The sequence below is a fragment of the Terrapene carolina genome, unplaced genomic scaffold, assembly GCF_002925995.2.
Source record: "Terrapene carolina triunguis isolate 2854851 unplaced genomic scaffold, T_m_triunguis-2.0 Scaffold93, whole genome shotgun sequence".
Lineage (NCBI taxonomy): Eukaryota > Metazoa > Chordata > Testudines > Emydidae > Terrapene > Terrapene triunguis.
In genome coordinates this window covers 19,427,850-19,490,895 of record NW_020664444.1, presented here as the reverse complement: position 1 = coordinate 19,490,895, position 63,046 = coordinate 19,427,850, and the positions used below count along the sequence as shown (strand labels likewise).

General features: G+C 40.0%; 2 protein-coding genes across 5 annotated transcripts in view; one reads left to right on the top strand and one right to left on the bottom strand.

Moving 5' to 3' along the window:
• Nucleotides 1-3,189: 3,189 nt before the first annotated feature.
• MARF1 (meiosis regulator and mRNA stability factor 1) lies at nucleotides 3,190-39,231 on the bottom strand. 2 transcript variants are annotated; one of them, XM_026650653.1, is made up of 27 exons: nucleotides 39,189-39,231; nucleotides 36,666-36,870; nucleotides 34,430-35,104; nucleotides 33,142-33,316; nucleotides 30,314-30,540; nucleotides 26,992-27,109; nucleotides 26,010-26,182; nucleotides 24,855-25,289; nucleotides 24,153-24,316; nucleotides 23,903-24,064; nucleotides 22,861-23,050; nucleotides 21,843-22,021; nucleotides 19,824-19,904; nucleotides 19,205-19,441; nucleotides 16,945-17,064; nucleotides 16,336-16,511; nucleotides 15,718-15,938; nucleotides 14,195-14,337; nucleotides 12,805-12,938; nucleotides 11,969-12,171; nucleotides 11,106-11,333; nucleotides 10,406-10,636; nucleotides 10,017-10,229; nucleotides 8,419-8,479; nucleotides 8,179-8,316; nucleotides 6,626-6,796; nucleotides 3,190-5,702 (listed from the first exon to the last, which is right to left on the bottom strand). In XM_026650653.1, exons 2-27 carry the CDS (start codon nucleotides 36,810-36,812, stop codon nucleotides 5,467-5,469), a joined length of 5,238 nt encoding a protein of 1,745 aa, XP_026506438.1. In that variant the 5' UTR covers nucleotides 36,813-36,870; nucleotides 39,189-39,231; the 3' UTR covers nucleotides 3,190-5,466. The 2 variants fall into 2 exon arrangements, with proteins under 2 accessions (XP_026506438.1, XP_026506439.1); XM_026650654.2 differs by lacking the exon at nucleotides 39,189-39,231 and adding an exon at nucleotides 39,112-39,167.
• A 4,948-nt stretch (nucleotides 39,232-44,179) lies between these two features.
• NDE1 (nudE neurodevelopment protein 1) overlaps nucleotides 44,180-63,046 on the top strand; it is a 24,295-nt gene continuing 5,428 nt past the window's right edge. Inside the window, exons 1-5 of one of the 3 annotated variants that reach the window (XM_024220076.3) lie at nucleotides 44,180-44,288; nucleotides 52,692-52,819; nucleotides 55,847-56,000; nucleotides 60,463-60,611; nucleotides 61,313-61,449. In XM_024220076.3, the coding sequence (XP_024075844.1) occupies nucleotides 52,734-52,819; nucleotides 55,847-56,000; nucleotides 60,463-60,611; nucleotides 61,313-61,449 (526 nt within the window). In that variant the 5' untranslated portion in view covers nucleotides 44,180-44,288; nucleotides 52,692-52,733. Of the gene's footprint in view, nucleotides 44,289-44,460; nucleotides 44,544-44,594; nucleotides 44,744-52,691; nucleotides 52,820-55,846; nucleotides 56,001-60,462; nucleotides 60,612-61,312; nucleotides 61,450-63,046 lie in introns of those variants that run through there. The other 2 variants (XM_024220077.3, XM_024220078.3) reach the window with 2 other exon arrangements.

The window sequence follows — 63,046 nt, the reverse complement described above, 5'->3', positions numbered from 1 at the left end:
CCCCCCCCCCCCCCCGCCCCTGCGAAAAGCTAACTGCAGGGAAGGATTTCTTATCAGCCACAGGCAAACAGCCCAGTAGGAACGGCCACCTCTGTCCCCTTAATTAAGTTCCCGTATTTCAAGCAGGTTACCATGAGCGATATCACTCTCCTGAGGATTACACAGCGAGATAAAGAACGGATGTTGCTTGAATGCCAGCAAACACCAGGACCATACGCTGCCAGGCTTTGTCAGGCAATGATACCAGATTACTTGCTGCAAGCATGGCGTGGACAAGTGTCCTACCATGGAGGACGGAATAAAGCGGCACTGCCCAGAAGCCTTGTGGCAAGGCTTTTGGAGTACCTCCAGGAGAGCTTCATGGAGATGTCCCTGGAGGATTTCCGCTCCATCCCCAGACACGTTAACAGACTTTTCCAGTAGCTGTACTGGCTGCGAATGCATCCCAAGTCCTCAGGGCAAAATAATCATTAAAAAACCTTGCTTTTGAACCATGTTTTATATTTTAAAAGGTAAACTCACCTGAGGTCCCTTCCATGGGGTCATGGTCTTGGCTACTGGCTTGGGAGGGTACTTCAGTCAGGCTGAGAAAAAGCTCCTGGCTGTTGGGGAGAACGGAGTGCTGGGTGCTCTCTGCAAGATCCTGATCTTCCTCCTCCTCCTCCTCATCCTCATCTTCCCCACCCTCAGAATCCTCAGGTGTAGAGACTATCCCAGACCCGGTTTGCACGATCACAGGTGGGGTAGTGGTGGCGGCCCCCCCTAGAATTGCATTCAGCTCTGCGTAGAAGCGGCATGTCCGCAGCTCTGACCCGGAGCGACCGTTTGCCTCCTTTGTTTTTTGATAGGCTTGTCTGAGCTCCTTCACTTTCACGCGGCACTGATCTGAGTCCCTATTGTGGCCTCTCTCCATCATGCCCTTGGAGATTTTTTCAAAAGTTTTGGCATTTCGTCTCTTTGAACGAAGTTCTGCTAGCACTGAATCCTCACCCCATACAGCGATCAGATCCAGTACCTCCCGTGTGGTCCATGCTGGTGCTCTTTTTCGATTATCAGCCTGCATGGTTACCTGTGCTGATGAGCTGAGGTATCTGTGGTATCTGTGGTCACCTGTGCTCTCCACGCTGAGCAAACAGGAAACAGGAAATGCAATTCAAATTTTCCTGGGTCTTTTCCTGTCTACCTGGCCAGTGCATGCGAGTTCAGATTGCTGTCCAGAGCGGTCAGTGGTGCACTGTGGGATAGCTCCCGGAGGCCAATACCATCGATTTGTGGCCACACTAACCCTAATTCGGATTAACAAAATCGATTTTGACGTTACTCCGTTCGTCGAGGTGGAGTACAGAAATCGATTTAAAGGGCCCTTTAATTCGAATTAACTGGCTCTGTAGTGTGGACGGGTGAAGGGTTAATTCGGATTAACGCTGCTAAATCCGAATTAAAGTCCTAGTGTGGACCAGGCCTTATACTCTTGTAAGATGTAAGGTGGGCAAACCTAGCAATTTATATTTCTCAAAACACTTCCAATTGCTCGCTTAATTATTAAATTTATAGCCTACTGATTTATACAAATAGAGATTCTATGAAAAGACTTATTTAGCAAAAAATGATAGGGTGACAAGGGGAAAATGAAACAAGAGAAATGGTTAAAACAAGATAAAGTAAAACCAAAAAATCAACACTTGTCTGCTGAAGTTAAGTTACATGTTAAGCTGTGGCCATGATTTTATTTGTGCACACAGTGGGAACTTGCACAACTAAAAAAGGTAGGGTTGCCAACTGTCTAATCACACAAACCCAAACACCCTTGATTCGCCACTTCCAAGGCCCCCCCCCCATTGCTCACTCTCCCCCACCCTCACTCACTTTCACCAGGCTGGGGCAGGAGTGCAAGAGGAAGTGCAGGCTCTGGGCTGGGGCAGAGGGGTTCAGAGTATGGGAGGGGGCTCCGGGCTGAGCCTGGGGCAGGGAGGTGGGACAGAGAAAGGGGTGCAAGCTCTGGGAGGGAGTTTGGGTGCTGGAGGGGGCTCAGGGCTGGGGGTGGGGTGCAGGAGGGGGTGAGGGGTGTGGGCTCTGGAAGGGGGCTCAGGGCTGGGGAAGGGTGTGTGTGGTGTGGGACAGTGAGAGTGGTGCGGGCTCTGGCTGGGCGGCGCTTACCTTGGTCAGCTCTCGGTCAGTGGCAGGCTCCCTGCCTACCCTGGTCCCACACGGCTCCCAGAAGCGGCCAACATGTCCAGCCCCTGGAGGGGGAGGGGCAGGCGGTTCCACGCGCTGCCCCTGCCTGCAGGCACCGCTCCCGCAGCTCCCACTGGCCACAGTTCCTGGCCAATGGGAACTGCGGCGTCAGCACTCAGGGCAGTGTGCAGAGCCCCCTGCCCCCTCTCCCCCCTGGGCAGCAGGGATGTGCCAGCCACTTCCAGGAGCTGCGCAGAGCCTGGGCAGGTAGGGAGCCTGCCTTAGCCCTGCTGCACTGCCAGACTTTTAGTGGCCTAAAATCTTCCCATTTGGCTTCAGTAGCCTCTGGGAGATAGAGCCTGATTCCAGGAGACTCCTGGCAAAACCAGGAGAGTTGTCAACCCTTTAAAAAAAAAAAAAAGAGGTGTGGGTGTGTGAGAGAGATTGTAATTATGGAACAGCTGTTGCAGTTTTAGAGAATCCATTTGCTTCTACCCACCTTCATTTCTCCCACATTTAAGGGCAATTATTTTTGGCATTCATCTTGTTTACCTGGGTCTGTATACAAGTTCTCTATTAATCTTGAATTAAGTAGCTGCAACTAAAATTGCTCACTTTACTATTGAAAGTAGTTCTTATTCATTCAGGACCTATTATGTATATGAAGCAGCCTTTGTGCCAATAGCATATACACTTGAGGAGGTTTCATGAAAAGAAACACATATTTTTAAAAATCCAGACTAGTAAAATTTCAGGACTTCTGGTATGCTCATCCAGCTCTTCAAAAACTGCACAGGGGATATATTTATATCTAAATTGCATAATTGGAATTTTAAAGAATTTCATGGGAAGGTTTGCTGTTGGTTTTAATCTGGGTTTTTACAGATCAAACGTTTTACTGCTTTACTTTGCCGGGATGACTGAACTTGGTGAGAGTGGAGGGGAAAGTAATAAACAAGAATTCTAAGATATTTGTCTGTTCTTAGGTAAATAAGACAAGAGTTATATGCTTGCTTGAAAATTTTATTGACACAACCGTTTGGTCCCAACACACAAAACAGCACTTGAGCCACAAAAGAAAGTGTCTAACAAAATAGACAGCTATGAAAAACATTTTTCTTCCTCCTCCCACCCCGAGAAGCTATAGTGCACATAAGTTGAGGACTTCAGTAACAATTTTTTTTTTTTTTTTTAAACAGACATGAATCTAAATTAGTACAATTAATTTGTAAATTAAAGAATATCATGGTCCTAATTGTTTTGAATCAGTAAGTCACATCATTCAATTAACCTCTGGATAAAAAAATATATTGCAATTCAATTGGCTATTTTGTTACTCTATGAACACAACTTCCCCAAAATGTATTCTATTACTTTCAAACAGAAATATAATCAGAATTACACATGAATCAAAAAATATATATATATATGCTGACCTCCATAAATGGTATAACCACCACATTCACATAAACATAGTACAGAGTTGTACCTCAATTTTTCCTCTATAGCATCAATCATTTGGTTTACTTAGCGCTCTGGATGATTTGTAATTGCATCTCATGAAAATATAGTTTTACAATTTTTTTGCACACACTACTGAAACAAAGATCTAAATGATCACTGTTAACCTTACAAAAACCATGTAAGGTGATAGCAGATGTATTACATTTAACTCATGAAATTATTAAAAGCATTCTAAAAAAATTTACATTCTGTTTTTGCTTTCTATAACACTATGTCTGTAGAGGTTTAATAAGGACTCGAACACTGTGCCATAATGCTCAGAGAAACTTCCAAGTGTTTCCCTGTATTCATAATGGCTGTAAGTTTAGTATTGGTAATACTTGGCTATATTTAAAAGATTTTTTAACAAAATCTGACTTGTAAAATTCTGTCTATAGCCATTATTTCGTGGCATTTTCAACTGCTGGCTATGAAATCTGAGCCCACTTTTCATCTCTCTTGTACATTACAAAATATAATCCATCTAAAAAAGAAACCATTCAACCAGTGGAAAACCTTAGGTATACGTTCTTTCAATTTTACAGGAAATTTAGTCTGCCTGGCAAATACAACCCATTGTAAATGCCAAGTTTACCCAAAATGGGTATAAAGCCTCACTCACAGGACATTTCAGCCAACTAGAAATAAGGCCATTCCCACTGGTTTACCTCCGTTCCAAAGGCTGGCCTTTCCAAAAGCCAACACAAAATACCACAAAAAACTGAAAAAAGCTTCCAACACTAGAAGTAAATATTAGAATAAAAACAGACACAGTTAAAAGACAATGCAACGAAGAGTAAGCTTCCCATTTACCAAACATGCTTAAAAAATGGAAACAAGGTTAAGCAGAATAACCTTGGCATTTCCACATACAGCTAGAACTTTCCTTGCAAGTGGAAATAGCATCAATACCTTCCATCTTATAGCACTTTACATCACCTGCTCTATGATCCATAATTTATGCATTAAATGCATATTTTAGAAATATTGGAATCTTTCTAGTAACCTCATTTCCAGACACAATAGTGTGTCTTCATTTTACTTTAAACTCATGACACCAAGACAATCTTGTTTCCTTAACCCAATCCATGTCGAACTGGAACTAAACATAAAAGGGAAGCTTAAAACATCCTCAACTTCCTAGAAAGCTCCTCAACGGAACTGAAAGTTTCACAAAACATTTAAAACAAATTTTGCAAGAAATCCACATAATCTTCTACAGACATCTTTACGTGAAAGGAATTACAATGCAATTACAAATCACCAGAAGTTGCACATAACACAAGCTTCCCCTCAGTACAATCAAAAACCCACCACACTTTGTCATTCCAATCCCGTAACGGTTAAAATTCCTCAACAGGCTTTTAAAGACAGATCATGCATTTTATTAATACTGTCTGAAACAATCAGTAAGCAACAGCCTATAGAATATATTATGCTACATGTAGGATTACACCACCGATGAGGCTTAAAGAAAATAAAATCCATTCCACTTTAGTTGAGCATATTTTGCTGTAACTGAACACCATTGGTTTATGGGGGGTGTGGGGGGAAATAAAACTTGTTAAGAATAATTTAATGAATACTGGAAGTTTTTTCAAAATAATAAAAATAGTTTGCCCTGCTGACAGCTGTGATCAGTGTAAAAAGAACAAAATCTTCACAGAATACATCTAAATACAAATTAAGTGACTTCTAGGCCTTCTCATTAAAATACGTAAGGGCTACCAAATAGCTATATTTTTGTGCAGAGTCCAACAGTATTTGTCTTTCACACTAGAAGAAAATTTAAAGCTTGGTTACAGGTGCAAGTGAAAAGTTTGCTGCCAATTTCACTTTGTTTTTGTGTTGCTTTTTGGCTGGGCTGTCCATTGCTTCCTTGCTTAGTTGAGTTTCAGAAGATTGGTAGGGAGGCACTGAAGAATTCTCTGTGGCACCAGATACCACAGGGCCACAGCTCAAGTTTCCTTTTGCTACTGTGGTAACAATTCTTTTTTTTTCTTCTTCTGTTAGAATCATCATCTCTAAAATAAATACAACAGCTAAATTATTTACAAATATTTTACTTTCAAAATCAGATTCTTTTACAGCTATGCAGGAGAATCACATGATAAGAGTTCTCTCTGTGCGGAAGTGTGACTAGCAGATTTAAGAACCACAGCACTCTGGTTCAGTTCTCATCTCTGCTGTTAATTTGATATTTGGTTTTAACACTAAATATGTGTCTCGGTTTATCTATCTGTAAAATGAGTCTAATTCACAAACCACAATAACTGTCTCAAATACTTCATGTGAAGTACCGTAAAATTACTGTTAAAAGGGCTTCTGCAGGTTGCTAAACTACTGCCATGTGCCACTGTAATGATGACTGCATTTTAATGGAGGAGGAAGTGATTCCTGTAAATTCTGCATTTACCTCACAAGAGCATTGTCGATTAATTGTTTGTAAAGCACTGACAGCTTCAGATGGAACACCTCCATATAAGGTACAATATATTGGAAGCAAATCCACAAAAAGTCAGTGGATCATGATCAGCCATTTGTTTGATGTTTCATTTTCAAATTTTAAAAAAAGTTATCAGTAAAGTCTGGTAAGTACCATGTAGGCTAGATCTACACTTAAGGTGAGGTGTAGAGTACAGGCGCTACATGTGTAGCCACGTGTCACAGTGAAAGGTTCTGGCAGTGGGGAGGCAATGGGACAATAAAATAATAAAAGCAGCAGTGTAGACAAGGGAGGCACTGCTTAAGCATGTAGAGAGCCATGTAGAGTATATAACCTGGGGACTCAGGCACACAGGGTACTCTACCTTGCCTAACCCGTCTCTCACCACCTACACTGCTATTTATACTTATTCTAGCTGGGCATGCAGTGTCTGTACTCTACATGCCACTGTAAACGTAGACCTAGCTTCCAGATACCTGCCCTATGGCTATTAACTCTTACCAGAGAGAGCTGGAGTGCGATCCTCAAACTGAATGAGGTCTGCAGACTCAAGGATGACTGGATCAGGTCTCAGTTGTGGGGATGGTAGGCAGGAAGGAACTGGTTCACACAAGAGGTCAACAGGTGATGTATTTGTGAGGCAAAGGAGTTCTTGTTCAGTTTGATTAGAAACTGCAAAAATAAAATGATTTTAAATATCTAAATGCCATAGTAAATATATGAATAGTTGATAAACGCCTAGTCTGCAGCAAAAATGCTCTAAGGGGATTTATTGACTAAACCCAAACTGAAATTTGTTCAACCCAAAGCCTGACACAAACCCCACCCCCTTGTAATATGACCTGACGTTTGCCAAGCTTGGACCCTGAGAGAGAGGGGCAAGGGAGTAAGTTCCAGAGGAAGAGCCTTTAAGCAAGAAAGTCAGCTGCCACACTCAGACACTATTTCCATGTAGAAATACCAAGCTCCTATCAACCATTGCAAGAGGACGTGTTCTCTTAAAGAACTGATCCCTAACCAGGTAAGATGTTAAAGAACATATTTAATTGCATCTTGAACAAGGCCTGGTCTACACGTAAAAGTTGGATGTAGCTATGTCAACCTATCATAGGCGTGAAAAATCCACACCCGACCGACACAACTATGCTGACCTAACCCCCAGTGTAGGCACAGCTATGTTGTCAGAAGAATGCTTCCACTGTAGCTCGGGGAGGTAGATGAACACCTTCCATCAATGTAGGCTATGTCTACACTACAGGGTTATATATCAGCATAGCTATGGCAATGTAGCCAGGCCAGCATAGTCTCTGTAGTGTAGACATACCCTGAATCGGTAGTGAGTTCAGGGCACATTATCCTACTCCTCATAGAAACAGTCCTAGTAGGTTCCTCCCAACATCAACTAAAGCGTCTGTCTCAAGGGCCATTCTATTACAGTAATCCAGCATGGAGGTGACAAAGGAATTGGTAACCATGGCAAGGTCTGTGCAACAAGGCCCAGGCTCCTGGCTACCTGCAGCTGGAAAAAAAAAAAAAAAAAAAAAAAAGAAGACTACACCAACAGAACTACCACTGCTATTAGCAGATGTAGCAGCAGCAAGGGAGAGCTAAGGCTGCAAATCATATGCAAAAAAGGAAGTACTACAGCTGCACGTCGAGGTACAGGTACTCTGCTCGTGGAATCCCCTAGTGGGCCATCATCATTTGCATTTAATCTTGCTTTAGCTTGTCTTCAACTTCCATTGAGGCGAAGGGAGTTAAGGGAACTCATCTGAAAAAGGTTTTCTGCAACTTGGAAGATCAAACCTCAGGAGCGCACAGAAACAGGCTCCACCTCACATAAAGAGGAATATATGTCTAAGACCTTTGTGAAAGAAGTCTGATAGCTTTAAACTCCTTACATCACAGAAGTTTACTTCAAATAACTAAGTCACACAGCTCTTTCCCCCGTGCTGCTTTGAATACTAAGTTCCACAGCTCTTTCCCCAATACTGCTTTCAGTGTATTTCTCCACAGACTGAACAACTTTATTATATACATTAAGTTTGCATTACCATCACTAGGTGTTCCTAGTTTTAATTCCATTGATGTAGCGGATCCTAGACTCTCCATGTGTCCATTACTGTCAGTAAGCTGATTTCCATGATCATCCACATGATCAGCAGGGGAAAAACTGGGTGAGCTAAAACGAGCTTCAAAAAAAGGCAAGTTAATTGGTCTCTGATCACCTCTAAAAAGATACTTGTAAACTTCAGTGTGATAGTTGGCTTATAAAGTTCAATTGGCTTACTTACTTTTCATGTCATTCTTTAGTACTACAATTCTCTTATGCCCATGTCCTTTGATCCAAACCACCTATAAGACAAAAGTACAATGTAACCAGAGCGCACACACTAACCTCAACACCTAATCCCTACTACTCACACACTATGAAAAAAGTTCTAAAGGAATGCAAGCTAACTCAGACTATTCACATTAGATTGCCCAATTAAAAGTCTTGTCTTGATAAATAAGAGATGCTAAACAGCACAACAGGATGTCTGAAGCTCATGCATTTTTCAGCCCCATATTTTCAAAACAGATTGGGGAGCTGTTATTGTAAACTGTTCTCCAAAAAGATTGGTCATAAGCTTTTCAAGTAAACTAAAGATTTTTTAATATCTTAGAGCAGGGGTGGACAAACTTTTTGGCACGAGGGCCACATCTGGGTATAGAAATTGTATGGCGGGCCATGAATGCTCACTAAATTGGGGGTTGGGGTGCGTGAGGGCTCTGGCTGGGGGTGCAGGCTCTGGGGTGGGGCTGGGGATGAGGAGTTCGGGGTGCAGGAGGGTGCTCCGGGCTGGGACCGAGGGGTTCGGAGGGCGGGAGGGGGATCACGGTTGGGGCCGGGACAGGGGGTTGGGGCATGGGAGGAGGTCAGGGGGGCAGGCTCCCAGCGGCGCTTACCTCAAGTAACTCCCAGAAACAGCAGCATGTCCCCCTCCAGTTCCTACGCGGAGGCGCGGCCAGCAGCTCTGCACGCTGCCCTGTCTGCAGGTGCCGCCTCTGCAGTTCCCATTGGCTGCGGTTCCCGGCCAATGGGACCTGCAGGGGCAACGTTTGGGGTGAGGGCAGCATGCAGAGCCCCCTGGCTGCCCCTACTCATAGGAGTCGGAGGGGGGACATGCCGCTGCTTCCAGGAGCTGTGCGGAGTAGGGCAAGACCCCAACCCCGCTCCCCAGCTGGAGCAGGGCAAGCCCCAGACCCCACTTCACGGCGGGAGCTCGAGGGCCAGATTAAAACGTCTGGAGGCCGGATGTGGCCCCTGGGCTGTAGTTTGCCCACCTCTGTCTTAGAGTGTATAAACCAACTGGCTGACATTTGAGATTCCACACTAAAATTCAAATATGTAGCATTCCCATGGCTTTTAGATTAGTAGTAAGGGTTCAAAGTTACATGGCTACTGGGACATTATGAGGTAAACCTAGCACAATAAATATGCAACTCAGCAACTGCAATACATTGTTTCTCTTTAGCAACTATAGGAAGAATCAATTCTCACTTGGTGGATGCTAACAACATTTTTCCTCCATAAAGGAGTGGGGGTTTTGTGGAGTTTTTACTGCATTTTTATTTACATATGCATTCATTTGATTCAAACAATGAATACACTGAGTAAATATGGCTGTCTGTTGACCAGTCCAGTTCAGCAAAATTGAGATTGTTAAAATATGTTACATGTCTAGTATGCATTTCCTTGTAACTATAGCAGCAGATCATACAGAGTATGAAGCAGAATTTCAGTTATATAATGTATTTAAATTAAATGCTCCAAGAAACTGTTACTGAAGCCATTCAGGAATCTTAAAATTAATTTAAGATTATGATGCAGTAATAAAGTTCTTCAGACCTGTGGAATTGCTCCCAAGAGCTCTTCTAGACTATTATATCCATATATTTTGGGCTGCAACACTTCTCCTGTATATTTGCTATATGCTGTTGGGAACTCGTGAAGGAAGATCTGCTGGTAGTGGTACGTGTGAAGCAAGGACCTCACGTTCTTTGCAAACAAATACAGATTTGTAAGTTTCACATATTCTTCTGCCACATCATTGGTAAAAACCTGCACAAAAGCAAAGCAATGTCACCATACAAACTTATGCTTCTGTTAGTCACAGTAATATCCTTTGAAAGTACAAGGAAGCCCCACATACTGTATCACAACTAAAGCCAAATAAAGTGAATAAGATTTAAGTATGGTTCTGAAAACCAAATCAGCTTTCCTAGTAGTTTCCATACCTCAACCAAGTAAGGCAGACTCTTCAGGAGTTCAGTTAAGGTCATAAATCCATATTCACATGGATTAAGGGGAGCACTGTGGATACTTTCATAATGCCTTTTAAGCTCATCAACAGAAAGAAAGGTGGTTTCATCCCAAGACATCATCAATACCAGTAGTTGTGCAGTCAGAGTACGTAGAGACTTTCTATTTATCAGCTGAATCTGTTTACCAGATTCTGTGTCAGCAACCTGAAGAATTTTGATGTTAAAAAACAGAAGAAAAATGAATGAGTCTGAGTTCTATAAAATGGGTTAGGCCTTTTTGGATACAAACATTTTCCATTACATAATCTAAACTGTAAAAGAAAAAAAAAAGCTTTCTATAGGGAAATATTTTGACCTTAGAAATAATTCTGCTGCAGCAGTTTTATAGTCTCTGGTGCTCTATAGGACAAAGCAGTTTACAGGTCTATGTATTTTCTTTCAATCAGAAAAAGTCAAAGCACCAATTCTCTGAGCAAAACACTAAGGAATTTCAAAGGGAGGGGGAAACCCAATGATTCCCATTGCAATGAAATGAGGTAAAAATATAAATTAAACAGGCAATCTGGATATTTGAAAACAGTTTAGACAGGGAATCTAATGTCTTTTGTTCTACAAACAGATGAAATCTAGGCTTTTTTTTTTTTATTAAATAAAGACACTAAAAACAGTTTACCTTCACAACGTGGCAAAGTTTTTGCATTAAAGCTAGAACTGAGCTGACATCGTAGTCATGAAGGCGCAATGTGTAACCAAACGTTTTACTGTATTCTGTAAGTAAATCAGTCATCATAAGGCAGTTGTCTTTCTGAGATCGCAGCAGTTTAACTAACTGGGCTGCTAGAGCTTTGACCCGTTCCACCTCTGTCAGAGTCAGAATTTTTTCCTCTCCGCATTCTAATACCTTAAAAAAAATGAAATAAAATAAAATAAATATAAAAAATGAAGTTACTTACCTAAACTGACCAGAAAACCCAGTTGCAACTAACATTCAGTAAAGGATATTAGATATTTATGTAACTATTTTACATAACGATTCAGCTACTTTACATAAGGTATCTACATGAAAGCAAGCAGAGTTAACAGACATTCCTCAAGAGAGACAATCAAGTAAGTCTTGCTTAAGCTATTGAATTTAGTCTGCTTTTATTGTCTAAACTAAGTCAAATAGAGAAAGTAAATAAAGTTTGTTGTGAACTAGATTTTTAAAATTCAGTTTCAATAATTCAAGGTTATTTACATAAAGTTTTTTTTTGTTTTTTTTAAGTTTAAGTCTTTAACCTGATAGCATCCTTTAAATAAATAAATAAATAAAACAAAACAAAACAAAAAACACTTTCTGTGGTCTATGAAAAATAGTAAATATAACTAACCAACCAAGTATAATCATGAAAGGTTAGAAGTGCAGGCAGATACACAATTCACAACTCCTAGTGAAGTTAACTACCTGGAAATAGCTCTTGATGATAGTAAGAATACAGTCTATTCAGGTGTGATCTGAAAAATGCTTAAATATACCTTAAAATTTCGAGAACTTACTTGCAAGACATCTGGTATGGCTTCAAAAAGTTCAAGTAGTTTGGTAAACCCATAATAAGCAAGTTTGCATTGACGGCCAAAGTGGTGGTGGTAAGAAGGAATAAATTTATTAAAGGGCATTCGGAAATGGGGTTGATGACGCAGCAAGTCAACTACCTCCTTAGAGAATTGCTTTGTTCTTTCAATTTCTTCCTGGGTACGTTCTAAAAGTGAAAGACATTAAAACAAAGTGAACAGCCACAGAATAGTTAGTTTACAAGGCAAGAAAGGGTATATAAAGAAAATACAGGGCATCAACGTTAGCATATTTTTAGCTTTGTATCAGCCACAAAAATTAACTATTATTTTTTTGTTGGAAGAACTTGCCTTCATGTTTACACATTTACTTTGTAAAATAATAAATCATGTGGCAATCACTGTGCAGTATTTACTAAGCAAGTTTTCTTGTCTCATACTCCAACAATTTCTCCCCCTCTAGCCATCCTGCACAAAGTTTAACTAAACTTATTACTTAGTACAATGAATACAAATAACATAACATTCCATTTATTCCATTACAGAAATTTTGCTTTTTAAATGGCTAGGATTATACATAACTACCTCTCAATCATGGGATTATGATAATATAATGGCATAATTTGGCAACAAGTATAGAAGAAAACCGTCAAAGGAGAGGAGAGGGACAACTTAATTATACATTTGGATTTGCTTTACCCAATTAGCTAATTTGAAGTTATGTGAGAACAGAAAATATACTGGCAATAGTGAAGGCAGAATGTCATTTTTAAAATTAATAAACTATTATTTTACAGATCAAAATGATGATATGGCCATACCTCTTTTGGGGATACAAATTACCATTTCATTGTCTTGCTGAGACAAACAGATTGTTGTATCTGGAATTTCTGATATTATATCTGCCAACTCACACACTCCATATTCAGTAACATCCCAATCTTTAGAGAAACACCTGAATAGTTTAAGAAGAAAATTGTAAAGCAACTTCAGAATGTTGATGTATTTTACACAGGACAATTAAATGTGCAAGTTAGCAATTAGTTTGCACAAACAAAAAAAACAGAAATATAATTAGTTATCAAGACAGAACCCACACTTCAGTGACATGAAAGGCATTTTCACACTGCTAGTGACATAAGCACTTAAGAACCCATAAACCCAGGAGACATTTGTAAATCAAGTGCACAAAATCAAATATTCCTATTAACTTCAGAACTAAGTCATACACTGGTGCTTCAGATGCATGTTGAATGAAGAGTGAAGTTGTGTATATCAACTACTGGGTGCCTCAGACTGATTTAAATGATAAAAATGAGACTTTAAAGAACGTTACTTCACTAATCCAGAACTTTATATAGTAGCTTTGGAGTTAAAACAAAAACAAAAACTTTTCACAAGACAAACTAAAACAAGCAAACATGGCATATTTTCTTGTACTGCAAGAAGGCAGCAATTGCCGTATATAAAACTTCATGTGCTACAGTCTCCTGAAGATATGTGTCAGCTGCTTCCTCCTGACTTCACGCTAGGGAAAGTAACATGCTGAGATTGATTTCAAAAAGATTCTGCTAATCTAAGAATATCAGAGAGATGGAATGTTACTGGCAACGTGAAGACAGCACTAATTCCTCTTGGATTTTTGCCCATTATTACTCCCCCAATCGATCAGATACCCTTGCTAGAGCTACTAAATTATACTGGTTTGAACTCCCGCCTCCAACCCCTTCCTCCTCTTTCTCTCTCCATGATTGAAAGAAGACAGTCTCCTTTTCCACAAAAAGAAAAAAAAACAACAACGCAAAATAGCACCTACTTTCTCAAGCTAGTTTGCATTACAAGTATGCCACGCATTGCGCTTAAATGATTACATTTATTCACCATGCCTTAAGGAGTAAGTTAACAAGATACAGTACCCCAATTTGAAGTAGCAGTTTTAAGACAATTGAAAAATTAAGTGCTAAAGTAATGCTGCACTGCATTCCAAAAAGTTCCTATAGTAATAATGGACTATTTTCAATCGTTTCTAAAATCTGATAAATTCCACCTTCTGATAATCTAACATCACAATGAAAAGACAACAATGTAGTATCATGTTTTTGTATTAGAATTCTGAGTGCCAACCCCTCTTACATTACACTTTTAAAGAAAAGCAGGTGCAAATGTGGACAGCAGATGTCTTGATATTTGGTAAAGACGAAAACAACTTACCAGTGATAAGCCTGTAAGAATTCTCTCACAATAACTTGTTTACTGGCCTGGGATTTGAGAAGTTTCAATAAGTCTTGAGTGAAACGTTTTACTTGGGCCCTGTATGTTAGGGTTAACAAGCGTTTAGAGCCCATGCCAAGAATCTAGAACATAAAACAACAATAAATCTCTTAACAGCATAAAAGCCAAGCAGTGATTTCTCAACACTGATCACTTGTGACCTCCTGCCACCCTCCACAGTAAATAATGTTATGAGCTATTAGGTAAAAAGGAGGACAGACTGTGGTAAGAAATATCAAGTGCATGACTATGAGAAGCTCTCTTTCCATATACTTCCATAACAAATCATGGATCATTAGGAAAGCACAACAAACGCTTCCTCCAAGAGAACTGTCATACCTGTTGTACAGGTGATTTAGTGGAGGTTGTTGTAAAATCCACAATAGTATGCATTTTCTAAGACCAGCTAATGTTAACAAACACTACTAAAAAGCTACATGTGTCCAAAAGACTGCATAGGATTCCCTGATCATTCAAACACTATTACTTTATAAAAATCAGGACTACTCAGTTTCAGACAGTCCCAACTAGTATGTGAGTTCAATCCTTGAGGGGGCCATTTAGGGATCTGGGGCAAAAATCAGTACTTGGTCCTGCTAGTGAAGGCAGGGGGCTGGACTCGATGATCTTTCAAGGTCCCTTCCAGTCCTAGGAGATAGGATATCTCCATTAATTAACTAGTAATACTGATGCTCTGCTCTGTCTAAATGCAGGTGAGAGTATTATCCAAATAGCCAGCTAACCAAGGCGGCTGAAGAGAACACCACAAGCGTGAAGACAAAAAGGAGACTTCACGATTAACTACATAACCTCAAGTTTGAGCTTCTTGAGTCGACCACTACAGATTTAGCTTAGTAAAAAGAAGGTTTAGCAGTGACTTGATCACAGTTTACAAGTACCTACATGAATAACAAATATTTGATAATATGCTCTTCGATCTAGCTGACAAAGGTATAACACGATGCAATGGCTAGAAGTTGGAACTATATAAATTCAGACTGGAAATAATGCTACGTTTTTAAATGTGAGGGTAATTAACCATTTGAATAATTTACCAAAGTTCTCCATCAGTGGCAATTTTTAAATCAAGGTTGGTTAATTTTCTAAAAATAGACAGACTCTAGGAATTATTTTGGGGAAGTTTTATGGCTTCTGTTATACAAGAGCTCAGACTAGATGATCACAATGGTCCCTTGTGGCCTTGGAATCTATGAAAGTTAGATCTAAGAGAACTTTACATATATTCATAAGTTCTGAAAACACAATAATAGCTGTCATGGTTATAATCTCAAAAATAAATGAACTGGTAAACAACTGAATCCTAGGTACAGCCATCTCCTTTGTAGAAATGGACAAGGTAGGTGAACAAATACATTCTGTGCCAACCACTGACACACTCATGAACTCAGCTGATTCAAGCTGTGAATATATGTGTAAACAAAAAAAAGTGACATTGAACTCACTTGTAATACATGCGGCACTGCTTCTAGTAACTCCATTAACTTGGAATACCCATAGTCAGACACACGACACTGCTTTGCAAAGTGATGATGATATGTTGGGATGAATTTACTGACAGGTATGATACAAGATGGTTGGCTTTTAAGTAGATCTATCACTTCTCTACTGAACTGAATAAGCTGTGGGTTACCTACAGGGCTCTTCGAACGTAAAAGCCAAGGATCTAGAAGGAGAAATTTTTTTTTAGAATGAGATGTTCATTTCAGATAGACATCATGTTACTAAGAGTTTATTAATACTATTCTTCCACAAATGAGGGAATATCTAAATAATTTTAGAAATGTTAATATACACTGAAAACAACAAATACTCAAATTTTCTATTAAAACCTTGAGAACAATTTACTGTATGCAACTAATATGAGCACCTTTTTGTTCAACAGAACTTTTCTTCAAGACAGACAATTTAAAAAACAGATTTTAAAAAAAAAGTTATGAAGACTGAATAAAAAGGCTAAATAATTTAACCACTATTAAAAAAAATCATAGTGAAACAGAGTCCTTCCTTTACTGCTGGCTACCCAGTCGCAGAGAAAAAGCCAGATAAAAAGTGTTATCTACCTGTAGTTGGGGGGGGTGGTTTGTTGTGTATCCACTTAACAACTTTAATGCTGTTTTGGGCAGTGGCAATATTAACTCCAGGAACACAGGTGATAAGATGCTCCAAGGGAACACCTCCCTGGCCTTCCTGCACCATTTCTAGATCACTGAACTCTGACGTATAACAATCAGGAAAGCTTTAAAAAACAAAAAGGTGAGAACAGAAAAATTCCAATTACTAAAATATTATGAACAACATACAAATAACCAATAATCCCCTCCATAAATACCAATAATATAAAGGATACATTTCTTGCACAAAGAACTTTTTAGACATCCTATTAACAAAATTTTCCTGTGAATATTTCATAACCAAGACACAGCTTAGATTTTGTATGCCTTTAAAAAAACGAACAAAAACAAAAAACCAAACAAACCTTATTTGAAACATTTTTTTAATCCACAATAAAAATAGTCTTTATTCAACTGCTCCCAGATTTTTTGACAAATGAAGCTGAAGAGAAACAGCACTTCAGCATGTTCATAAACGTTTCATTAGAAAAAGAGAGGAGATAAAATCCTTACCATATCTATTCATACATTAAAAGAAACACAGTTAAGCTTGTTTACCTTAGTAAAGGCACAGTGCCCTCATGGGTCTGCAGCAGACTGTGCACTTGTGGTGCAAATGTCTTCAAAGACAAAATCACAAAAGGAATTTTGTAGGAGTCTGGATCAAATTCATGTTCACTGTAATGACAAGAGAAGTACTTAACTACGTTTACATCATGCTCAAATTGTTTACATCATGCTCAAATTGAAGAAAGGTGCATATAGATACAAAACTAGTGCTAGCTGGAGATAAGGTTGAGAAAAAGCTAGAGCGTGGGGGTTTTCATACTTTTCACAGTATAAACTACATTAGTCTCATGGACTACCTCCCCTCCCATTCACATAATATTTATATGGCAACTACAGCAATTGCTTAAATGGAGACGTAACATTAGGTACTCCTGGGGGGATTTTGCTCCACTGCGCACGTGCAGAATTAATGTCCACTGCAGATTTTTTTTTTAAAACTCTGCAGAAAATACATTCTGCTGGTGAGGAGCTTCAGTTATACCTTCCACCCACCAGGGGCTGCTGTGATATCAGAACAGAGGGCAGCTGGCTCACCGGCCATAGTAGCCAGCAGCTGATGGGAGGAGGAGAGGCTGCATTCCTCTCAGCCCTTGCCCATAGGGCCAGGTGAGGAGGCACAAGATATTGGGGGGGTGGGGAGGGGAGAAACAGACACAGCGGGGCACATGGGATTGCTGGGGAGTCTCACAGACTGGGGTTCAGAAAGGCTAGTGTTGGGACAGACTAGGGCAGGGGCTCAATGGGAGTGGGGGTGCAGGGACATATGGGGATGGGGAGGAGTCGATGGAAAGAAGGGCGTGCTGGGGCACATGGGATGGGGGAGGAAGTGTGGCTAAGTGGGGTGCAAGGACACATGGGGAAGGGGGGAATGCAGGGACAAATGGAGATGGGGTAGATGTGCCTGATTGAATGGGAGAGGCTAGGGGTTAGCTAGGGTCTGCATGGGAGAGGCTCCCAAACTCCCTAACAACCCCCACCCCCCTCCAGCGAAAAAAACAAAACACCCTGTTTCATATTTCTCCCACCCACGCCCAACAACCCTCCAGGTTCACTCCCAGGCTTCTTCCCAGCAATTACGTCCCTCTCCCTCGGCTCTTCCATTATCCCTGACTCCCCCAAGCTTTTGGGCTGCTTCTGAGGGGTGCAGGAAATACATTTCTGTATTGTAGTTTAAATGAATTATTACTCAAAGTTATGTATTATTTGCCTAGTTAGGAATCTATTTGTCAAAAAAAGTTTCCATTTTTTGTTGTCTGTATTGTTACAGACATACTTGTTGACAGGTATTTTGAAATAGATTACCAAAATAACTGAAACTGATGTGATTATATGGTGTTATTTTGACAAATAAAATAGGCAGAATTTTGCAAATTTCAAAATACTGTATGTAACATTTTAAATTTTTTGGCACAGAATTCCCCCAGGAGTAATTAGGAAGACATTTCATGCACTTTTACTGTAGCTGTCGTACTGTGACTTACCAGCTGGATACAATGAGGAGAGCCAACACCATGTAACCAGCCAGCTATCTGCACACTACTAGCAAATGCTCGGTTACCAACTTTGGTTGTTGACAACTAATCCTATTTCACAATTTGTCACTGAAATAAGTTTAACTTTGAGATAACAGTGAAGTTTTCAGGTCATGATGGACTGCCAGCTGACTAAAGATAGCTGGAGTGTAAATTAAGTGGAATTATCAAAGACTTCACAATTATAGTCCCAGTGAAAAATTAAGCAATTCTTTTTCACCGCTATCAAAAAATTTCCCCTCTAACCAACAATGGGATTGAGGTGTGCATTTCAGTCTCAACATAACAAGCATATTTCATCCTCAGTAATTAGGCTGCAATGCATAAACACCACATCCTCAAACAGATGAGCCCACTAAACCATGATACTAACTTTGATTTGAAGATGGATGTTGTGCCATCTCTGCTCTTTTGTTGATTAGTCCTTATGATCAGACACTTGAACTTTTAATATGTAACAGTGATTAAATCTGCTATGAGATATACATCTCAAAAGATGGTTCTTTTTTTTTTTTTTTTTTTTTTTTAAATTTTTTTTTTATTTTTAATTTTTTTTTTTAATTTTATTTTTTTTTTTTTTTTAAATTTAAAAAATGGTTCTTTTTTTTTTTTTTTTTAAAAGGTACAAATTTAGTATAAGGACAAATCAATTTGATAAACTTAATCTTTTTTCTGTTTAAAAAAAACAACCCAAAACTATTTCATACACAGCCTACCTAAAGTCTTTATTCAGACAATGCTGCTTACAAATGGGCTCATGATATTCCAGTTCTTCAAATATTATAGGACTGCAATTTGCTGATGAGCCATCATGAGACTGTGAAGATCCTAAAGGACTCTGCCGTGCTTGGCTGCTGGGTAAGAGACACACCAAACGTCCATTTCCTTGGTCACGGATTGCCACAGTATCCGTTAATTTATACAGATCTGATGCTATTAACTTGTGTCCAAATCTAAAATTAAAAGATTTAAGTGTACTTTAGTCATAAAAATAAACATTCAACGTGGAAAACTAGAACAAATGTTCAATTACAGAATGCAATAATGAACTACAGTGTAAGAAATAATTCAAAAGTAGATTACAAGCTACTCAAAATTAACCAATAGGCTAATTTAAATCACAAGTCTTTCCATCTTGGAAGAAGCCAGACTAAAGAGATTTTAAAAAACTAGTTATGGGAGCCCAGTTAAAAATATTTGTGCAATATATTGTGTATGCAGAGGTTGATAAGGAGCAAAAAGTTATTTTATGCCTCCATTGTAATTTACTGTACAAGACAGGAATTGTGAGCTTCTGAAAAGAGTAATTTAAAACAAGTGCAATTTAGAACCTACTTTTTTTCATATATTTCTGTGAACTTGAATATAGGCAGACAACAAGCAGGAGCATCCTGAAGAATGGACATTGTTTCTGAGCTGAAAATATAATTTTGAAGTGTTATAAATAAATATCTTAAACTTTTCTATTTAAATTATCTACGTAATCTCTAGTAGCATTCAAATATTCAGTTACTTCACTTATAGACATAGGGAATTCTTTCATTACTAAATTACATCACTTAATTCTACTGTAGTCAATAGTATTAAAATGGTATAAGTGAGAGGATGCCTTTAGTTTAAACCCCTCACATGTAAAAATGTATATTGAACACTAGGACTCTTCAGTCTACTATGATCTCAAATAAAGAAAAGTATTTAAGTGAGCAGAACCCACTGGCATTCTTGACAGCTGAAAATGATGGAACACAACTTAAAGGCAGGAATTAGGGTGCACTTAAATTACATCTGTGAATAATACTTTTGGATATTAGGCATAAGGAGATCATGGGACAAATTCTGTTATATCCAGGCAACGCCATGGAGGTCAATGCACTCCAGAGAAAGATATAACCACATGTATTAGACTCCTGCCCTCTAGTTTTGTTATCTAGGAGACTTTTCTAAAGGAGTTATTGAAAATCTTGCATGTAAGGTAAGCACCAGATATCTATGGAAAGTAATACTAAGGCTACATCATTAAAAGTTATCAATTTGGATTAAATCTTAACTGTATTAAGAGATGGCTTGGCCAGGAAGAAACAAAGGGTATGACAATGCAATAATGAGAATTAATAAAATGGTCAACTATATGTGATAAAAACTAGTTTGCTAGAAAAATCAACCCTCTCCCCAAAAATTTCAAGGAATAATGCAGCACCATTTTTCCTTAAACCCAAGCTTTTTGTGTGTGACAAAATAAATATTTTTCCTTCCAGTGGTTTCTTTCAGCATAAAAAGTATATAATGCAAGATAGAAGAGAAAGTATACTTCTTCAATTAGAATCCTCTCAACCTTCTAGGTCTATAATCTTCCATAAATAAAATGAAGGGCCGTATCTTACATAGAGCAAAAACACAAAAAACCCACAGCAAAAAATATTCAGGTGTTTGTTTCTTAGGCCTGGTCTACACTACGACTTTAATTCGGATTTAGCTGCGTTAATCCGAATTAATCCTTAACCCGTCCACACAACGGAGCCAGTTACTTCGAATTAAAGGGCACTTAAAATCGATTTCTGTACTCCACCCCGACGAGCAGAGTAGCACCAAAATCGATTTTGTTAATTCGAATTAGGGGTAGTGTGGCCGCACACCACCGAATTAATGTGGTTAAAAACCGAATTAATGTGCTTAGTGTGGCCGCGCACAATCGAATTTATACAATCTGTTTCCCAAATTCGAATTATCTAAATTCGAATTAATCTCGTAGTGTAGACGTACCCCTAGACATGTGAACTTAGTCACACAATTAAATGGGGTGGAAGGGAGGACTCATCATACAACTTTTCTGGGGGGTGGGGGGGGGAAGCTTTTTGGCATCTTTATTCTTTGCAATAAATCTGAGTTGTATACAAGTATAAAATCTAGGTTTATTGATAGTCAAAAAAGTTAAATGACTGAAAAGGATGAGTGAGATTTAACTAACTGAATAAGCATATCCTAAAGTTTCTGAATACCATATACTTTAAGAAGTGAACATAATTAACTTTTCTCTATGACTTGGGTGATATAGGTGTAGCTAAGGAAGTGATCCCAGGAGAAGGATGCTTCTACATGAAGATCTGGTACCTTTATTTGGAGTTTCTAGATTGCTTAAATTTAGGTAGTGTTGACCCACATAATACACAGTAAGACAGACTTTTTTCATCTTATCTAAATGTTACATCTGCTAATGAACTTTAAACTGCTGGCACAAGCTATATTTTGCTTATTTTGTTTCCAGTTTTCTTTCACTTAGTATTTTTACTTTGACATCTACAGGAACAATCCTTAGCCAGCAGACATAATCTAGCAATTGTCTAGGCTGCTTTTTACCTAAGCTGAGATAGAGATTTATTAGCAGCTCCTGTAGCTAGGGAGACCTGGATCCTTTTGCTACCAATTTTGTATCTGTGAAGGTTGTTGACAGCACTGATAGCTTCTTGTAGATTTTCCATTTGAATTATAGCCTTCAACTGATAATCCGTATGAGGACTGAGCTCCACACTCTTTACCTGAAAGAAAAAAAATGAACATACAAATTCATCACGAAAGATTAACCTGAGTCAATTGTCATCTTTAGATATAGAAAAGTAGACTAGAGAAGTGTCAGATTATTTTATGTAACTACCATAAACTCTATGCATAGTTTCTTTTAAAGCTGTTATTAAGTGGAAGGTCACAGAAATGGCCTCTCCTGGAGTTTTATTTTCTAGAATTGACAGTGAAGTAACATCTACCTTCTGTTTTAAGTCATTTTTAAAGTGATTCAAAATATCAGCTCAATATTTAGACTGCAAATTTTAAAATTTTGAAGCCGACATGAGGCCCAGAAGTTTTCAGGGTTGGCTTTTTTTTATTATTTTTTTTTTTTAATTTAAATTAATGCTTTGAGCTATCCAAACACATGGGATAGCTCAAAGCATTAATTTAACTCTTCCAGTGACCCTGGATGTACATTTTCAGAATTCTATTCTCCCAATGAAGAAAAAACATGAGCTCCATTTAGAGTTTTACATACAAAGCCTTTAGTGCACAGACCTATAGGACTATACACAAAAGAAATAGTTAAGGTAAGATGTATTATGGCATGGTAACAGGAAATACCAAGTTCTGAGTGCCAATATTTTAAGGTATCATTAGATAGCTGGTTTCAGAGTAGCAGCCATGTTAGTCTGTATCCGCAAAAAGAACAGGAGTACTTGTGGTACCTTAGAGACTAAAATTTATTTGCGCATAAGCTTTCGTGGGCTACAGCCCACTTCTTCGGATAGCTGTACTCTGTACCTCAAAAGTAGAGCACACAGGCTTGTGGAAAGGGAAAACAGAACTCAAAAGGGATTTTATCCTTTACCTTGCCATATCTAGAGAAGATTTCTTGCAGAATTTGCTGCAGGTCCTTTCTGGACAATCTGTAGTCTATATTGCTGATCTGAATATCTGCACCATTTGCAAAAGGATCAAGACAGTCTGTACCACTGGTGTGATTTACAATATTGAAGGCAAGTGGAGATGATCTGTTTGAGAGGTTTGGAGACATACTCCTAATTAAAATAAAGACACTTTAGTATTATTCAATAAATATGACAATTACACAATTCTCTCTCTATGTATATATCTATGTGTGTTAAAAGGGCAAATAAAAAAATAATTCTAAGCATGGATTAAGTAAATAAATTTGCGAGTGTCAATGCATTTTGGTTTTGGTACATATGCATTTAGTTTACATGGCTAAATACAGAAGCTGAAAACTTGCTTTTTTCCTTTAAAATCTCAAAAGACAATCCTGGAAAAACACTAAAATCTGTCTCAAGACTGATCAACATGGACAGCATAAGGTTTGGGGTTGGATATAATTTTTGTTCACAAAATTTACTTTCTACTGTGTGTTGAGAGAGTCATACTTGTTCAAACAATCTATAAGCAGCAAAGGACCAGAGTTTCAAAGATATTTAGGTGTGTGTGGGGATTTTCAAAACCCCACTAAGTACCTATCTGCATCTTTAGGCACCTAAATATCTTTGCAAGTCTAGGCCCCAAATGTTTAAGAAATGGAATGCTTCTGAAATACTGTGAGCTCTGCCACACACATACCAAGGAGATAAGGATTTACAGGGAACAGCTGACACAAAATAAGTTTAATTAAAAAGGTAGTCTCTCCTGTCTTGTTTTTAAATTGAGTCCTGTTAACTGCTACCACAGTATTACCAGATTAGCATCCTTATCTAAGGTTGAGCAATGCCACAACATGTAAATGTTAAACGGAAATATCTGTTGTACTCAAGTCCACATACAGATATATGGACCTGTTTACTTATACATTAGAAATAGCCTAACACCAACCCCAGACTCCATCTCCCAGATAGGAGATGATGCTACATCATACAGATACTTACCGGGATGACCAACAGCTCTGAGACATGAGCAGAGGACTGAGCTGTCGTGATGCTGTCAATTTACTGAAAGCAGATGGATAGCTGACCTGGAATACAACTGCATCTTTATCTTTTTTCTCTATAGGAGAGTTGGTAATGCTTCTAGAAGCGGGGGTGTCTTTTCTATTTAAAAAATAAATAAATTATCATTGAGTTGCTCAATTTTACTACATGGATTAACTTTAAAAACATTATTTTTTCCTTAACATACTTCTGACTGCATTTATAGGTCAATTCTCCTATTCCTGTGTTTTTGGTTGCCAAGCACACGAGATTTGCTGCATTAGAGTTTTGTGGAGAAAGAGTTTGCTCTCTTAACTGGTCTTGCTGGTTTTCAATTTTTCTGATGGTCTTTGATTCAAGGCGGCACAGCTCCTTAAAATGAGTAAAACACAAAGATAGATTAGCCACTAAAAAGTTACTACTCCTTTTCTTCATAAATCTTCCATCTTTATTAAATGTAAAGTAAAATTAAACTCAAGGCATAACTTTGTAGAAGCAGCCAGGTGAGTTATTTTTTTTAGAAATAAGATAGAAAGAATAGTAAACAGTATATTGAGGTACAGATTTTCACTGCAATTTGTATTATTAAGTTCTGTGCACACTGAATTTTTCAAAAAAAACAAAAGATCATTGTCTTTTAAAAAAAAAAAAAAAAAAAAAAAAAAAAAAAAAATAGAGGACAAGAACCAGACTTGGACCCCTGGTTAGTAAAAGTTGTTAGCACTCAGACCTGGATATGGATGTGAGGAGAAGGCAGAAAATGAAACTCTATACTCCTTTTGAAAAAGCACCACCCATCTTCCTCCACTGATTAAAGTCATGCTAGCACAGGGAGGTAAAGATAAATGGGGAATAGGGAAAATCTGGAAACGTGAGAAGAACACAGCAGGACAGAGAAGAATGATGGTACCTGTAAACTTTTAACATTTGTGGGTTTTGCAGCAGATCCATGTGTCTGCAATCCCTTTACTGCAGTGGTTTTGGCATTGGAAGACTGATCATTTGAATCTTTGCTGAAGAGGCACAGTTTTGGGTTCTTGTTCACTTTTTTTGGAGACTTCACCTTTTCAGCTCCAACACAGTTTGAATTTTTTGTTTCATTGAGTTCCTTGTTTTTGGGGGTAAAAGACACAATAATCCTGTTGCCAAACACATCTTCATTTTCCATTCGCTTATGAGCGCGTTCAGCACTTTCTTGATTTGAAAAGCGGAGAATTGCACTGCTGCCAGAAATGCTCAGCACCTTTCCTCCACAGTTATCTGACAAACGCCTGAGTCTGTTGCTGACACTTTTGCTGTCTCTGTTTGTTGGCAGGTTGTAAACATATAACAGTGTATGGCATGACTGTTGAGAAAAAAACAAAACAGATTTTATTTGGTTAAGCAGGTCATGTAAGGACTTGGTCATGTAAAACCAATATTTAATATACCAAGATCTAAAATATCAGATACTACTTTTTAGGTTATTTCACGTACACCAAATATACCAGCCATGATGTGAACCAGGTTGTCAGCTTAGCTGATGTTAAAGGGATTCTTTAACTCATATGAAATCTTCCCTTAAAGGGGCCTTTTCCTTAAGATGATGACCTCACATTCACAAGGTAGAAAAATCAAGGCAGTATAGAGTAAATAAGTTGTTACTGCACATTTCTTATCTTTTGTTTATATCACCAAAGCACAGAAAGACTGTCTTAAAATACAAGTGCATTCCAACAGTGGTTGTTCTTAGCACTGTAAACTTTTATACAAAATGCACATTTCATTAGGTGAACAATGAGGATTGTAACTGGATTGCTACTTGTATTATTTCATTTTAATAAATCTTAATCTTTAGATAACTCATTGATAAAAATAGATATTGGTCATTTAATGATTAGGGATCAGTGCTTAGGTGTTCAGTTGAAATTAAGACCAATTCCAAGAAGTTACAGCCTTGTGAGAGATAGCAGTTCTGCTGAGAAGTGTCCTGATATTCACCTACTTCTCCAAAAATCAGGGAAATAAAGGTCAATATACACTTTATATTTTCTACAATGTATGCAATAAAAAAAAAATCACTTACTGGCATTTTCAATGGTAACCTTGGTGGCAAGTCTGAAATAAATTCTTCAAACCTGATAAGCTCGTGAGCATGATGTAAGAGTGCTTCAGAAGCTTGGTTCTTATGTACCAAAATGATCTGGAAACCATGCCGGTGTCTCAGGTCACTGAGTTCCAAAGCAAAGTTTACATCAGCTGAAACAGAGACCCACCCACCCAAATATTAGTGGTTAAAAAGACTACTTCAAAAAGCTCTCTCTGTCACCAAAACAGCATCAACAACAAAATCTTTCAGGGAAAGAATAGCAACGGCTATAAACATTCATGGTAGATATTTAATCAGCAGTTAGTATTTAAGAAATTTAGGAATCAAGGTTTTCTTTTCAATAGTAACATTTAACAATTTAATCAGGAGGAGTTAAACTGGTACTGTATGTTTCTGTAGCACATTTTTTTTGCTTAAAATGGAATATTATAGCCTTAAGTGAAACCCAATGCAGTACATATCATACAGTTCATTAAATAATTGTGACTGTAAATTTATGGGTGTATGTTGTATTATTCTTCTGTAATAGTGAGGCATTAAATATATCTGCATTCATTATGCAGAAAGTTTAGCGACTTTACATAGAGTACTCAATATAATAAAACTCATCTGAAGTTGGCACTTAAGCCTCCTACTAGCAGACACCATTATTATTAAGAGCAGTCTATGATAGTCAATGTGATGTGGCAAATAAGTTTCCATCCTGGTTTAACAGAAGCACTAAATAGTAATATTCATCTTATCATAGTTAAAAACTACTGTTCTATCTATTACTGGAACTCATCATGAATTCTCACTTGAGCACTTTGCTTAAAATAGTGTGGATTCTAAACAACTTGGGGGAAGAACACTCAGTGTAATGTCTGAAAGTTTGACTGGAAATTCTCAACAGGATTCTGTTCCCCAGAACCTTGAAAGAACAGTGAAAGGTTTTATGCAATGTGATTAATATTCTTACTTGATACAAGGACCACAGTAGCAGGTGCAGTGTGTGTATCAGCAAACCTCCTAAGACTCTGTCTGAGCTTGTCATCAGCTGCATTCTTTGCTGTAGCATTGATGTGTGCAACAGTCACCTGCAGAATTAAAGGAAGATGCCTTAAGGAAAGAACTGAATGTGAAGACTGGTAACTGGCATTAACTGGTAACAAATCTGACAGATTTTTTTTAAAAACACATAATAGGGATTAGCCACTGAAAAAATTGCAGAGTTCCATGTATTTTAAGCATGGAATGCATGTTGTATAGATAATGATAAGTGTGTACAGTATACAAAAGATATGAACTAGAACAAAGGTTTCCTGGGAGGGGGAAAAAAAGAGTTAGAGAAGTTGTAAGAACTTCAGAGTGGTTAAGAAATGCCTTTTTTTTTTTCTTTAAGGACAGATTCCTGTTGAAATAAGCAGACCTAACTAATTCACCTTGGAGCATCTAATTCTGCACCTAACTTTGTCCTTAAAAGAGAAGAAAGAAGGTACATGCACTTAAATGTATAACTGAAGAAATTATAATACAGCAAACAAGACTGTTTTACTACTGATATATAAATTAGCTTATTCAGAACAAACCCCAGTTCAGTATTGCACCTATATTTTTATTGAGATTCAGTAAGAGGGGTGTGTATGAAGAGGGAAACACTTTAAACCTTGCATGGAATACCTGAAGTTAAAAACTGTAAAATAATTATGCACAGGAATTATTGATAAACAATGCAGCTTTGTGATTTTCAGCTTATTTATCGAAAGAGAAAACATACACCTAGCTAAACTATCAGCATTGCAGTGAACAAAAACAACTTGTCACAAGGATTGATGGATACACATTTTTGTAAACACAAAAACAATTGATAAGTGTCAGCCTTCCCGAATATATAGAGCCAATAATCCAAAAAAGAGAACTGAACTACTGTTCTCATAGAAACCAAAAGACAGATACAATAAAAAACAAACAAAAAAAACCACTCACATATTTTTGACCATTTTAAGAAAGCATAAGTCTACCTGTGAAATGGGGAAAAAGAAAGGGGAAGCCCGACACAACATACATAAGGGACTTGCATTAAAAGAAAACAGACATTTAGTCGGTTTAAGGTCTGCTCAATATGTTCCAAGATGAGTGGATAAGATTTACTGAAACTGAATGCTACAATGCAACTGAAATGTGAAATATTTAAACTTCAGCATATTGTATTAGTGATCAAAACTTTTGTTAGGTAAATGAAGTTACTACTGAAGATTGTTTAGTATTCATAAGGTAAGCCTTGAAGGGTTAATATTTCACACAAACTGGTAACTGATAAAGGGAACTGACCCTTGGAAATAAGTCAAATCACTGATTACCAATAAGAACAAATCAATTAGATTCTTCTGGGTATTAAAATCTCTCAAAAAAGGTAACCAAGCAAGTTTGCCATGTTTGATAATTTACCTATAAAGGTACCTTTTGAATTACACTTGGACTTCGGCAACAGCTAAACTACTCCAATAGTTTTTACACCACTGGTCTTCAAAGTGAAACACTTCTATTTTCTTTGTATCTTTGTTATTTAAAGACACAGTTCATTTTTTCCATTTTGAAACAGTGGTACTTCAGACACTGTTCTCTAAACATTGTATCAGTCTTTCAAAAAAGGTAAATTTTCTGAAAGAATTGTGATGTATAATCTTACTTTGTCATTTTCAGAATTTCAGTACACACTAATAAATTAAAATCAAGAAACAATTCAGCCATGTACTAGTTTGGACTTGAATATGCCCAAACACTACATTTTGTTTTGAAATTTGTATTTTGAGTGCAGTCAACCCCCCAGAGATTAGACTAAATGGATTTAAGACATACATGACAACTGACATGATTTATATGCCTAGTTTTCTTTTTTTATAGCCATTACTATACCTACAAAAACAACAGAGCCCAGCAGTACCATCATAAATAAAGATATAGGGGTAGTTTCATTATAATTAGGGCCCTATCAAATTCACAGTCCATTTTGGTAAATTTCATGGTTATAGGATTTTTAAAAAAAAATCTTAAATTCAGTTTCAGATATTTAAATCTGAAATTTCACAATGTTGTAACCGCGGGGGTCTCGACCCAAAAGGAGGTTGTGGGGAGGGTTGAAAGGCATGGTAGGAGCCCCCGGCCGGGGTGCCCCCAGCCCTGCCCTTCCCTCACTCCGGGCCCAGCACTTGAGGGCTAAAGGGGCCTTGGGCTGGCTGTGTGTGCGGACACTGGAGTGTCCATGGTGTCCCCCCAATCACGTCACCCTGGGTGGTTGCCCACCCGTGAGGCCAGCCTTGCCCCTGTAAAAGCGACAACCCCCCGCCCCCATACCATGCCACCCTCACTTCTGCTGGCACTGCTGCCACCTTCAGAGCTGGGTGCCCAGCCAGCAGTTGCCGCTCTCCAGCTGCCCAGCTCTGAAGGCATCAAAGAAGTAAGGGTGGCAATGCCGTGATGCTTCCCCCCCCCAACATTATAGCCAGATTTCACGGTCCATGATGCATTTTTCACAGACATGAATTTGGCAGGGTCTTAATTATAACCCATCCCCTCCACTTTAAAAACCCAATGACAGAAGTCTGGCACTCCCTATCACATCACCTAACCCAACCTAAGCAGGCTAGTTGCCAGCCAAAATACAGATAATTTTTGAATGCCCAAACATTACAAAGTAGTAAAGATGGTGATGGCATATCATTAATTCAGAGAAAAACTTACGGAAGTATTAATGTTTAAAAAACTAAACCAAGGAGATTAGAATGCAAGGTAATTTTAAGGTACAGCTTCTTAAAAAGTGTTTGAAAGTGTAGAAATGTGGAGTAAAGGAGTCCCAAACAACACTAACTGTGCTCCAATGTCCCTTCCACACAGTGCACCCTCCATTTAGGAAAGGTTCAATCAGCGACAAGTATCAATTGACCTGTCATCTCAGTTGGTGATTTAGCTGCAAATTCTGTGAACTATGCTAGAAATGTTTCTTAAATTACCAAATGAAACAAAGATTCTCCCAAAAACAAAGTTAGAGAAGACAGTTCCACAGGTAATGAAATGCATCTTAAAAAAACAAAACAAAAATTTTTGGGGAGGTAGCTGTCATGTCTATTTTTTCTTAAGAAAAAGAATGCACGTATAAATTCAGCTAAAATCGTAACTTCTGTCTTCTCCAGTGAAACTGTTTTAATTAAAAAAAAAAAAAAAGACTTGCTTCTGTTCATTAAAGATTATCTGCATTATTTTTTATACGGAATGCTTTGAGCGAATAGATTACATTTTCATACCTGGCAGTTGTTCAGCTCCTGAATAACTTCTTTATTTTCTTTACTAATGTCACATACACAGATGAATTCTGCCTCCCTGTGACCTTTAAAAAACTTTTCACGAATTCGTTGTACAACTGCGATAGCTGAACGGCCAGTCGGAACAGAGCAGTTTTCAATATCCCAAAAGACTCCAATGGGGGGCAAGTTCTCCAGCACCTGGCCTGTTATTGCAACTTCTGGAGACCCTGTAGAAATTTAACAAAACAGCCTTTACGTTAAACTGGGAAATGCTGAGACTATGCTACTTTGTTAGTTATAAGCATAAAAGGACAAAGATATAAAAGATGGGAAGTTTCAGATGTTAAAGAACGACGGGCCTGGGAAGACAATCATGAAGAAATATAGGTAGGAAAAAGAACGAGGAGTACTTGTGGCACCTTACAGACTAACAAATTTATTTGGGCATAAGCTTTCGTGGGCTAAAACCCACTTCAATGGATGCATGCAGTGGAAAATACAGTAGGAAGATATATATACACACAGAACATGAAAAAATGGGTGTTGCCATACCAACTATAATTAAACTAATCAATTAAGGTGGGCTATTATCAGCAGGAGAAAAAAAACTTTTGTAGTGATAATCAGGATGGCCCATTTCCAACAGTTGACAAGAAAGTGTGAGTAACAGTAGGGGGAAAAATTAGAATAGGGAAATCGTTTACTTTATGTAATGATCCATCCACTCCCAGTCTTTATTCAAGCCTAATTTAATGGTGTCCAGTTTGCAAATTAATTCCAATTCAGCAGTTTCTCGTTGGAGTCTGTTTTTGAAGTTTTTTTGTTGGAGAATTGCGACTTTTAGGTCTGTAATTGAGTGACCAGGGAGGTTTTAGCCCACGAAAGCTTATGCCCAAATAAAAGTTAGTCTCTAAGGTGCCGTAAGTACTCCTCGTTCTTTTTGCTGATACAGACTAATACGGCTACCACTCTGACAGCTAGGAAATTGATCACATCTGAACACCTCCAAGGTTGTAGTTCTCTGATGTGTAAGGATTCTTCATTTAAAAAAAATAAAAAAAGACATTTGGGGTATGTCTACATAGCAAAAAACCCATGGCAGTAAGTCTCAGCCCAGGTCTACAACTTGGGCTCATGCTACAGTGCTAAAAATAGCCATGTAGACCATCTAAATTGTTTAATTGTATCTGAAGTAACATTACACAGCTAAAAGTTCATAACGAATACTGAATTAGTACTGGAAAATAAATATTTAAACTGTATGATTTAAAATGCTGTGTCAGACAAAGCATCCAAAACAAAGAAAACTGGATTGGAATGCTAACTCTGGGATAAGTGGTTATCAAGAACCAAGGAACTACACAGTAAACGCAAGGTTCTCCTATAGGCAAACAAACTAAATTGAAGAACAGATGTGAGGCCTGGAATTTGCTATTATGGAGTAGGAGGGACAAAGATAAGTTTCTGCTCTTACAGAATGGCCACAGGAAAAGCTTAATCATATTTACATACACTCCCCAACCTACAATAAGCAGAAACCAAAGACAATGGATGATGAATTAAAGGGACTCCGTACAGATGGTCAGCGATTAGAATGTCCAAAGAAGTGAACATAGAACTGACAAAAAAGAATAAGTGTCAGATAACATGCAAACGTCATCTTTTCTGGTGGACTTTTGGTTATGATGTCTGATGAGTTATTCTTCCACAGATTTGTCAGAAATCATATCTTGGAAAAAACATAAAACTGAATAAAAAGCCTAAAATGGCTACAGCTGTTTGCTTCCCAAGCTGAAATGACACGGCTTCTCACAAGCTGAGCAGAAAATAGACAAGAACTGAGAGCTGGACTGTCAGCTTGCCACTCAGCATTCCTATTAGTAACCAAAGGACTGGGGGAAAATCCAAGCTACAGAGACTATACTGGCATAACTATGTTGCTGTAGCTATGCTGGCATAACCCTGTAGCAGAGACCCAGCCTACACCGATGGAAGGGGGTTTTCTGTCAGCATAGGAACACCACTTCCCTGAATGACAAAAAATTAACTATGTTGACGGAAGCACTCTTCTGTTGACAGAATAGCATTTATACTGGCGGTTTGGCCCGTTTAGCCACATCAGTCAGGGACTTCTTTTTTTCCTCCTTCATACCCCTGAACAATGAAGCTATGTTGACTTTAATTTTCAGTGTAGGCCAGGCCTAAGTCTCTCAAGTCCATAAGGGAAGACAACAGTATTACCAGAATAAGACTTGTCATACCACCTAAATTGCAAACTGTCAAATTGAGCTGGAGAACATATTTAGCATACCACTGTACATATATCATTTTATACAACTGTCAATAGTCTTTTTAAAATTTGCATTATAACATATAGTAACTATACCAGAAGCACAAATATTAAAATTTTACAAAAATATACGAATATTTCAAGTATTAAAGCGATATCATCAACCTGGTACACAGTTCATTTTGGAAAAGTAGGTTAAGGTAGGTTTCTGGTATTACACCTAATCTAAATACGCTCCAATGTTTCACAATTAAGTTTCCTTTAAACAAAACAACAACAACAACAAAACCACCACCACAATGTTTTCTTTCCTCATACTGCTATGCAAAAGATCCATACAAACAATATGGAAAACTAACTATACAGTAGAAACAGTAAATACACAGAAGTGTCAAATGAACAAAAAAAATTTATTTTTTCCATTCAGTCTCTCTCATAAGAAATATCTTCAGAAAGACATGCAGTTTTCAAGATAACCTTTTGAATTTCAACGGTATTTTAAGGAGTGCATCTATTAAATCAAACAAATGTGGCTTACCATATTTTTGTGGTGATTTGCCCAGGCTACTTGCCAGTAATAAACTTGTCTCTTTTCCTGTTCCTTTGGTTCCGCAGCCATTACACACTGGGATAGATATGGGTGCAGTCTGCGTACTGGGAGGGGGAATATTTGGCCAGATTTTAGCAGCATCAATTAAGCTATTTCTGGTTGGCTGTTGGAGCAATTTTTTTCAAAACACCAATTAGTTTAATGTATAATATTATGCATTAATTTAACCTAGAACATTTTATATTAATTTTTACTCTTCATGTCAATGAAGAAACAACCTTCCAATGGACTGGGAGTGTAGATGTTAATCTGGAAACTAATCCACAGTAATATTAACCCATTGAATGAACTGTGCTTATCTCACAGACTTTTCTTCCCTTATGTATTCAGATCTAACTTTCAAAAAGTGACTAGTGATTTTGAGTGCCCTTCTCAACATATTAAAGAAGCACCCTTTTCGGAAAGTGCTAATCACCTACCCTCTGGCAAAAAAAACAACCACCAAAAAACAAAATGCCCAGGCCCCTTTAAAAAAATCTCAAATTGAGCATACAAACATGGGGGCACCCAAAATCACTCACTTTTTAAAATCTTGGCCTCATTGTTTAGTTCTGTGAAGTGATTTTCTATGTACAGTTTTACATTAAAAACAGACCAAACCTGAAACCCCAATTTACATTTTAAATGATGCCTGGCATTACAAGACGTGGAATAAACTTAACTATACTTCACTTCTGATCTTTTGTTGAAATTCAAACTGATTTTAAATTTGAATTTAGTTAAATTAAGTGTACTAAATTGGTACTGAAGCGTAAAAATAAATTATAGATTAGAAAGGCTGATCTTAATGCTCAAAAAAAAAAAAAAAAAAAAAAAGCTTTCCCAACTCATGAGATGGATCCATCTTGATCAGCTGCCCATGCTGGATACAGATTATCACTACTAATGGAGTGTTTTATCTGGAGCTATCAGAACAGGTGAGCAGCTCCTTTCAGAACTAGAAAAGATTCTGTTCAATTAATAAAGAATCTGGGATACACTCAAATAGTGTGATAACCTGCTTTATCTTCCCATGAAATTGAATGCTACCTCCATGAATCTCCCACCTTCAGATTAAGAGCAGGCTTCTGATACCATGGCCCTTAAACTATGTATCAACATCAACTAGATAATTCAAGTTGTAGGCCACCAGACCTATTTTGTCTCCCAGTTAACATTCATTATTTAAGCACTTACAACATATAGCACTTTAAGAAGAAATGTGAAATGTACAAACCTTGCTTAAACATTCATTACAGTAGTGAGAGCCCTTTAAACAGACCGAAGGTGCCACATTTAGGTGCAAAGAGTTGGTGCATACACGTGATGTTAGCTCCGACTGTGTAATATGCTCCTCCAAGTGCCCTGTAGCCCCACTTGTAAATTCGGAACAGGGAAAATAGCCAGAAGATGTGCAGCTCTGAAGGGCTGGAAATTGACGCAGTTTGTGCACATTACCATGACAGGACTGGAAATGGAGTTTTCCACAACATGGCAGATGTTGACAGGAAGATACATTATTTTCTATGCACATGCTGGGGAAGTCACTTGCAATGCCTGCCAAATTGCTTCTAGCTGGAGCATTCTTGAGTGAAGATGCAGACTGATAAGCAAACCCTGACCCTACTTGACAAGTAATTGTCCCAGTGCTTTGAGAGTCTAATATTGTGCCAGGATGAATCAAGCTACCACCACCAGCACCACCACCAAAATGCATCTTATGAGTACAAGAGGAGTCAGATCCATGAGCACAGCAGCTTACTTTGGGGCTAGGTGAAAGCTGTATTTGCTGTTGCTGAAGAGAATGAACATCAGGAAGTGGTACTGCTGGAAAGAGTTTAGAGCCAGCATGAAGAGGAGATGAAGCATCCTTCAATTCCACAACAGCTTTCTTGTTCTCCATGTAATCTTTCTGGAAAAAATAAGCCACATAGTTACATTCAGGGGCATATCTCATGTATGAGCTAGTAGTTTATAGCATAAAAAATATATATATATATACACACACACACACACCAGTTACACTTCTGACAGTGACAGAAGCCAGGAACTTATAACGATCAAGAGAACCATCATTCCACCAGCTGCACGTGTTGAAATCCATAAACTCATATATAAATTGTATGCACAAAAACAATGGGATGAATGTTCTATAGTTTTGATATTTCCCCAAAATCTTGGAGATAAAAAAAAAAAAAAAACAGTGGCTGAGGTCAGCTACTATGTTGGAGGTGGAGAAAGAAGTTAAGACAATTATTACAGATATTCTGAAATTGCAAAGCAAGCAATGTTACAGTGATATACAACCACTTCTATAACGGTAAATTCTAGCTGACTGGACGGGAGAGGTAACAAAAAAAAATGGATAAATATAACAGGAACATATAGAATTTACTTAGGCTTTGGATCAAGTCCCTCTGAAAAGGCTATTAAAGAAGACTGGTAGCCATGAGGTGAAAGATGAATACCTTAAAAAGAACAAAAAACAGATAGAAGACAAAGTATGAATGCAAACATACAGATAGAAGACAAAGCAATTTTCAACACACAGATGTTGAATGCCCCTGGTATTAATAAGACTGACGTTTGATACACTTAACATTATGGAGGCTGGGGGATAAACAGTAGTTCTGCACCCCAAGCCACTATAACAAGATGCATTATAAAGAACAGAAACACATGGCGTAAGAACTGCTGACATTACATGTTTAGGTTAGCCAAGACTGGATAATGTGAGGAGCTCTTCAAGAGATTATCAAAATTAGTAGCCATTGATTCCAAGAAGATCAGTTGGGTATTTCTATTTACTGTTTCCCATAATACAAGAGCAAGATTAAAAAAAAGACAAACAATGTAATATAGATAAAAGGGAATACACTTGCATGCAACATATATTGTCGAATTCACTACTACAACTATTCAGGCAAATATCTTGGTAATATTTTTAAAGGATTAGTTTCTAAAATCTAAATGGAGTTTGAGGCATTTCTCCCCTCCTCAGAGCCCTAGATGATTTGTAACCTGGATACTCAAATCTGCCCCCGTTCGTGTGATACCACCTCTGTTGCAAATGAAAGCATTAAAAAAACCCCAGCCATTTCCATAAGGTGTCATCAACCCTCCAACTTACTCTCCCACCTTGGTCTGACAAAGACCAAATTTGTTGGAAGTTCAGGACCAGGCTCATCTATTGCCCCAGTGTTTTACTGACAGGTAGATTGAAGATCTATGTGGTGGCTGGATAATTTATGTTATTTTAGGGGGTTAGACATTTCTAAGAACAACATCTTGCAGTTATAGTAATTAACATATAAAAACTTAAGACCATCTTTATGATTCAGGGCATAAGTCGATAACCTGTGGAAGTCGGGAAGAAACCCCCGCTCCCTCCCCCCCACTGTATAATATGCACAATTTGGTGTACTCATCTGTTCCTGTGTATCAGTTATGTTCTTAGTATAGCAAAGAATTACCGGTTTTGCACTGAAAGGCGAAGTCTGTTCAGTGGTAGAAAAGCAATTAGAGAATTTCCAGAGCCATGGTTTAGCATTATTATCTTGTCGTTGAACCCATCCAAATGATCTACTGCAGAGATTCTCCGTTCTGTTTCCTTCCATCATATAGCCATACAGAATAGTTCAACATTCTTTCATCCCTCCTTTCTTTCATTCTTCCCACCTGTTAAAGTTGTGCATATTTTCAATATTAATACTTTAAAACATAATAAAACCATGCTTTTGTCTTGATTATGAACTGCAAAGTTGAAAAGTCAGTAGATCTGCACTGTTTGCATTCAATTTAATAAACTGGTTGGACACAGATTAGATTTATTTCTACAATATGAATTATTATTGTAGCTTACGCCTGTATCTTAAAATCGGAACCCAAAGCACTGGTAAGTGAATGGAAATGTTGCTTAAGTTCATGGTGGCTTCTATAAATACACAAAACCACTTCAGCAACGGATATCTAGCAACACTCTGTGAACAACAGATACGGCTATTAGAGCCCTGCGCAGGACTATTTTTTTAATCCCACTCCCGTCCCACAATACCCACTCCCGCATTGTTTCTGGCATTTTTATCTGGCTCCCACCCACAAAAAATCTTAGATCCCCCAAATCCCACAAGAGAGACAGATTTCCCCATGCTATTTAACAAAAAGAAAAAAGGGTTGGTTATTATACATTGTGGTAAAAATTGTTTCTGAATTCCATGTATATATACACACACATACAAATACACGTACACATTATATATACACAGAATTATATATACATGGAATTCAGAAACAATTTTTACCACTAAAAGAATAAAACAAATCTTGCTTAAACCACGTAAAAATATACTTTAACTCCTGTTATAATAGACATCAAATCTCTTTCGATCCCTCACTTAAATTTAAATATGAAAACCTTTATTTAAAAAAAAAAAGTGCTTTACACTGCTGAAATTCTATTTATGACAAACTGATGAGAGATTTAGTGTTTTCCTGCAAATTAGTGCAGTCTGGGTTTTTTTGCCTACCCAATTCTGCGCACAACAAAGTAGATTTTACCCGCTGCCACTATTATGGCATCCGAGTCCTGCTGCAGGGCTCTAATTGTTATGTCATCCTAAACCGCAATCCAGGAGCTAGAGTTTCATGACAGAAAGTCCAACAGGAGAGCACAAAGAGTGAGTGCAATGTAATGAAAAAATGAAGGAATACAAACCATGCAATCTAAGTACTCAGGATTTATACAGACCTTTACCTAATGAAAGCTCTTTTACTAATCATCAACACACACTGAGGTATGTAAGCCTACACTTGATCTTAGCTCATAGAGCCAAGACTTCACAGAGTCACAAAGAAGCTAAACAACTTGTCCAAGACCCCACAGCAAATTACTAGAAGAGCTAATGATTAGAAATGCAGACTTCCTGACTTCCCACCCATATAGTCTATTCAGAGACCATGTTACCTCTGCTCTTTAGTTACATTTATGAAAGTTTAGCCTTCAATGGGAGAACTGGCATTTACTCCATGTTAAAGCTACCCAGATTTGACAATACAACTATATCAACTCTACTACGAACTGTAGTCTGATATCTGTCCTGTTCAAAATTAGATCAAGTTTATTAAATCTTGAAACTTGGCCAGTTACTTTTAAGAGGACATTCGATTTATAAACAATTTTTAAAATAAATGTCTTGTACCCTTATTATAACATTCAAAATTATTAAAATATAAGGATTTTAAAAGCCTGATTTCTTTTCAACTTTTTAGTGTTTACTTTTCCTTTCCCCTCTATTTCGCTTCATTTAGTAGCGATTCTCGAGGCAGTTTCTCTTCCGGGCTCACGCACTTAGTTCACACGCTACAGGGGAATGCTTACATCCAAACGAAAGCCTGGTTTAACTTGAGCGCGTCTTGAAGCGCAACCCAGAAAAACTGCCGAGGGTTTGTCTGGGAAACGGGCTCCCACTGAGCCCCGCACGGGCACATGGCCAGGCGACAAGGGATGAAAACCCGCGTGGGGATCGCCAAGGGAAAGGGGTCGCAGCTCGGGGCGCACACAGGGCAGCAGGACTTTGGAGGCTCAGGAAGCGAGCGCAGGGAGTAACCCCACCGAGAGAGACACCCCCCGGGCTCTCCGGGGACCTGCTCCCCGCCCAGGGCAGCACCAGGACCTTATCCCGCCCGAGAAAGGGTCAGAGCCTCCCTCCCCCGCCCCTAGGACCAGGACCCCGCGCCCCCACACAGGCAGGCTCCCCCAACGATGCCAAGTAGGGCCGGGCTTGGTTAGCAGGGGGCCCCAACCGGAGACACGGGAAGCCGCCCGTGCTCAGCCCCCTCCTAGCCCAGGACTGTGCACCACCCTCCCGCTGGGCTTTCCCCAGGCCCGACGCCCGATCCCTTTGAGGCCTAGGTCCGCACCCAGGGTCTCTCCCACCACCCGGAGCGGGCCCTGCGCCCCGGCCCGCCTGATGCCGCTGCTAGACCCCCCCCGTCACCTGGGCCGCTCTCGCCGCCTCTCTCTCTTCACATCCCGGCTCCCCCTGCCCCTCACACCCCCTTTGTTTTCCTCCCCCCTCCTCTCCGCAGCTTCCGCCCCCAAGCGCAACACCCAATGCCGGAAATGAACTCACTGTCGTAAACTAACTGCTACTGCCGTAACACTCCTCCTCCCCTCCCAGGCTATAGCTGGGGGAGCCTGAGGGGGGCAGACATTTAACCCCCCTCCCAGGAACAGCGTTTGCGTCCCTCATCTGCCTCACAACTGCGTCACGGCAAAAAGGGGGGAGGTAGAGCCCTCTGTCTATAGCAATCCTACTAGAGACTAAGAGGGGCCCTACTAGGGAGAACAGATGTCCCGATTTTTATAGGGACAGTCCTGCTGTTTGGTGCTTTGTCTTATATAGGCACCTTTTACCCACACCCCCGTCCCGATTTTTTACATTTGCTATCTAGTCACCTTAGTCCCTACACTGGGGGTTGGCTTATGGGGGAATACCTGGCACAGGCCTCGAAACAGGGGTACTTGGTAGTTCTGCACCCTTACACCTTCTGCTACTGTACCCCGCCCCTCCCCCAGGGCGGGAAGTGCTCAGGAGGCACCTGGTGTCAGTCAAGCCAGGATGCAGCTCCAGTACATTCACATTCCTATTGTAGTTTTCATGATCCCGTAGTAAAGGAAAGGACACCAGAAAAGAATTGTAATTAGGGAGCGGTAAAGGTGCATGGCATTTTACAAGACACAGGCTACACCGCAGTAGTCCCTGCCTTGGGGCAGTTACAATGGAACTAGGGTCTTGCCTACACTAGGGAATAGCCTTCATTCAGCCGTTGGTTGCCAACAATTGGTGTAGCTATACTGATGTAGAAAAGGCCTCAGATATAAAAATAAAACACAGGGACTGGAAGGTCAGGATGGTGCTGGAGAGATCAGCCTGGGAAAGATTCATGGGAAACACATGTTTTAATGATGGATTAGTAGTGGACAAGAAGAGGGAGGATATTCCTGCACTGCAGGAAAGAAGCAATTAGTACAGTGTTCAACTGAGCTATTACACATCCACCATACCAGTGCTTCTGGGTTGGCTCCATCAGTTCCTTTAGAATTTAAGCTTTCCTTTAAAAAAAAAAAGTCCTGAGACTCATGGTTGCAAAGAATGCATTGCAAATGACAGTTTGAGTCATAAATAGTTTTGAGTAATAAAATTCCAACCGCCCTTTCATTTCAATAGGGTGTAAACTCAGAAACTAAATAACAATTTAAATATCAAAATGGTTAATTTTCTGCTTGCTGTTCAACTGTTGGATTGTGGGAGGAGTTTGAGTAGAGCATCAGGACCTTATCCCACCTGCCCCAAGGAAGGGTCAGAGCCTCCCTCCCCAACCCCCAGGGCCAGGACCCTGCCCTTCCACCACCACCCGCATCTTTACTCCATGCCAATTTGACCTCTGAGAGGGAAAATTAGGGTTTATTTACACAGTTTTCACTAGTTTAAATGGTGCAATCACCTAATGTAGGTGCAGTTATATTGATAGAAAAGTGTTTATATTGATCTTAGCATTTTTATATGGAGATGACTGCGCCCACACTTAAAGACTGAAATGCCACTTGTTTTTTCAATTGTAGCAGTCAAATAAAAAAAACCTTAATGTTATAATGTTACAATATCATGACTTCCTCTTCCCAAGATGATCAGTCTTGATGAATCTGGAACATCAGTTTTCCTTCAAATGGCTTGTGAACCCAAAAGACAAGGCTTCTCAGCCTTACCCTGGATTATTATAGTTTACAAATGCTGCCTGTTCCACTTTACAGCACCTTCCTTCAAGATCTTTGGCAAATCAGACATACCTTGAGTCATGCAACTCTGTGCAGTCAAGTTAGATTTAGGTCACCAATAGGGAGTGTGAACTTGGAAAAGTCCCACTTAATCCAGACATTATAAAAATATTTGGTATTTTCTGTTTCACAGAGACTGTTGGTCTTTGGCCCTCTAAGGTGTATATATAAAAAATCCAGACAGTTAAGACCACTTTTGAGGAAGTTGGTATGGTCTTATCTGGGGAAAATGGATTAAGAAGATACTACGTCACCAGTTTACGGGAAATTAAATGTAAAAATATCTAGCAGGTAAACCCTAGCACAACAAAACCAATATTCATTCATCAGCAAAATAAAAATAAACTCAGTCTTAGAGATTTCATCATCTCCACTTCTCTGCTTATTGAAAAACAGACACATTTGTATAGTCTTCTTACAAACAAGGCAATGACAATAACTTTTATTATTATTTATTATTTGTATGGAAGTAGTGCTTAGAAGCCCCAGTCTTTGATCCAAGACTCAACTGTGCTATTTTGGAACTGGACTATACCTCCAATAGCTTCTCTTCTGAAATCAGAAAAGCTACTGTAAAACTCATCAAAATGTGAGCCATTTAAGACATCAACATTTTTAATTTTAAGGTCTGAATAATCATACAAGCTATTCTTACAATCTTAAAATTAGTGTAGAAATGGTAACTAATTAATATTAAAAAATCAGCAGGCTATTGGGACATTGGTCCCAATCTTGCAGACATGTACGTAAATGCTTTCAAACATTTTTTGCAAACATTTTTTAGTAATTTAAGGGCAGAATTAAGGGGCACTGTCAACTTAAGTTTTTTAAAATCCACTAATTTTAGAAACTTCCAGTGCTGGTACAACATCCTTTAATAGTTTGTCCTGAAAGTTAAAAAAAAAATACTTATAATTGTTGGGGGATTTTTTTCTCCAGACCTGTAGATGTTTATAAAGCTCTTAGTACAGGTGAAACAAACAAACTGATTATATAATATAAAACCCTTTCAAATCCATGAAGTAAGCAAACAGAAAAAAACAGAAGGCCAGATCTTGAACTGGTGTACATGGGTGATGCTCTGTTCATGTCAAAATAACAGCACCCATTTACACCTGCTGAGGATCTGATTCCAAAATGATTTTGCTAACTTCTCTCAGTTATAGTTATCTTAGTTGTTGAGTGTTCCATTAATATCTGAAGCTTCTACAATAACACAAATTGCCACCTGAATTAAACTCCAAAGACTCTTAGGGCTTGTCTACACTACCGCGAGGGGTTGATCTAAGATATGCAACTTCAGCTGCGTGAATAGCGTAGCTGAAGTCGACGTACTTAGATCTACTTACCGCGGTGTCTTCACTGCGGTAAATCGACAGCTGACGCTCTCCCATCGACTCTGCTTGCGCTCCTCATTCTGGTGGAGTACTGGAGTCGACGGCAGAGCGCTCAGCGGTCGATTTATTGCGTCTATACAGGACGGGATAAATCAACCCCCACTGGATCGATTGCTGCCAGCCGATCCGGCGGGTAGTATAGACAAGCCCTAAGTATGTGTGCAATCCCATTGGAATCGTAATAACTCAACTGTTTAAGTCTTTGTAGGATTGTGCCCAAGGACTCAGACCCAGATCCTCAAAGGTTTTTAGGCACCTATCTCTCATTGAAATCAATTGAATCAGAACCTGAACTTGAATCTTTTAAATCAATGGGACTAAGATGAGATCCTCAGTCCTCTGCTTAGATATGTGAATGCCCATCAACAGGCATCTTGTTAAACTGGAGGCTGGATGTGCACAATAATTAATAATAAGATACTCAGTGATGTATGTCCACATATATGTGGGCTGGATCACCCTTCGAAGTAGTAATTTGTGGTTTTGTTTTGAGTCTTTCAGGAAGCAAATACCAGACACACCTACTGAGCAGGTATTTGTGTGCATTATAGTATAGGCAGACACCTATGGTACTTGAGCAACACTGAGTATGTCTTATCCCTATTAATAATTTATAAGCAAAAAGAACTGGATCCATATTCCACTAAAGTCAAATAATAGAGTACCCTTGACTTCATTAGGCTTTTGGATCATGCTTACTGCTGCTGGTGAACATTCTTGTCCTTCCCAGCATCTTGGAGACACAAAAACGTTATACTGGTGTGCTCACATCATTCATAGGTTCTGTTTAGTCTTACTGTGGTTTCTTGTGGAGACATGTCCCAAATGGGGAGATCATAAATGAGATGTAAGTAAATGCTGCTTTCTAATGTCTCACAGAGGGCCTAATCCTAATACATATTGACTTCAGCAGTAGCAGTACGGCACACAGGATCTTATCCATGGTAAGCAAAAAATGGATTGAGTGGGTATCTTGAATGTATAAATTTTGCACTTTTATGGCATTTAAAATAGTTACGGCTACATACTGAGATACCTTTCTGAAAAATTAACCTATGGAGTTAAAACTCGCAAGTCAGCCCAAAGGTGACTTTTTTTTTTTAAACACCACATCCTGAGGAAATTTTTATTTATTTTAAAGTTATGGGAGTCTGGAAAAAATACACAGTTTATAATATTATAACTGAGCTAAGGCAATGTAAGTTCCACTCACACTACAGATCTTACAAACTAATGCAAGTGCTTAACTTTTGTCAGTAAAAAAATTAATCACATATATTTGTGTTTGCAGAATTAGTGCCCATGTCTTCTTACGCTTTCGGTGAAGCCCCAAGCACACTTGTGGATGTTATAAAATAAGTAACACACCCATAAAAACGTAGATAATAATAAAGGGAGGAGGAAAGCTGGAGACTCCCAAGTTGCATTGCAGCTTGCTGAAGTATATTGCTTGCTCAGTACATCGAGTCTTCATAGCTCCACCGTATCCTGCCTTGCTTAAAGGGTGGAAGTCTGCTTGCGATCCCTGGGGCGGTCCTGCACCATGCCCTGCGCTCAGAGCCCTGTCCCACGACACCTCCGTCCTCCGGCCCGGCTGCCACTGAAAAGTTAAAAAAAATTCGAAAGTTTCTAAACGTTCCAGAAGCAGCATTTTACCGGAGCTGATTGGAGGAGCCTCTTCAGGCCACGTGACCCTGCAGCCAATAGGGTGTTGGGTAGAGTTTGGTTGTAATGGTTCGGATGGGGGCACAGAGACCTGGGCAGAGTAAGAGCTTGGGTTCGTACTAGTCCCGGCCGGTGGCTATAGGAGGGTGGCAGAAGGTGCCTGTACCCGGACTTGGCTGCTTTTTCCTGCGGAAGTGGTGAGCGTCCAGGGCTTTACTGGGTCTCTTGGAAGTTTGGGGAGGACAAACTCCTAGGATCCTCCTCTCCCATCTTCCCGTGTGGCTGCCACTGCTGTGTGGGGTCGGGACGGGGCAGGGAGGGTTTCCACGTGGCAGTGTGAGGGATGCATCCTATTGTGAGGCGGGGGCAGCAACAGCCCACTGTGTCCACATCCTGCTTGCATCGCTCTCTTCCTTTCTCCTTCTCTGAGGCTGCAGGGGGCATGGACTCGGGTAAGCCATCGCTCCCACCCCTAATTACCAACCTGAACCTTAGACTCTTTCTGGAACTGGACTTTTATGTTTTGTCGAGATTTGGAAATGTCCGGAGTAGTTTATTTCCCTTTCTGGGTTTGGTCTGGCAATAGAATCAGAAGCCCCTACTGCTGTGAGAACAGCCTCTCGGGCTGAGGCCAGGAAGCATCAAGGAACAAGTAGGTATTTCAGGAGAGAATTTGCCTGTTCTGCTGAGTTTCCTTAAGACAGTTTGAGACTCAAAAGTATTGGATTTGGATAAATACCTGAACTTTTGAATAGTCTTTTTTTTTTAATGAAGCCCTTTTTGCAGAGAGACTCCCATGCAATGATAACCTTCTTAGACTGGCCTCCGAATATACTATTAATTGTGACCTTCTCTTTGGGATGACCTCTTTCTCTTTATTCCCTTTTGTGGCATTTAGTTTTGGTAACTTGGGTAACTTTGTGGGTGTGAAAACCTTTTTTCTATGAGACAAACTAACCATCAGAAAAGAGGTTCGAGGAAGATTCCCCATATGAACTTAGTTCTCCCCTTGCCCTGATTATGGAACAAATTACTTGTCCAAACAGAATTTATGGATTCTATAAAAGTTTGGCCTGTGAGAGTTCTGCTTTGCTCTTACTTTTTCAGAGGGTCCTTCTCCTGTTCTCCCTTCTGGGTTTTTTGGGGGGGGACATGAAACTGCTCTGAATGTAAACTTCATTGCTGCCATTGTTAAATAGATCCTTAAAATATATTTAAGTCCCAGAGCTGTTTTGAACTGGCTTCTACAATTTTATATTAGAATCCAGCATAGAGTTCTCCTGAGTTTGATTAGCTCTGACTCTGATTGCAGTACAGTATTTCAATCCCCATACTAAAATTACTTTGAAGATGGTCTATGCCAGGGATTGGCAACCTTTCAGAAGTGGTGTGCCGAGTCTTCATATATTCACTCTAATTTAAGGTTTCTTGTGCCAGTAATACATTTTAACGTTTTTAGAAGGTCTCTTTCTATAAGTCTATAATATATAACTAAACTATTGTTGTATGTAAAGTAAATCAGGTTTTAAAAATGTTTAAGAAGCTTCATTTAAAATTAAATTAGAATGCAGAGCCCCCTGGACCGGTGGCCAGGACCCAGGCAGTGTGAGTGCCACTGAAAATCAGCTCGCATGCGTGCCATAGGTTGCCTACACCTGGTCTATGCCATGGTGATACGAACTGGTGTTTTGCAGTACTGTTGTCACTTCCTGGAGCGAAACACGTAAACATAATTTTTCTCACTGCAGAAGTTCATCCCATACCCCCAGAAAACTTTAGTTCCTGCATGATACAGTGGTTTTGTAATGTCTATGACCAAACTGCTTACAAGCAGGAAGTATGGCCAAATCTTTCCTTCTGGTTTCTACATGTATGAAAACAAACGAGGTGTAGCCAAACAGTTATAACCTTATGTTTTTGATGGCAATAATAAATTGTGAACAAAATGCTGGTAAAACCCTCTTCTCAACAAAACTACGAAATTGTGTAATGTATAATTCTGTGTGCTTTAGTTGTGTAATGGTGGCCTGTCCCCATTGGACAACCCCATATACTTAGCCCTGCCCGCCACACTTGGTATGGAGTGTGGGGTTTAATTAGTAGAACCATCTGGGTATGGAAGAACTGAGAGAGCATCAGGAAGCTATCAATGAAAGAGAAGAGGGACAGAGACTGCTGGGAGTGAAGAAGTTGTAGCAGGGAATCCTGATTAAGGGAAGGCCTGGGAGATCCCCAGTGAAGGGGTGTGGCAGAACCAGGGAAGACTTTGTTTGGTACAGTAGTTCGATTTAAGAGGGCAGCTGAGACAGTGCACCTGCATAGCCACCTCTAACCATGAGGGGGCACTTGGGAGGCAGCCGCTTGTTCACATGTGGCAAACAAACTGTTTTTGTTGGCATTGAAAAAGAAAACAGAAGATTCATGGAAACATTTTGATTGGTCTGAAGTCTCATTAAATCTTGTTTTTGACAACCTGAGTTTTGGAACAAATTTCTTTTAACCAAACTTTTCCCTTTGCAATTTAGGCTGCCTTGAAAATCTTGCCCTAAATATCTCTAGCACCTGACATGCAACCTATGCTTGGGTAGGGCCTTGTGTGAAATGGCTGGTAATAAGACATGGTGGGGCTGTATATTAATGTTTAATTTCAGTTCTTGGCTCACTGCAGGCACGAGGCATGCATCTGGGGCATGGAACAGTAGAAAAACAATTCATGTCACATCATGTTATCTTGTAGTAACAAATGTAGGGAAGTTTCAAACATGTACTTGCAGTCTCTACATTAGTTTGAAATTAGTTTACTGTAGGCATTACTTAGGGATAGATATAATGGAACAAAGCATGTTCCAGTCATGTATGGTCCCAGAGGATGCCTGGGGAGTGTACCTTATGGCTCATCTACATGGGAAAATTTACTGGCAGAACTATGCTGGTATAATCGTACTGCTACAGTTATATCCATATAATTCCCTGTGTAGATGCTTACTCTGAAATATGTATCCACAGAGGGGATTATATGGGTATAACTGTAATACTATAATTAGACCAAAATAGATCTGCCAGTAAATTTCCCTATGTAGACAAGCCCTTAGAAATCTAAAAAAAAATTCCCCTTTTCCCCTGGCCCCAAAATACATGTCACCATGTAGGGGCAAACAGGCTTTAGAGCAAATCCAGCCCTGATGTAAGTATATGCAACTCCCATTGAGCCAGTAAGAGCTATGCTTGCAAATTGCAGGGCTTTTGGCTCCATGTCTTTGTGGCTGTGAGGAAGAGGAGTCCAGAGGACCCTACTCCTGAAGACCTCCCCCCTTCGCCCCACTCTCAACCGTGTCTAATTTTGTTCGCTGTCTGAATACAAGTTCCATTGGGCCCATTAGTGCAACTCGTGAATCGGCCAGGGGAATTGCTATCCTGGAATTCATGAGGATCAGTACATGTTAATGTTGAACTCTGTCTTATGCTAGTGATGGGCTGACCCCAAGATAGGCTCTTTCCCAAAGTACACTCTCCAGGCTGGCTGGAACGGCAGTCTAAGCATATACCAGGTTCCTGGAGGAAGTGTAGAATGACCATTCTGACAATACCCAAGACCCAAAGATCAGGGTCTTTGGAAAAAAGAAAGTTCAGAGGTCCTATGCAACCCTATGTAATTGTTCATGTGTACTTATCTTCTTTCCTGGCCAACCCAAACTAGAGAGAGGTTAGGTATTGAATCTCTCTCCTCTTTTGAAAACAACAAGGAGTCTGGTGGACCTTAAAGACTAACAGATTTATTTGGGCATAAGCTTTCGTGGGTAAAAACCTCTGAAGAAGTGAGGTTTTTACCCACGAAAGCTTATGCCCAAATAAATCTGTTAGTCTTTAAGGTGCCACCAGACTCCTTGTTGTTTTTGTAGATACAGACTAACACAGCTACCCCCCCGATACTCTTCTCCTCTTTTGCCTATTCCTTCCCTGAATGTTCCAAGTCTAAAAAGCTTCTTTTGTCTCTGAAAATTGTCTATTTTTAATCCTCTATGAGTATTTGGGACTGGGGAGGAATGATTTGCGTGTATTAACACTAGTTGGTATCCTTTCCTTTCCAAAGGTCACACTGAATTGTAGTTGATGACTTTCTGCAGCTCAGTGCATAAATGGTGTTTCCTTGTCATATGTATAGTGGTTTAATTTCCAGAAAGACAAACTCTCTAGAAAAGGATGTTGAAAATATTTCAAGTTTCATGCCTACATCACATCCTGTTTACAGTGTCCACTCTGAATCCTGTACCACTGAGCTTCTATGTGTATATATATATATTTGAGATCTGTTGTTACATGCCAAGCTCTGCAAGTGGAATCAGATTTCACATTTACCAAACCCAACCATGTCAGCTTGTTAGCTGATGAGTGCTAACTAATGTGTTTGTAATCGAATCTTTAGACGAGGCATGTCATCTTTAGCACATGCTAAACTGGTCAAGCTAGGTTAAGTTTCCCATGACCCTAAAGTATGATACCATTCCTTTGTCTTGACTAGAATTTTAAGAGGGTATTAATTAGATCCAGTCACCTAGCTTGATATAACATTACACTTCTAAGCCCTAGGCTAGACAAGGCCTGTAAGAGAGCCTGAAGAGGACTTTGCAATTGTATTAAAATAATACATTTTCAAAACACACCCTTTTTGCCATCAAGACTGGGTCTTGGTGGTGGAGGATTCAACCCTTTTATTTTCCAAACACCAAACTTTTGGAGGTTTTTTTATAATTATAATCTGTTAGGAAACTGCACACTACAATGTAAATCTGAAGGTGCTCTGCTGGGTCATTTTCATGTTAGCCAAAATTTTTCGCGGAAAAAAATTGAGCAACAGGAGGGAAGTCTCTATTGAAATATTTTTAAGCCTCCTTGGGCCAGATCACATCCTTCATCTATGTGGACTCAAGGGTTATGGGAGGCACAGAAAAAGAGGAACACAACCTGCACAGCATCATATCTCTCTCACAATGAATGAACAAACAAACACCTTGAGGAAGCCTTTTGAAGTTGTGTGTGTGTGTGTGTGTGGATCTGATCCCATTAGGAGGTCAGGGTTGAAATTGGGGGGAACACAATCACTCAGTATGTTCAATGGTATTAGCATTAATTTGTTTCCTTCCCGCACTTACGGTAAGTCTTGGGGCAGTGGCTGCTTGTGACCCTATGGAAGGAGTGCTGGGAGGCAGCGTGGAATCAAGAGCCCTGATTCTCTCACTGGAGCCCCTTATGCCATTCCAATGGGGTAAGTGGGCATAGACTCCCCCCACAGGATGTCCTTATTTTCCTGTTGGCGTAGAGTTTCTCTAAATTGCAGCAGAGGCTGGGGCCAGAATTAGGGAGGTGTGACGGTGCCTTTATCTGTCTAGTTACTTACTATGCCTCATTGGTGTGGTAGTTGATCATCACACAAATGTTAATGGGTTTATCCTTTCAGTACCATGTAAGGTAGGCATATATTATCCCTGATGGGGATGGAGACATTGAGGGATTAACTGATTTGCCCAAGGTCACACAAGAAAACTGGCAGAGCTGGGAATAATAGTGATAATAAAATAACAAATTTCCTGAGTCCTGGTCAGGTGCACTTACTGCAAGATGATCCTTCCTTCCCATAAAACCACCTTTTCTTTTCCCACATCTTTTTACACCTTGGGAACCTGACTCAGACCACTCTGGAGATGGCTTCAGCCTCCAGCACATCGCCAAGATATGTGGTATCTGTGTGCCAAACCATCTCACTTCTCTGAGAGGTGGGAGAAGGACAAGGGTGCAACCTTTGCCCCAGCCTTCAATGGAATTTGGAAGGTTCCTGTTCTGAGTGTGCGGAAAACACCCACCGAAGGGATGATGTCTGTTTTTTTCTGGTGGGTTGAGCACGGTACTGGGGGTTGGCCACTCCTGATTTCTAATCTGAGTGACACATCTGACTTGTGGCCCAAGTGGCTTTCCTTCTCCCTTTCTGTTTCCCCATCTGTAAAATGGGGCTAATACTTGTCTACCTCCCAAGTGTGGTGTGAGGATTAATTAATATTTGTGCAGAGCGTTGAGCATGTGAAATGCTTATTAAAATCAAAGACACTTTCAACTCGCTAAAAATAAAGCGAGAATCTTAATTGTGCATGGTCTAGCTTCACATTACTAGACATGAAGATAATTTGGAGTGAGTCAGTACTTCCCACCCATCCCATTCTTAGCTTTTTCCATACATTTCCATAAATATATCCACGATTGGAAGCCCTGAGATGACTTCAGGAAATGTCACTAGGTCAAGTGTGGTGGTCTTGTTTGTTTGCAGAAGGGTGTAAACCTCTTTTTTCTTATTAACATTTTGTTTTTTTCTCTGGTCCCTTTAAACAAACCAAACTCCTCATGAGTTCTGGTTTATAAACACTTTCATGTTTTCCCCAATTCCTCCAGTCCCTCCCTCCCCCCCCCACCCCCCGGGTATTTAAAGGAAAGGATTTCAGAATTGTCTAATTCCTTTTGAGTGTCAAGTGGGGACTTAGGCTGTGATTTTTAAAGGCGCTCATGTGGTGTTCCACTCAGCATTGTAAAGCCTAAGTGATTTAGGCAGCCAAGTCCCATTTTCAACAGTGACCTAGGCGCTTAGGGTCCTAAGTCCCATTGATTTTCAGTGAGGCTCAGGCTTCCAATTGTCCAAGTCACTTTTGAAAATGGACTTAGGCCTGGCAATGCCAAACAAAGCAATGCCTAAAATACCTTTACAAATCTGGGGCTTAGATGCTTTTGAAACTGTTGCACAAAGATTTTAACAAATGGTGGGACAAGCCATGAAGACCTGGTACACCTCTACCCCGGTATAATGCGACCCGATATAACACGAATTCTGATATAACGCGGTAAAGCAGTGCTCCATGGGGGCGGGGCTGCGCTCTCCAGCGGATCAAAGCAAGTTCGATATAACGCGGTTTCACCTATAACGCAGTAAGATTTTTTGGCTCCCGAGGACAGCGTTATATCGAGGTAGAGATGTATCTGTGGGTATCTGTGTGTGCCTCGGATATCAGGGAGCATGAAAGCTTAGATTGTCTTTGATATTACTTTTAGCTGATGGGAGAAGTGGAAGGTGAAATGGGGCCACTGAGTTATTGTATTTCACCTGGTTTATAATTTGTGGATATAAGATTTTTTTAATCATATAATCCTGTTTTCAAGGTCCAGTCCAGCATTTCTTGCTCACCAAAAACTCCAGTTGAAATTGGAAGTTTAGGATGCATGTGAAATGCAGGATCAGGCTCTACAGCGTGACTGGAAAAATCTTCAAATGATCATTGGTGGTTTTGAATGTATTTGCTCTTTCTCTTTTTAAGCTTGCCATCTGGAGACTTACTGGCTTATTAATAAACAGATCTAAAGCTGAGACTTTAAAATTTGGAGTTGGCTTGCGGACTCTGCATCTCCCATTGACAGTTTAGGGTTCCAGTATTTCTGCTGCCTGACTTTGTAAATGAAGAGCCAGGCTCCACCTTTATTTATGGTCTTCAATCTGTGGAGGCTGCTATTAGGTTTATAATGTCAGCCTCTGTGTAATCCTTGCCTTGACCAGCATTGCACAGAGCAGACTGTCTAGAGGCCTTAATTGTGACCTTTCTCCACTCTGAGGCTTGGTCTATGCTGCCAACTTATGTTGGTATAACTACATCGCTCAGGGGTGTGTGGAAAATCCAACCTAATCTCCGGAGTAGACAGGGCTAAGTCAATTGGAGGCCTCCCTCTACCCATATGGGAGAAGCTTCACTAAGCACCAGAGAAGCACAGCTGCTCCGTAAGTGTAGACAAGCCCTGTGACTAACTCTCACAAAACCATTTCTATTTTAGTGCATTTATTATGGTGCATCACAGGCTTCAGAGTTATAGCTGTTCTATTGCATTCTATTTCTGTTCTGTACTTTATAGTGTCTTAGAGTTTAGATAAAAGGTAAAATTTAAAAAGTATCTAAGTGACTTAGATCTGTATGTTCCTAAATCACATAGGCACTTTTGAAACCTTTACCAAAGGAAATCATTATCCCCAGATCCTTTGTATGTTTCAGTGATGTTCCTTTGTAGGGGGGGTAACTGCCATGTCTCTGGGGTTGCTAAAGTCCAACTTAGTTGCATTTTCTTTTAGATCAGAGCATTTGGTTTCTTGCTCAAATGGCCTTTCTGTATTTCTCAGGGTGTCCCTCATTTTCTCACTAGGCAGCGTGTGTTTTGGGGTGTCTCCCTCCTCAGCTGCTTTCTGTACCTATTCGTTATGCTGGGAATGTCTGTTAATGTTCTGTTGACCAGTACCATGTAGTCAGGTAGGGAGGGGAAGACACTCAGTGAAGGTAATCTGGTGGGGTACCAACCTCCAATAGATTCAGAGAAACTTGAGAGAGAAAATCCCTATTAAATGATCTAGTCCTCCCTCTGGCATGTTGCGTATTTGACAGTGCTTTGTCCAATCTGGTTTTAAATGTATCCAAAGATGAGGCTGCTTCTACTAGGATAGATAATTCCACAGGAAGAAGCAATGGGATAATGCAGTAACAGGAAAATGCTAACTTCTAAATTTGCAACTTCTTAATTTTCAGGAAAACATGAAACAAGAATTTTAGACTTCTAGGGATTTCACCATGGAAGACTTGGAAGGAAATCACTTCAAATCAGTGGAAGAAGAAACCAGCTACTGGAAAGAACTGGCTATGAAATATAAACAATGGTAAAGGCAATGAATTTATGTCCATAATTTGTCTTTCTAGTAGGCTATAGATCCTGTAATTCATTCTATAACTTCTAGTGGGATGATAAAATCTGTGTAGAAGAGCCTGAGGCTACAGTACTCCAGGAAAATTAATAGATTCTAGGGCTGTCAAGCGATTACAAAAAATTAATTGCGCCATTAATCTCACTGTTAAACAATAATAGAAAACCATTTATTTAAATATTTTTCAATGTTTTCTACATTTTCAAATATATTGATTTCAATTACAACATAGAATACAACGTGTACAGTGCTCACTTTATATTTTGATTACAAGTATTTGCACTGTAAAAAAACCAAAAAAAAATAGTATTTTTCAGTTCACCTCATACAAGTACTACAGTGCAATCTCTTTATCATGAAAATTGAACTTACAAATGTAGAATTATGTTAAAAAAAAAAAACCTGTGTTCAAAAATAAAACAATCTAAAATTTTAGAGCCTGGAAGTCCACTCAGTCCTACTTCTTGTTCAGCCAATCGCTCAGACAAACAAGTTTGTTTACATCTGCAGGAAATAATGTTGCCCGCTTCTTGTTTACAGTGTCACCTGAAAGTGAGTACAGATGTCCTCATGGCACTGTTGTAGCCGGCGTCACAAGATATTTACGTGCCAGGTGTGCTAAAGATTCATATGTCCCTTCAAGTTTCAACCACCATTCCAGGGGACGTGTGTCCATGCTGATGACGGGTTCATGCGGAAGAGAAGAATGAGGGGGGGATTTGATAGTTGCTTTCAACTACCTGAAAGAGGGTTCCAAAGAGGATGGATCTAGACTGTTCTCACTGGTAGCAGATGACAGAACAAGGAGTAATGGTCTCAAGTTGCAGTGGGGGAGGTTTAGGTTGGATATTAGGAAAAACGTTTTCACTAGGCGGGTGGTGAAGCACTGGAATGGGTTACCTAGGGAGATGGTGGAATCTCCTTCCTTAGAGGTTTTTAAGGTCATGCTTGACAAAGCCCTGGCTGGGATGATTTAGTTGGGGACTGGTCCTGCTTTGAGCAGGGGGTTGGACTAGATGACCTCCTGAGGTCCCTTCCAACCCTGATGTTCTGTGATTCTGTTCAATAACGATCCAAAGCAGAGTGGACTGACGCGTGTTCATTTTCATCATGTGAGTCAGATGCCACCAGCAGAAGGTTGATTTTCTTTTTTGGTGGTTCGAGTTCTGTAGTTTCCGCATTGGAGTGTTGCTCTTTTAAGACTTCTGAAATCATGCACCACACCTCGTCCCTCTCAGATTTTGGAAGGCATTTCAGATTCTGAAACCTTGGGTCGAGTGCTGTAGCTATCTTTAGAAATCTCACATTGGTACCTTCTTTGCGTTTTGTCAGATCTGCAGGGAAAGTGTTCTTAAAACGAACAACATGTGCTGGGTCATCATACGAGACTTCTGTAACATGAAATATATGGCAGAATGCAGGTAAAAGAGAGCAGGGGACATACAATTCTCCCCCCAAGGAGTTCAGTCACAAATTTAATTAACGCATAATTTTTTTTAACGAACGTCATCAGCATGGAAGCATGTCCTCTGGAATGGTGGCCGAAGCGTGAAGGGGCATATGAATGTTTAGCATATCTGGCACGTAAATACCTTGCAATGCCGGCTACAAAAGTGCCATGCAAATGCCTGTTCTCACTTTCTGGTGACATTGTAAATAAGAAGAGGGCAGCATTATCTCTTGTAAATGTAAACAACTTGTTTGTCTTAGCGATTGGCTGAACAAGAAGTAGGACTGAGTGGACTTGTAGGCTCTGAAGTTTTACATTGTTTTGTTTTTGAGTGCAGTTATGTAAAAAAAATGTACATTTGTAAGTTGCACTTTTATGACAAATAGATTGCGCTACAGTACTTGTATGAGTATTTGTTTTTCATTTTTACAGTGCAAATATTTGTAATAAAAATAATATACACTGATTTCAGTTACAACACAGAATACAATATATATGAAAATGTAGAAAAACATCCAAAATATTTAATAAATTTCAATTGATATTCTATTGTTTAACAATGTGATTAAAACTGTGATTAATCGCAATTAATTTTTTTGAGTAATTTTTTTGAGTTAATCGCGTGAGTTAACTGCGATTAATTGGCTGCCCTAATAGATTCTAAGGCCAGAAGGGACAACTGTGGCTATGTAGTCTGACTTTGTGTAGAGGAAGCCTGCAGGGGCAATAGACCTAGATGCCTGCCGCATGCAGCATTCCAAAAGCGAGATCAAAATAACCTTTCAGAAATTCGTTTGAATCAGGAATATGTTGGCTAAGTAGGGATGGTTCAGCACCATCCAGAGAGGGAGTGAACTCCCGGCAGAGGAAGAAAGTCTTCTCTGCATCTCTTTCCAGTTCAAACTGTGTCAGGGTAAATGGAATTTTTCATGACTCAATATGTCAAATTGCTAATGTTTAAGGTTTGCAAATCAGGTGGCTCTATCCTGCTGTCAGTGGATCCCTCCTGGGATCAGGCCTTGAGATGGCGTGTTGATGGTCAATATTCATATCTGTTCTTAATGATTGTAGCAATATTTGAATGAACTCTGAAGGCAGGCTTGTTTGCCTTATATCTCTTGTATAAAACTTCTGCAAATGAGTTTTCACCCAAGTGAATATTTAATATAAATAGCTTAAATTTGCAGACAAGTGAGCATGACTGAGGATATGGTGCATAAAGGTAGGTGCATCCTATTGTTGTCTCGGACTCTCTTAACATAAAGACGGACTGGGTTGTTTGTAATCCACTGTTCCAGGACAGATTGCTGTGAGAGTGTAGGTGAACAAATATGATGTAACTATAGAAAGGCATTTTCATACAATCACTTATTTTCCTTTCTGAACACGTTTAGGTGACAAGCAGGCGTAGATCCTTCAGTTGCATTAGAGGAGCATTTTATTTTGTCATACATTTATACTAAGGCGAACTGAATTTTCTTGTTTTATTAAAATGAACCCAACTAATTCTGTGGCTGGAATTGTGCTTCCAGTGCAGAAAATACACAGGAGGAACTACGTGAGTTCCAAGAAGGGAGCCGAGAATATGAAGCAGAATTGGAGACACAGCTGCAACAAACAGAATTCAGAAATCGAGACCTTCTATCGGAAAACAATCGCCTTCGAATGGAACTGGAGTCAATTAAGGTAAAGGAACAGCAGAGAAAGGGCAGTGTGTGTGTGTGCAGATGATCAGGGAAATATGGAGTTGCAGCATTAGAAATATGGTGGTCATAAAGATGTTTACCAACAAATTGCAACAATAGTTTGCTTTGATAATAAGAAAATATCAATATATTGCCCCATTCTTAGGTCTGAATACTGTAGTTAATATTACTAGCCATCTGTTTGCTAAGACACTGGATGTATTTCGGGATGGATTCCAGATGGGAGAACCCTTAGGTTTGTAGTAGAATTCAGCACTGTACATTTTTTATATATATGTGTGTGTGTGAGAGAGAGCTTTATTTCTGTGTCATCCTTCCATGCATTTTCCGCCTTTGTTCTTTCTTTCGTTCTTTCATTGTACAATGCAAGTATACAGGCTCATATAATAGACCAAAGCAATAAAAGATATAATTCTCTCTTGCCACAGAGGGCAAGACAAGGGGCAGTGGGTTCAAACTACAGCACAGCAGATTTAGATTAAATCTTGGGAAATATTTCCTAACTGTAAGAACAGTGGGACAATGGAATTGACTGCTGAGGGAGGTTGTGGAAGCTCCTTCAGTGGAGGTTTTCAAAAGGAGGCTGGATAGTTATCTGACTTGGATGGTTTAGACACAACAAATCCTGCATCTTGGCAGGGGGTGAGACTAAGGTGAGACATCACTACTGGCCGGATCGGCGGGCAGTGATCAGTCCGGCGTAGACCAGGCTTTAATGACCATTGCGGTCCCTTCTAACCCTATGATTCTATGATATTGTCAAGATCCAAGAGAAGGAAAGTCAGTTGTGCTTAGCTGCTGCACTGGAATAATGGAATAAGTCCATTTTTTAAAAAAACGTAGTAGTTGTGACTCGCGTCTAAAATGTCAATTGGTACCTAATGTCTAGTTAGGAGGAAGCATGATCCAGTGGGAGTTGGGAGACTTGTTTTCTATTCCTGGCTCTGAAAATGTCTCTAAATTACTTCTCCCAGTCGTGTATAACCTCTCTGAATGTGGTTTCCCCATCTGTGACGTGGGATAATGAACTTGCAAAAAATGCTTTTTAAGATCTCTAAGGAAAAAATGCAAAGTATTTTATTTAGTAGGGAGTATAATAAACTTTTTTTTTTTTTACAAGAATATCTTGGGAGATAGTAATGATGGAACATGAGATGGTGATGCCATTGGGCTTAATGCCGCAGGATAAAAAGAAGTTAATCTGCTTCAGTTTCCAACAAGTACAAGATGCTGACGATAATCCTTTACAAAAAGAAACAACCAACCCCTCCCCACCCCTAATTGACAACTTTTAAAGAACTGCATTAAATTTATTTAAACTTGACAAAAGTTTGTCACCAAAATTTAATTCCTTTTCAAAAAATAATCTTGTTGGCATTTTGTAGCTAATCTGCAAATAATAATTTTAAACATCAGCTGTCTAAAAATGAAGTAAAACTGCTTAGCATTTTCCAAGGGCCAGTTCAATATCTGTGGAGACAGAGATTAATTTAATTAGATATACTTTACTCAATTGGATCCAGTACTCAGCTAACAGGAGTCAAGTATAACTGTTGAAACCCATGGGTTTCGCTATATGTGTTGCATACACAAGTACAGTAACTAGGTAGAAACATCAAAAGGGGATACTAAAGAATTCTAGTCCACTTTGAAGATACTGTTTTTCTAAACTTTGTGGGAGTTTTGTTTATTTCAACCCAAAGCAAATTCAGACATTGCTATTATTACAACATGTGGTTTAAAACAAAACAATCCCATATAAACATCCTTACAATACTAATCGTGTAACCTCTTGTATGGAATGTTGGCCTAGTTTGTTACACAAGCCACATAAACCCATTCAAGCTGACATGTTTGGGAAAGAGGAGAAAAAATATCTCCGCAAAAATAAAACTTGCAATCAATTCCCATGAGGGAAGAATAAATTCTTTCTTAGCCATGGGGCAAGGCTGAGAAGCAACATTACCTGGGCAGTTTGGGATAGAAATAATAAAAATTGACTCAAAAGTGGAGAATAAACATACTGCATTAGGGAAAAAAAAATATTGTTCTCCACTGCAAAGAACTTGATTAAAACATATTCTGTGCGACACAACGTCTTTAACAATTGGCTTATTCATGCAGACTGAAAACGACACTAGCAGCCTGCAAGTGAAGGAACAGTGTCTCCATTGATGAGCAAATCAGCTGACTGTTTATTACAATTAGCTAAAAACAAAGGCCCAAACTTAGCAGTTCTGTCTTTTGTTTGAATCAGTTCAAGAGAGAAGCTTTAAACTCATGAGGCTGTTGAGCAGCATTGTTAACAAGGACTCGCATTCACTTCTAGGTCAACAATACAAAGTTTGCTAGGCCCATGCGGTTCATGGCTTTGAGCTTCCCAGGCTGCCCTCTGCTTTCTCCTCTTCCCTCCAAAATACAGTTCACACTAATTGGAAAAAATGCTTCAGAGGGTTTGTTTAGTGAATCTTATGTGACTAGCTATAGGTAATTGGGCTATGTGTTTGGTGACTTTTAAGTTAGACTGGTAACTATCCAAGAAATTCAAAATGAGAGGGACCAAAAGTGTTAACACTTTTGATCCTATAATCAATACAGAATTTCTTCAATTAAAAGAAGGTATTTCCCCAACTTCAGTCTCTGTACCACTTAATACACACACTGAAATAGCGCTCTTTAAATAAGTGAAAAATAGGCTACAGACCTTGCTTTTTCTCAACTTTTTAATTCCAGTATGTGGATTTGTTTTCAGTGACTTTAGTTTGTTATGCTTAGATCCTACAGTTATAAATGCTTTAGGTATGTTAATAGATGGTAATCTTGGGACCACAGAAAAAGGAATTGGCATGTTAAGGTGATCCAGTGCCAAGGTTTTGATGCCTAAATTTTTGCAGTACAGGCTAGATTGCATCTCTGCCCTAAAGGGATACTGACATCCTCTTTAAAAAATGTTGTATTAGTAACATAGGCAATAATCCCAGATGCATACATCTGAAAGAATTTTAAGACTCTAGAGCCCTGCATTGGGATCTGCTAGTGTAGAACCCTGAGCCTTTGAAGAGTCTTGCAGAAACTGAAAGGACTTTACAGGATCTGTGGAAACAAGCCATGATTAGGCACGGGGATATAATAGAATATTCACCAATTATGCTCCTAATATATAGAACCTCAGAGTTACAGAAACCAGAGTTATGAACTGACCGGTCAGCCACACACCTCAATCAGGCAACAGCAGGGACCCAAAAAAACCCCCAAAGCAAATACAGAACAGTACTGTGTTTAAGTGTAAACTACTACTAAAAAAAAATTGATAAGGTAAAGAAACTCTTTCTGTGCTTCTTTCATTTAAATTAAGATGATTAAAAACAGCAGTTTTCTTCTGCATAGTCAAGTTTCAGAGCTGTATTAAGTCAATGTTCAGTTGTAAACTTTTGAAAAAACAACCATAACGTTTTGTTCAGAGTTACAAACAACCTCCATTCCCGAGGTGTTTGTAAGTCTGAGGTTCTACTGTACTACCCTTTTGCTCAGTTTGGACAGTTTCACTTTTTGTTTATAGTCAGTTACCAAGTCTTGTGTTGCAAATCACTGGGCACCGTAAAAATACTGACTCTGAATTATCTGACCTCCATTCCTGTGCTTAGAGCACCAAAGCATGTACTCACTGAAGATCTAGGTCCCCTGCACAGGTCTGTTGTGGCTGTTGGTCTTGAAGTTGGTGATGGGGTGGGTCTGCCACCTGCATGGACTTAAAGTAAAGGGACTAGTATCTGCCCTCCCAGTTGTCTCCAAGGCACTCTTCTTTCCTCCCTCCTGCAGTCTAGGCTCTCTTGTGATGTGCTGTCTGCACTGCGCTGCTGAAACACACTGATCATGCTCTGCCTGGTCCTGGGTAGAAGAAGGAAGTACTGTTTGTCTGGTACCTATGTGTGCCTCAGACAGAGCTGGGAGCCCATCTATGAGCATATGAGATGGTGTTGTCTTGTGCCTCTCCCACAGAGAGAACCACTGAAAATCCCAACTCCCTATAGAGGATAGAACTGCTTCCTCCCCATGAAGGGCAGGAATGGGGGAGGAGAAAGAGAGAGAACTAGTGTAAGCACTCGTGAGAGTAGGGAGCAGTCTGTGATGGAGGTGAGTGAGGCTAGATCTCCTAGCTCCATCTACCTGTAGGGAGCGAGGAAGAGAGATCCTGCCCTCCCACCCACAGCCAAGAAGATTGCTCCTGGGATCGGCTTGTGGAGGTCTGGTTTGATGGAAAGAGGCTAGCGTCTGTCCTTATTGGTTTTAGCCCATGTGAAAGGTGGTAGCTCTAAGATGGCCTAGCAGGACCGCCTTCTTTCTAACTGGGAAAGGCTGAGTAAGCACAGCGGAGCAAAAAGGAAGGAAGGGGCTGTGCGGTGCTAAATCCCTGATGTGGTGGTTGGTTTATCTTTGGTTAGGAAAAAATTGAAATGCAACATTCAGAAGGCTACCAGCAGATCTCTGCGCTAGAAGATGACCTGGCACAGACGACAGCTATTAAAGATCAACTACAGAAGTACATTCGAGAACTCGAGCAATCAAATGATGACTTGGAAAGAGCAAAAAGGTAATGCAGGTGCTCTTAACCCTTCCCTACCCAGCTCTTGTTCTCTCTTTTGTGAAGCTAGCAGAACTGAGCATGTCCATTTCTATGCTGTGCCCGTTAGTGCTGTGGTACTGTCTGCTCTTGCTACAGGTGTTGAGCTGCTGCCTTCCTACAAGTGGGTGAGTGGAATATGAGGCTGGTCAATGTCTTACAAGCTTGAAATTAAAACATTGGAGCTTCTCACACCAGAAATACTGCAGTTTCTTTGTGTCTGAGTTGATGCTTTTAGATGTGCTCAGGGCCGCCCAAAGAGGGGGGCAAGTGGGGCAATTTGCCCCGGGCCCCACAGGGGCCCCGCAAGCCCTGGCCCGGCGGCGGTCCAGGTCTTTGGTGGCCCCGACGGCGGTCCGGGTCTTTGGCGGCCCCGCAGGGGCTCCGTGAGCCTTGGCCCGGCGGCAGTCCGGGTCTTCGGTGGCATTTCGGCGGCGGGGGACCCTTCAGTCACTCCGGGTCTTCGGTGGCGGGTTCTTCAGTGCTGTCAAAGACGTGAAGCGACTGAAGGGCCCCCTGCCGCCGAAATGCCGCCGAAGACGCAGACCGCCGCCGGGTGAGTACAAGCGCCGCAGCTCCCCCACTTTGCCCCAGGCCCCCTGAATCCTCTGGGCAGCCCTGGATGTGCTAGCAACCTAATGACTTCTGTGACATTATTTTTCTACACACAGAGCCACTATAATGTCTCTGGAGGACTTCGAACAGCGTTTGAACCAGGCCATTGAAAGAAATGCCTTTCTGGAGAGTGAGCTAGATGAGAAAGAGAATCTCCTGGAATCAGTGCAGCGATTGAAAGATGAAGCCAGAGGTTAACTAACTGATTTATATACAGCCCTGTCCTCCCGCCTTCCAAAGTTTTCATTAAATCCTCCCCTCGAATATGGTGTCGAGATAGTAAGAAGAGAGAGACCTTAGAAATGCTGTCGATGGAAGCTTCACTCTCCTTGATGAAATAGAGAGCCTGTCTGGGCACTTGTCTTGGATAGTAGGTGCATGCTGCTCTCCTCTCTGCTATACCCTGATGCCTAGGGAGAGCAGGATGGGTGGTATTGTAGCTTTTGGCATATTTCTACAAATCGGAGGCATGCTTTGAAAACACATTGTAGAATTCAGTGTTTTGTCAGTTGGGCTTTTAACTATGTTGGGTGCATTTTCTAAATATTCTTCTAACGTGTAGAAACGTCCAAGGAACTTGTAGCCTTGTCCACCCGGCTCCTCTGAAGTACTGCTGTCATTCTATAGCAGACCATGCAGGCAGAGATATATCCCAGAACGCTCTCTTCTCTGCTGTTGCCTCTGTATTTTAAAACAATAAGAAAAGCTGACTGGCTTGCGGGGATATGGTCTGACTGCCCACTTCATTGTCAGCTGACAGGACATGAATTTTAACAAATGCAACAGAGATATTGTCAACTTCTGTCATGAGAGCGGAGCCAGTAAGGAGAATAAAGGGACAGTGTAATATGGAGAGCGAGTGTGTAACACAGACACCATGAATGAGTGCTGATTCCCCTCCACGACTTCAGCAGTTAGTTTCCTGATTGTTGTCTCTGGCAGTAGGACCAGAAGAGAGGAAGGATGACTTTGTAGCTAAAGAACTGGACAAGGAATTGGGAGAACTGGGTTCTCTTTCCAGCTCTGTCACAGACCTCACATGGCCTTGGACATGTCACTTCACCTCTCTGTGCCTCAGAAACCCATCTGTAAAGCAGGGATACTAAATTCCCCATTTTACATGGATGTAGGGAGGATAAGTTCATTCACATTTGTGTAGTGCTCTGTTATTAGGAAAATGAGCACCAAAGAAAAACCTACAACTAGACAACAATACTGGGAGGGAGGGACCTGTGCTTGTTTTGGGGAGGAAGTGGCATGGAGGGGAGGGACCATAAGCTTGAGGGTGTTTTGAGTTACACTATCCCAACAAAGCTTAGTTTGCTGATCTCCCATTCTGGAATCTGGGATTTTGAACCAGTTATAAGTGGCTAGTGCCAAGATTCGTGGGGTGTTGGCTGGGGTGTACATGTTCTTTGGAAGCTGAATGTGATTTCTTTTTTCAGCTGTGGTTGGTGAAACACTGTGGGGCCAGGGGTGGCCAACCTGTGGCTCCAGAGCCGCATGTGGCTCTTCAGAAGTTTAATATGTGGCTCCTTGCATAGGCACCAACTCCGGGGCTGGAGCTAGAGGCGCCAACTTTCCAATGTGCCCAGGCAGAGGGGTGCTCACTGCTCAACACCTGACTCTGCCACAGGCCTGCCCCTACTTCCCCCTTTCCCCCGAGGCCCCTGCTCCTTCCTGCCCCCTTCCCTGAGCCTTCCACACCCTTGCTCCTCCCCCTCCCCCCAGAGCCTCCTGCATACCACAGGAGGCCTGGGGAAGGAGGGGGAGGCGCTGATCAGCATGGC

What these genes read in the sequence shown, in the direction of transcription:
- MARF1 (XM_026650653.1), bottom strand. Translation starts at nt 36,812, where the DNA reads ATGATGGAAGGAAACAGAACGGAGAATCTCTGCAGTAGATCATTTGGA. An exon ending in TCTTCTCTAGATATGGCAAG is followed by an intron (nt 22,022 to 22,860) that starts GTAAAGGATAAA and finishes TTTTTCTTTCAG; the next exon opens with GTAAAGAGTGTGGAGCTCAG. An exon ending in TCTTGGGAGCAATTCCACAG is followed by an intron (nt 8,480 to 10,016) that starts GTCTGAAGAACT and finishes TTTGTCTTATAG; the next exon opens with GTGGTTTGGATCAAAGGACA.